This window comes from Sceloporus occidentalis, unplaced genomic scaffold (genome assembly GCF_023333645.1).
Source record: "Sceloporus occidentalis isolate IW3139 unplaced genomic scaffold, rSceOcc1.0.p SCAF_2, whole genome shotgun sequence".
NCBI classification, from domain to species: domain Eukaryota; kingdom Metazoa; phylum Chordata; class Lepidosauria; order Squamata; family Phrynosomatidae; genus Sceloporus; species Sceloporus occidentalis.
In genome coordinates this window covers 198,257,181-198,329,269 of record NW_028316982.1, presented here as the reverse complement: position 1 = coordinate 198,329,269, position 72,089 = coordinate 198,257,181, and the positions used below count along the sequence as shown (strand labels likewise).

Genomic DNA, 72,089 nt, shown 5'->3' with positions numbered 1-72,089 from the left:
TTGCGTATGGCCATTCAATGAAGAGGAATCTGATTAATCAACACTTACAAAATTTGTTGTTTCAATGGTTCTACTTTAGTTGGAAGAAACAACTGGATTGAGGACTATATTTTCAACAGAAAGGAGTACAAAGAGTTTTCTTCTCCTGACTACTTCTGAAGGGGCAAACATTCCTTTCAACTGTCCCAGTTTGGCAGGGATAGACCCAATTAATCTTCTGCTGTCCCACATTCCCATCTGCTTTTAAAATGTCCTGGTTTTTCTCTTCTCCTCTCACTTTCTCTTTTCCTTGTTTTGTCCTCTTGTTTCAGTTACTGCAAACAACTTCAAACTGAAAAGTAGTTTTCAGTCAATTAATTCAGCAAGCAGGAGAGGAGGCGTACCCTTCCTAAATTCAGTACATAAATTCCACAGTTTCTCCATTTAAAATAATAGTTTTGTGTGTTCTTCCTCATTAATAACTTCAGAATTACATTCTGATGTGGCTCAGCCACATGTTTCACAGTTTTCATTTGTGAAATGTGAGAGAGTAGAAAGAGAGTCAGTGTAAAGTAGTTGTTTGAGTATTGGACTAGGACCAGAAAGACCAAGGTTTGAATCCCTACTTGGCCATAGGTGATCTTAGGCAAGTCACACTCTCTCAGCCTTAGCAGAAAGGCAATGGCAAACCCCCTCTGAAGAAATTTGCCAAGAAAACACTGTGATAGGGTTCACTTTAGGGTTGCAATAAGTCAGAAATGATTTGAAGGCAAACAACACGCACACTTACAATGGGACAAGACCCATTGAATCTATTGCTAATAGCAAAACACTTACTGTACATAGTTCCTGTGTAGGCTCAGTTAAGTTTAAGCCCTGAACTCCATTAAAATCTAACAGAACAATATAATTAACAATGAAATACATTGCCCTGTTTCACACCCTGAATATGATTTCACATTTTAGCTTTGAAATAAGTTATCATTACGAAGCCCATAAAATGCTCAATGGATTTCAAGTCTGTTTCCAGACATGTTTATGACAGATAATCTCCTGATTAATAATACTGGGGATGCTAATATACATGCATAGACAGAAAAGATTAAAAACTCTCAATAACCAGTGATTCAGCTGAAGCTACCTACACAGTTTGGAGTAGAAACCTATGTTCCCAAGATATTTGTCCATTGCCTACTACAGTGGGCCTTTGGTATCCTCTGGGATTTGGTCCAGGATCTCCCATGGACAGGGGCCCCATTAAATACAACAGTGTAGTAAAATGGTGTCCCTATATAAAATAACAAAATTGAGGTTTGTTTGGGGGAATTTATATATTTTTTAAAATATTTTCAAGCTGTGGATGGTTGAATCCACAGACAAGGATTCTAGTAGCATAGTCCTACAAGCAGCAGCACAGTCCTAGACACATCTACTCTGAAGGAAATCAATGGGACTTTATCCCAGGTGCAGGTAGGTAAATACAGGCCCAGGACAGACTGCCCCAAAAGGGCGGCCTGCTGGTGGCCTATTTTCCTCAGCAGGGATGCCGCAGCCCCCAAACAGTGCACCATCACTGTGGAGGAAAAAGAACCCGGTATTTCTGGGTTCTTTTTTGGGTGCCACAATGATGTTGCGAGTGCGCCAGTGATGCACTCACGACATAAGCTCTGTGCAGTGCCATGCGGACACCACACATCGCTTACATCACAATGGTGTCCGTGCCATTGTTACACTGCATGTACGTACAAGGATTAGGGACTGTGCGGTTGCCACACGGTCCCTAACCCTAGTATCAGCGCCCGTATGCTGCAGTGTACCTGGCCATAGTATTGCAGCCTGGACCATTTTTATATGTATGTATGGTTGATTCTCTGTATCCACAGACTTTTTATCCATGGATTCAATCATCCACAGTTTGAAAATATTTTTTAAAATATAAATTCCAAAAAGCAAACCTTGATATTTCCATTTATATAAGGGATATCATTTCACTGTGCCATTGTATTTAATGGGACTTGAGCATTCACAGATTTTGGTATCCATGGTGTGTGTGTGTGTATGTCCTGGAACCAAATCTCATTGGATACAAAGGGCCCACTGTATTATTGTATATACTTGATTATAAGTCAACCTCTGTATAAGCTGAGGGCAGGTTTGGGGTCAAAATTATGGATTTTTATATGACTCATGGATAAGTCAAGGGTAAAACATAAGGGCATGTAACAAAGGGTGTAAAGGTTGAAGCAAAAAGAAAAGATGCCAAGGAACTTATAAGTTCTTTGGCAGACATAACTGTGCTCATCCTAAAGGTTGGATAGATGAGGAAGGAATTATTGTAAATCACATAGAATCATAGAGTTGGAAGAGACCACATCGAGTCCAACCCCCTGTCATGCAGGAAATCACAATCAAAGCATCCCCGAGAGATGGCCATCCAGCCTCTGCTTAAAGACCTCCAAGGAAGGAGATTCCACCACCCTCCAAGGAAGTATGTTCCACTGTCAAACAGCTCTTACCATCAGGAAGCTCCTCCTAATGTTGAGGTGGAATCTCTTTTCCTGGAGCTTGCATCCATTGCTCCGGGTCCTAGTCTCTGGAGCAGCAGAAAACAACCTGGCTCCCTCCTCAATATGTCATCCCTTCAAATATTTAAACAGGGCTATCATATCACCTCTTTACCTTCTCTTCTCCAGGCTAAATATCCCCAGCTCCCTGAGTCTTTCCTCATAGGGCATGGTTTCGAGACCCTTCACCATTTTAGTCTCCCTCCTTTGGGCACACTGTAGTTTATCAATGTCCTTTTTGAATTGTGGTGCCCAGAACTGGACACAAGGTTGGATAGATGAGGAAGGAATTATGGTAAATCACAGTTGTGCTGTGCATTGAGTACATCCTGATGGCGCTCCCATATAGACAGGAGGCTGCCATTATGCCACTGCTGTGACATCCTAGTGTTAGGGCCCATCTAGTTGATGAGCAGTCCCTAGGAATTGCCTGGACGCCGCTTCTCGGCGGTATGTACCGGCCCAAACATACACAAATTTCTTATTCAAATCCTTCAAAGCCTAATCGCTGGAATAACATCATAGGAATCCTTTTCTCTGAGTAAAGTGGGGAAAGGTGATAGCTTAGTCCATCCTGGGAGAAGCTAAAAGAAGCTCCTACTCTTTTGACTCTCTTGGTGCTCCTTTGAAGCCTACCACTGCCATTTTCCCATTCAAGCATTCAAAAAAATTAGAAGCAGCTCCATGACAGAGAGACTAAATGGGGTCAGTGTTTCTTTTAGGTGTTCCTGGGATGGACTAAGCTCTTAGCTTCTGCCACTCTACTCAGAGAAGGGGATGGTTTCTTTCTTTCTTTCTTTCTTTCTTTTTTTTTTTGTGATAAGTTTTAAGGTACAGTACTTATGTTGACCCGTGGATAAGTTGATGCAGGTTTTTTGGCGACAATTTTTTAATTAAAATGTCTAGATTTACACATGAGTATATACAGTAATTAAAATAGGGATACAGAACTCAGTGTACTTAGATATCTGAGTTGACATGTCTAAGTTGACACTGAGTTTACACTGTAAAAGTGGGACCAATCATGCTATTTAATTACTTTTTGAGTTCCATCTTTCCTAGAAGCTTTGTTGTACTGTAACAGTTTCATAATAAGATCAGCAGAGATAGGCAGGCTTCTATCTTGAGGAGAAACTTTTCTTCCACCCCCCAAAGACCCTTGACATCCACCACTAAAGCGAAACACCCATGCACAAAAAGAATTTAAAATTTCTGAGTCCAGGAACTTGAGTATCAGAGCTGAATTTGAGGAGTTTGTGGCCTCCACAGGAGGCAGGGGCAATAATTTGGAACAAGCTACTAAGAGGTCATTGCTGCCACAATTTTGGACTAGTAAATGTAAAATCTCTTTTTAAAATATGGGTTCATGTTTACTCTGTGAGAAACGTCATCTTCTGATGAGGCAAGGCAGCATATTAAAAACAGAGTCAAAGGGTAGAATTTACAGCCAGGCACCATGGACATTACACACGATTTCTTTGGTTTTGCCATAGTGTTAAGATAAACTTTAGCCTCCCAGATTATTTCCTGGAGTTATCTTGTCTAGAAACATTTAACACTTTGTATGTTTACAAAGTTTCCAATAGTTAAAGGGGAGGGATACTCAAGACTTCAACATTGTATATATACTTGTGTCCAAAAAGGGAGCAAACATTTTGGACAGTATGTATAATACTTTCTATACTTGCCCTAGGAAAAGCACTTTAAAATAAAGTTTCACAACATATTCATTTTTAGATTATGCTGTTTGATATTTAGAGTGGCTAAATATGGATATATGAAGTTACCATGTCTGCTTCAAGAACTAGGTATCTTTGTGTAACAATACAATAGGACAGCGGTTCCCAACCTTCCTAATGCCGCAACCCTTTAATACAGTTCCGCATGTTGTGGTGACCCAAACTCATGAAATTATTTTTGTTGCTACTTCATAACTGTAATTAAATAGGTGTTTTCCAATGGTCTTAGGTGACCCCAAAAGGGGTCCCAACCCACAGGTTGGGAACCACTGCAATAGAATAACCATTTACTATAATGCAGTGTTTGTCTTGATGCTATGTTCCGTTAGCAGATTTGTTACAGTATGCATCTTTTCCCTCCGCGGTAGCACTAATTTCAAGTAAATGAATGTCTTCTGGATTCTAAACACCTCTAAACCACTAGAATAAAACATTGATGCACAAAAAGAATTCAAGAATTCTGAGCCCAGAAGTTTGAGTTCCAGGGCTGAATTTGAGGAGTTTGTGATCTTCACAGGAGGCAGAGGCAAATGATTTGGAACAAGCTACTAATAGTAGGATGGCAGAAAGAAAATTCCACAGAAGTTACTGTGAACTGTTAACATTATTTTAGAGGTAAAAGAAATTATTTTCTTTCAAATGGAAATATACTTCCTTTCTTCACAAAGAACCCCTCCCAAGCATAAATGAAAACATTGCCTTCTATTCTGTACATAAAGATCTTGAAGCCTCAATATTAGTTTAGAATCCTTATCTTGAAATCTCATCTACCTATTTGAATAAACAAAATAGACAAAGCAAAAAGATCAGCAATAAAACCCAAAGCATCCACAGCTAATATTTAAAAAAAAAACACACATACAAAGGTATCAAATCAGTGAAAGATGAACAGACGTAATGAACATTCAGTGAGAAATACTTACATGTCTGCTAGGCTGCTTGCTGAGACTGCCTCTAATGCATCTCCTTGCTCACTTATATCTCCATCTGTGATCCAGGAAGCCAATAAGCTACCTTTGAACACTGAACAAAGGGCAGTGATTGGCTCCTCTTGCTCCAGACAGGCTGTTTATTCAAATTTGAATCACTGTCACCCTTCAAATGGCAGTGATGACAGGATAGGAATTCATTTGCTTCATTTGTTGCTAATGATTTAAAATTATTTTAAGAGATATTAAAAGATTGAATGATTACTTTGCATAACATCTTAGAGATTGACTGCAATTTCCTCTCTCTCTTTCACACATACAAAGGATGAGGGCAGGAGAGTACTTTCTTTATAATTCACTTTTTGCAAAACCAGGAAAGAAGACCAATCTGCATAGATAGATCTACAAATGTTCCTTTCCAATGGTAACTGTTTTCTTGGGGTTTCTAACCATTACGGCTGTTGGAGCTGGAGAGAGGAAAACGTGTTTGGATCCTGACTGGAGAAAGAAGAATTAAGGATCTCGCTTTTATTATTTCAGTGCCTGTAACTGAGGAAAATTAGAGACATGGGTGCATGCTACATTCGGAGGTCAGATGTGGGGAGAAAAGGACAGGGTTCCTGCAGCTTTAATGTTGAAGAGGGCATTTCAGCACTTTGTATGACAGGCTACACCTGCTGAAATTCTTTCTTTTACACTACAGCTATGCGTCTGGAGGCCAGGGTTTGAATCCAGACTCAGCCATGTAAACCCACTCAGTGACTCTCTTGGGCAAGCCACATGCTCTCAGCCTCAGAGGGTGGCAATGGCAAACCTTTTCTGAAGAAACTTGCCAAGAAAACCCCATTTTAGGTTTGCCTTAGGGTCATCATAAGTCAGAAATGACTTGAAAGTACACAACAACAACAACAAACACCACAGCTAAGGGTGAAGGAATCTTATCCCCTTTCTCCATACTTCCTCTAAGACTATGCTTCAAGAATATGTGCATTTTGCAAGATTTTAATTTATTTTTATCAAACTGCCTTATTTCTGCAGTGCAGATTCAGCCTATGTCATTATGAGGAAAACAGAGATAAACACAGGGGAGGATATCTGTGAAGGAGAAAGTGACTCTGGCAGATTTGATCATCAAAACAGAAAACTTTGGTGCTTAGCTTTTAAAATCCTTGGACTCCCTATGCATTCAGCCATATTTTTGGTGGTGGTGAATTAGGGTTGCCATCTCTTCTTTTGACAACTCCTCTACTTTAATAAAGCTACATGGAAAGCAGGAGCAACATGATCTTCTTCATATGGGGATAGCAATACCTATTAAATTTGGCCAGTGGGGATGGCCAAGTGGTTCATTCAGTTCATTTTTTGAAAGTAACCTATCAAACTTTATAAATTTTGTAAGTCTTTCTGTCTAAGATTTGAATATTATTGGATTTCATTGTACTGTATCTGGATGAGTCTTCAAGCAAGGGTAAGGAGATTTGCCAGGGTGTAAAGTCTTGGTTCTGACACACCCACAGAAGCAATTCATGTTACCATCAAGGTCTCTGTATGTGTAACAGTACAAATAGTTTTATAAGGTTATATAACTCTTATCTTTTTGCTGTATATCAAGTCCACATTATAAAATGAAAGTTCACAGTCTCAGTGGCTTAGGTGGTGGAACGAAAATCATGTGATGTGTATGCACTGCAATCAACATTTGTATTGTCATTGTTGTTCCCTGGACTATTGGGTGGATTCACAGCTTGGGGAGCTTCATGCATTCAGAACAGGGGCAGGAATTGTTAGGTACTCCAGATGTGGTTGGACTGGAACTCCAAAGAAGCTCTGGCTACCATTGCTGACGGAGAGGAATGCTGTATTGTACAATATCTTCAGGACTGCACAATTGTCATCTCTTATTGAGAAATACAATGGCTACCATATCATTTTCTGGCCAGGCTCCTGTGCCTTTAAAGACTACCGTAAATATCAGGCAGAAATCCTAAAGGTGAACTGTCCCTTGTATGTTGCTGGATTGGGGGAAAGGTTTGCTTGTTTCTGTCTGCCATGATGCAGCTGTTTTGGGAACAACCTGAGTTAGAAAGCTTCAAATGGCGTGTCCCTCTATAAGAGAAGAAACAGGATATCTTTATGAGGCTATTGTAGACATGCCTCTGTTGTGTTGTCTAATCCCTCTACAATGTAGTAGAACATTTACATGAAGTGCGTGAGAAGCATTCACAACTAGTTTTGAACAGACAAGATGACACCCTCCTCCATTTTGTATACAAAAGCCATCTGGATTTGGGATGATATATATGGGCGTGATTCTGCCTGTTCCCTTCCCCAAACACATTAGACTCATAGTAACCCTGTGGCATATGTTAGGTTCAGAGAGTGACTGGCCCAAGACCATATCACAAAAATAATAATGGGTCAAGGATGTGGTCCAGTATTTTTTCAGCCCAGAGAGAACAAACACTGTAATCTTTTGCCAGTGCATTATTCTATGACTTATGTAAATAAATATTACAATATGCACTGCTGCTCTCCAATAGGGAGTACACACACACACACACACACACACACACAAATAAGAAATAAATAATATACTAGCAAATGCATTAGGATCAACTGGCAGGCACAGCACAGGACAGAATGCTGGTTTGCAAGCTGATCGCTGGCTGACCTTGGACTAGAACTTGGAAATAACACATTATAGGTAAGCATGCAAAGGCAAAACCATGTTAGTCTGGAAAATCAGAATGTAAAGGGATCTTGCATCACATTTGAGACCAACTGAAAGAAAGAAACTGGGAGCATGAGATTTAATAGACTTGAGGCGACTTCCTCAGATGCATTTGACATCTGTCTTTTAGTTATTCTCCGAGATGCTGCAAGATTCCTTTGCATAGAAGTAACAGTGGAGTATATCACACGGGGCTTTTTGGAGCTCACATCCGGGGTGACGGCAGGTCCACAATGCGAATTCATGTCATAATGTGTGATATCAGATGATATTCCTTTCTATGGGCGCTCCTTCTGTGGCGCTTCCGCAGTGATTCCAAAGTGACACCTCATTTTGGTAAAATCGGAAAAAAGTGAATTCACAGAATTAGCTTACAAGCTCACTTCAATTTCACTTCGAATTGGTCTGGTGTGGAAGATCACTCTGATGTCACCCCCTTTGGCCCCCTGTGTCCTGCTCCTCCATCGCCCTCCTCCTTCATGCCATCTCCTTCTGTCTGCCACCCTGCAACCTATCCCATTATCCCCTGTCTCCTTCTGCATCTGAACCCTGGCCCCGGTGACTCCTTGCGACATATCCCATCATCCCCTGCCTTCTCCTGCACCCAAACCATGGCCTCAGTGACCCCCTGCAACCTATCCCATCATCCCCTGATTGCTCTTGCATCCGAACCCTGGCTCCAGTGACCCCCCGCGGGCTATCCCATCATCCCCTGCATTCTCCTGCATCCGAACCCTGGCCCCAGTGAGCCCCTGCGACCTAGCCCATCATCCCCTGCCTTTTCCTGCATCCGAACCCTGGCCCCATTGACCCCCTGCAACCTAGCCCATCATGCCCTGCCTTCTGCATCCAAACCCTGGCTCCATTGACCCCCTGCAACCTAGCCCATCATCCCGATTGCTCCTGCATCCCAATCCTGGCTCAAGTGACTCCCTGCAACCTATCCCATCATCCCCTGACTGCTCCTGCATCCGAACCCTGGCTCTAGTGACCCCCTGCGACCTATCCCATCATCCTCTGTCTTCTCCTGCATCCGAACCCTGGCCTCAGTAACCCCTGCGGCCTATCCCATCATCCCCTGCCTTCTCCTGCATCTGAATCCTGGCCCCAGTGACCCTCTGCGACCTTCCTATCATCCCCTGCCTGCTCCTTCAGTCTGATGAAGAATGACAGCTAAGGAGGGGGCAGGGAAGGAGGACATCTTCCAGACCCCCACTGAGCATGCACAAAGATCCTAATTTGAATAGTTGAATGTGCATGGTATGCACCGGTGTGGTAATACAATTTGCACTCACTTCGCTTTGCATGAATCCGCATCACGTGACTTGCCTTAGATTCTATTACCCCTCAATTCGGAAGGGCAATGGAAGGGCAACCAGGTGTGACAAAACATTCACTTTACGACATGAATTCGCATAGCTGAACCAGGAGTCACCTTGGATCTGAGCTCCAAAAAGCCCTGTGTTACCGAGGCTGCTGCCATGCAGTTTGACACCACTTTAATTATAATGGCTGTATCCTGTGGAGTCCTGGGATTTGTAGTTTGTTGTGGCACCAGAGCTCTCTGACAGAGAAGGCTCACAAAACTTCAGATCCCAGAATTCCATAGCATTGAGCCATGACAGTTAAAGCGGTGCCAAAATACATTAATTCAGCAGTGTAGATGCAACCCAAGATTAATGAGGACAATGTAATCTTTTCATTGTATTAGTATAACTACCACTTCTGCTAGCACTGGTACATTTAAAGATATTGTGGAAGGAGGTATCCTGTGTGTGTGTTGTTGTTGTTGTTGTTATTGTTGCTGTTGTGTGCCTTCAAGTTGTTCCTGACTTATAATTTCCTTGTATAATATTTTACCCCTAGGTGCACAAGGACAACTCTTGAATACTTGGGACCAAAGAAACAGGCCCTTCCCTTGTCTGGTTGACAACATTTCCTCCTTCCCTGGCATCACAAGGGTAGCCAGATGGCTCCTGGATGCACCCCTTCAGCTAAACTGTGGGCAGGAGGGATGGGGCTGTGCCAGGATCCGCTAGCTGCCCTTGGACATCTGGGAGAGGAGAAGAAGCTGTTGCCTCCCAAACCACTAGCATAACTTCACCAGCATAGCTCTTGGATCTTGGCTGCTGATATTGCTATATTTTCAAGTAACATTTCTACCCTCATTCAACCTTGTTGAAATACCTGCAGAGGATTCCCAGTGATTGGGCGGTATATAAATAAATCCTATTATTATTATTATTATTATTATTATTATTATTATTATTATTTACTTTACAAAGAACAGTTTCTCTATTGGAAAGACTATCATAAAGCTGTTTAAAAGCATTCATCATTTCCATAGGCAGAAGCATCCCTTCAGAGGTTGTGTGTGAGAATGGCTCATGGGGTTGTCTTAACCATCTACCAATTTTGTTGTGGAAGAAAATTGCCTCCAACTGAGGCAAAATGTGGAATTTCCATTCCTGGCATGGTGGCTTGTCTTCCAACATCCCCAAACCCTCAGAAATCAAAATTAAGGGTGTAGCCAGACTGCAGAATTATAACAGCTTGAAATCAGTTTAACTGCCATGGATCCATCCTATGTAATCCTGGTAACAGTAGTTTGGTGAGGGTAATAGTACTCTGATTGCAACATTAGAGGGGTCTAATGCTGCAGTTCAGGAGAGTGTACTACAGAAATTTAAACCCCTCACCAAACTACAAATCCATGGAAAGGAGTCAATCAGTTGAAATGGTATCACACTCCTATAATCTTACAGTATGGATGTACATTAGAAGATACTTTTGGTCCCCAAATCTACAGTTCAGCCATATCAGATAGTGAGGGTCCCCACCACCCCTGGATGCTGTGATGGGGTGCAGAGAGATCAGAGCACATTTTACCCTAGCCTTGTGGATTCATGTCTTGACAGAGATATTTGTGCTCAGTAGGTGCTGTTAGCTCCCCTATCATTGGGTGATTAATCCATTCTAGGTTTTGGATACTTCAAAGGAATTATCCAGCTTATTTTGGCAATAGGATTCTGCACTTTGAATGTTTCCTTTATTAAACCTTGGAGCAAATTCATCACTCCACTGACAAGGGGACAGCAGCTGCCCTTGTCTCTCTTACTTTTACAGTAAAGGCTGTCTACTTTGGGCTGTTATCATGGGCAATACTGTGCTTCATACATACATGTGCATGGTCAAAGCAGAAAGGGAAAGTCAAGCATAGTCAGATACACATTCTAGATGTTAAGAAATACTGGGTGGAATCCCATGGTCAGGAATACAGAACCGGGTTCATGATGGATAAGAGTTTCTTAAAAGTGAGATATTGAAGGTACAATTTCAAATAGTTCCAATGATGGGGGAATTGAGAGGTATCTAAAGAAGTCAGGATGGTTGTCTAAAGAACTTTCAAATGAGCTCGGATTTAAAACGAACATGAAAAAGAAATAGAAAAAGGCAGAAATCACCAAAAAGAAATTCAAACAAACAGCCAGCACATGTAGAGAAAAAGCAATAAGAACTGAAGTGCAGAATGAGCTCAGGTTTGCTAGAGAGGTTAAAAACCATAAAAAGGGCTTTTTTGTTTATGTGCATAGCAAAATGAATAACAAGGAAATGGTAGGGCCACTGCATGGAGCAGATGGCAAAATGCTAATGGGACAGAACTACTCACTTTGCCTTGGTCTTCACCTAAAGAGAAAACAATACTCAACCTGGGAAAAATGGAGCAGATGATGCAATAGGGGAAATGCAGCACAGTATAGGTAAATAAGTAGTACAAAAACAACTGGCTACTCTAAATAAATTCATGTTTCCAGGGCCAGATGAACTACATTCAAGGATAGTAAAAGAACCTCCAGAAGAGATCTCAGAACCACTGTCAACTATATTTAATAATTCCTGGAGAACAGAAGTCCCCAAAAACTGGAGGAGGGCAAATCCTGTACTCATTTTCCAAAATAAAATAAGTGTGTGTGGAGAGGGGAAGAAATTTCCTGGAAAACCCAGAGGAAAATATAAGGTTTAAAAATGCAAGACAAAGGGTGGAAACCTGAAGCAGGTCTGGGCATTGTGTAAATTGACCCAATTCAAGATTTGGGGGCTGCACCATGTAAACACAATGCAGCCAGCCCAGGGGAATCTGGATTATAGAGCCAGATGTAGAAAAGCCCCATGCACCAGGATCTAGCTCTGTGTATGCATTTTTGCAGAAGTCCCTCTTCTCCTGTGGACTCAGGCCCATATATATCTGTGTGGGGAAGATTCCAATACTTAAAAGTTGTGTGTCAGCAGTGGCTTCTATTTTCCACATCAGTGTGGTGGTGAATACCTTCTGAGTTTTAAGTAAAAAAAGAATGATCCAAGGTGCTGAACTTGTTTCAGGGATAAGGATCAACACTCTGAAAGTTCCTCTGAAGATCAAACTAAAAAGCAGGGCAGATTCTCACCACAATAGCATGGGAGACACTACTACTGTGGGTGAAGGCTAGGATTTGTGTTATGATTGCTCAAGAGGTGTGGCATTTCTGTGGCCACTTAAGAGAAGGCTTTTAGGTAGCATTTTGTAGTTAATTTGAGGTTATGGTTCCTTCCATACCTATCAGTATGCCTTAGGGTTGCTGCAGAATTTATGGGGATTTCTCAATCAACTTGGTAAAAATGCAGAATTATTTCCTAAGGGGTATTATGTGAGAGCCAATATGGTGTAGTGGTTTGACTGCTGGACTATGACTCTGGAGGCCAGGGTTCGAATCCCCACTCAGCCATGGATATCCACCTAAGGTCAGGCAAGCCACATGCTCTCAGCCTCAGGAGATGGCAATGGCTACTCAGAACAAATCTACTCGGAACAAACCTTGCCAAAAAGTCCCATAATAGGTTTGCTGTAAGTGAGGAACAACTTGAAGGCACACAACATTTATGACTTAATATTAAAGTCATGCTGTGGACTGAAGTCCTCTCTTTATCTACTGAGCAAGTACAGCACAGAACATGCTGTGCTCAGCTTAGCTATATTGTTCCATCTGCATGTGTTACAATGAAAGAGAGCAAACCATTTTTTACTTTGTCAGCTCTCCCTCTCTATGTATTTCTTACACCACCAACAAAAATCAGCATCTGGCTTATTCTCCTTTCCTCTGGGCCTCCTTTCCCTCAAAACACAATAGATGGCATCCTATTGGTTATGCCCACTTAATTTATTGAATGGTGAGTCAATACTTAGATATATGGATTCAATTGATCTACTGTGTATGCGTGTACTGCTGTTGACTTATGGCAGCTTCATAAACTTCATAGGGTTTTCTTAGACAAGGGATGCTTAGAGGTAGTTTTGTCAGTCCCTTCCTCTGAAGCATAGCCTTAGCATCTGGTATTTGTTACCATTCTCCCATCCAAGTACTACTCAGGCCTGACCCTGCTTAGCTTCCAAGATCAGGCAAGATCTGATGTTTATGGGGTATTTAGGCAGACCTGGGTCTACTCTAGTCAGGACTAAAAGAGAATTTAGCCCAGTGAGTGAGCTGTGTTTTACAGAGATTGAAACATGGCTCACTCACTGGCTTAAATTCTCTAGAAAAATGGTTGCTAGCTACATGGCAGTTTCATCATAAACTACTCACTCTTGAAGACAGTCTATACAGCAGGGGAGAAGTGAAGCTTACAGAAACTGTGAGGAAGTGTGTGGCAATGCTACAGAAGAACAGCAGTAAGAGGGACATAATAGGAAATTATCTAGTATAAATTGGTAATTCTCAGTCTATAACCCTCCAGAAGTTTTGTACTTACAGCTCTCAGAATCGCAGAATCCATGCTGGCTAGGTTTTCTGGGGCTGAAACTATCTGGAGGGCCAAAGAAAACCAATGTTATAGGGCTGGAACAGACAGGCCAAAATAAAGCAGTTTCGGGTCACTTTGGAGGTATGATGTTTAAATGATGTATGCATCCTAAGAGGCCAGAAGCTGTACCAAAGCCATGCTCCAGTCCCAAGGACTGGAGCACAGCTTTGGCACAGCTTCTGGCCTCTTAAGATAAAAGTGTCATTTAAACAGCATACCTCTGAAGTGATCCAAAGCAGCTTTATTTTGGCCTGTCCATTCAGGCCCATAGTTCCTCTTCCAAGGATGTATGTTTATATACCCAGCCATCTTCAGCTGCATTCTTACAAACAGCCTCATAATCAGGCACACTAACACACATCTGCCAAGGAGAGAGAAGAAACAATATCCCAGCCTATAGAAGCAGCATAAAAACCACAGAAGATGAGTACCAAGCAATGACATTAAAAGAAAAAGAAAAGAAAAGAAAAACAGAAAACAGAAAAATCAGGTTCCCTTTTGGGATTTCATTTTATGGATATTGTTTCCTGGATGTCTATGAGCTTTCAGACTCCCAACTTTTTAGTGCCAAAGATCCCAGCTTCACTGAAAACTTCTTAGGCAGATGCAATTGATGCCATGATTGGGGCTAATTACCTGGCAATTAGAAGAAATAATACTGAACCCTAGCTTTTCTTCCTGCCCATCTCTCAACAAGGCTTCATCTTGAGGGCTCATGCATCTTCATTGAAAAATGCTTCCAAAATAAGCAATATAAAGCAAAAAATAGCCAACCTCTCCAGTATGTCAGAAATAATCAGAATTTATTTAGCTTTTTATACAGTATATGGAACAATGATGACACAAGAACAGAACTTTAGCATATCCTTTTCACAATACTAAAGAGCCCCAAATGCTAATGCTCAGAACAAGATCTCAGGGGCTAAATTTTTCTGCTACAAAGGGGGACCAACCTGACAGAACATAAAAGATGGTATCTAGTAGTTTTTATACCTTTCAAAATCTGAGCTCTATATTAGTGAGCTTCTATACACTTAAGTGTGCAATAGTTTATGGCAAGAAGGGTCTTCTGACATAGACCACAAGTAGAGCTATCCCTGGAAAAATTAACAATATCAGTAACATGATTCTTAAAAACTTCCAGTACAAGTTATATGATGCCACAAAAGGAAAAACATAATTCAGATTGACAAATTAACTTGAGAAAATAAAAAGTCAAATGCCTTTGCCTTTCCACTACCTCCCATTAAGTCTAAAGGGTTTTATTACCAAACTTTTTTAAAAAAAGTAACATTAGCTATTCAGCCATGTTCAAAATATAGAGAAAGTTGACACTGTGTACAGAGTTACTGTTTAAGTATACAGATATACACACATACACCTGAACTAAAAATCATAATGAAAACTTTTAATTTAAAATTAGCATTACAATTCAGGAAATTTGATTTGGTCTTTGCAGAATAGCAAAATATACAAATATTGACATTCAGTGTTTTATAGTACTTTAAAGTCTAAGACACTTGTCCCTTCCACTACCTCTGAATGAAGGACTCTACTGCTGGTTTCTCCCAGAAGACAGAATATGTTTGGCATCCACCCCATTCCTGTTCATGTACAGTAACTTTATAATCCTAGACAAGCATGAAGGAGGTCATCCCACAAAAGTCATGTTAGGACACAGATGTGTTTTCATATGTCTGTCATATAGAAGGCAGACAGGAGGAAAGGTCACTGTAAAGTTGGTAGATGAAGCATTAGTTATCCAAGACCATCTTTTTTCCATGCCTGTTAACACCAATGAAATATAAAACATAGAATGCTGAATTTCCAAAAGAGTGCACCTATGAAAGCAGGAACACTGTGGCTTAGGAAAATCCCCACAAAGTCACTATTACTTTCCTTGATGGCCTGGTTACACAAGTCATTATACAAGCATTTCTCCTCCTGCTTTGTTGTGTGAAGATGGCATCCTCTCAATATTAGCAATGCCGAGCACTATCACAAATGTAAGTGTCTTATATGTTGAGGTATCTATTACAATCTAGAGGTTAGAACTGTAATGACTTGGTTTATATGTTTAAACCTAAACTAGTTTTTGGAGCTGTTGTAACAAAAAAGGAAGGGAAGGAAAGAGATATTTTAAAAATGCAATGAAAAGCCACTATAGCAACTGTCTCCAAAGATATTCTTGAAGTTAGGTTGCCTTTTTCTGCTGTTCGCGGGCAGTCACAAAATTAAGCAAGTCAATTGCCGTGACAACACCAAACACCATTTGCCTTTTACTGGAATTACCATCGCTGTGATCTAAAGAAGAGAAGAATGTACAACAGATACATTTTTTTAAAATCCCAGTTCTAACATATTTCATTTTCACAACACCACTTTAAAGTAGGCAGTTACTACCTACAGAATATATCTTATAAGAGAGTAACCATTTATTGACATCTGGAGAAATACTCCCGGTCTAGAGATACCTACACAAATGCATAAGCTTGTGGCACATTTTTCATTACAACTACTGAACTGAATACCCAGCAGGCACACCCTAGCTGTGCACTGATGCCAGACCTCTGAAATATTCCCTTTTTTTTATTACTATAACTACCCAAATTCCAGATTTTGGGTAATAGTCCAAAAAAGCAACTTTCTAAGTTGTGAAACAGAACTTAATGTTTTCAAGGCTAATGCAAGGAGAACTGATGCTTTGCCTTCCTTGTTCTGCTTTAGAAATGGGACCGGTTAATGCAGTTTGCACTTTGTGTGGAGCTACTATGACAAGTGATATATGGTTTGGATCCAGGTTTGAAGAACCTTATCTCCCTAGAGGCTGTTTTGCTGTTTGTGTTTATATGTAACATGTGTTTTGTAAGTCTGTTTATATTTTGTTTTCTAATAAAAATTTTAAAAAAAGAACTGTATCTCCCTTTATGAGTCCATTAGAGCACTAAGATCATCCGGCTAGACCCTTCTCTCTGGCCCACCACAGGCTTGTTTAGTGGAAACAAGGGAGAAGACTGGTGGCTACTTCCAGACTTTGGAGCTCCCTCTGTAGAAAGGCCAGAATGGCCTCATATCTGCTCTCCTTTCGACTGCAGGTAAAAACGTTTTTGTGTAGTCAGGCTTTTTCAAACTGACAACGGTTGGGCTTTTAAATGCTGTGCAAATCAGTTATCAAGGTCTGTATATAGTTTTTAATACATTTTAATATTTTAAATATGTAATGTTTTTAATTTGTAGTACTTTTAATTTGTTGTTAGCCACCTTGAATCCCTATACTGAGAGAAAGGAAGGATAGAATTAAATGAATAAGCAGGGAATAGAGTATACAATCATTGCCAGATGCTAAGGACCACCTCAGTGAATTCCTTCTCCTAACCTCAATCTGTACAAATCTACACAAACTGCAGTAACAACAGTTGGTCTGGGCAACTGAAGGATAATTTGCCCCAAAACACTACATCACCACAGCAGCTAAACATTGGATTGAAAGATAAAATCATGTTAAAGAAGGGTAATGGACAAAACATTTTTGGCAAAGGGTGAGCAATGTGCCACAGATACAAGAAAATCACATCAGGCAAATGTTTTGGAGCCTAGGACATTGTGGCATTTTTCCAATGGCTAGCTTTCAGTTCAAAATACTGAATATTTGATTCTTATTCACTGTTTTAAATTGGGGTGGGCAACTTTGGAGAGCTTGGGGACTTCCAGTATCTCCCCAGATCTTAGAAGGCTACCTACCTTTGGCCATTGATTTTTATTAATTTTATTCTTACTTCCAAAAACTTCTCCATAACCTCTGAGGGCATGGGAGGCAAACTAACCATGTTTTGGACTACTGAGATGTTTTAGGCCCAAGAGAGCCCTTTTTTCCTGGAAGAACCTATCTCCTGGACCTAAAACAGCCTAATTCCTCTAAATGTGGCAAAATTGCCAGCCACATCCTCTGGACCATTAGAAACAAAACCTTTCTGGGTGTGTGTTGCTGACCTGGTCACAAAAAATAGCCTTGGGGGCTACCTGCCTCTTTCCACACCCCTGCTTTTAAATATCTGCCTTCAGGCTGAGAAGTTTAAAAACCAAGAACTGGATCCAAACGTGCCCTTCAACTGAAGGAAGAAATCATTCTACTAGGAGAAAGTTCCTTCCACCAAAGGAAGGGAACCTTAGGATCCATCTCCGAGAAGGCATATATGAGAAGGTTAAATAAACAATTATAATTCTTATATGCACATGAAGGCACCAAAGTCTGGAAAGAAGGTGGAATGTTACACAGGTATATTTATTCATTTATCTTAAAAGGGTCAGGTCAGCTTTCTGCCCTAATACTTCAAGGAAGTTAACAAATAAAACCATGAACAAAACAGAGGAGGTTCTGACCCACAAGTCAGTCAAAAACTATTTTGTGACACTAACAATGACAGTGCTTTTATTTTAAAAATGATAAACAAAGCATTCTCATCCAAAATTAGAAATCAACAGGCTATAAGTCAGTGCTGCTGAAAGTAGTTATGGGGATTAGTTAAGTGAAAGAAGTGGTTAATTTAACTTTTCCCAGAGGGTTTCCCTGATAGTTCTACCATCTAGGACACTACATGGAGCTGTATTTCCCTGTTGAAACTCTCAGACTTCTTGTTTGAGAGACAGAGAGTAATGTGCTTTCCTACAAGGCATGCTTATTTAGGAATTACAATTCCTGGAGTTCTTTTGTTCATGGAGGCTCTTAGAAAAGCCAACAAAAGCCAATTGACTGCAGGAAATAACAAGTAAGTAGAGACATTGATGCTAGTGAAAGTGGGTAGACCACACTGCTACTGACATATTAGTTGCATTTTATGAGGTATAACTATAGATGGGGTGTGAGAGTAGGGGCATTGCCCTCATATAAGAATTCTGCCCCCTCAATTAAAATTTTGTCAGTGCCCAAATGTCTACCATTGCAGAAGATAAGACACTGAAAATCGTTCAGTTTCAGATCGCTTATTTTTCTGTGTTCACATTCCCTTGGTAACTCTGCCTGTCCCTTTTCTTTGGGTACCTAAACTGTATTTCTGAACACGCAGCTGAAGTTTTAAATTACTACAATACTAGAAATGTAGTGTCTAAGGAGAAAATTTCTTGGGAGAGCAGAATTCTTATTTGAAAGGACAATACCCTCATCCCGCTACCTCCCTGCTTTAAGTCCATTTCATTAATAAGAAAGGACATGAGCCACTCAACTGGGGGAATCAGTAGTAATCAAATATGGCACTGATCATATTATTCTTTGATTACAAGGTGCTTTGACAGTGTTTGATAGAAAATCAATTCACATAGATATGCAAAAATGGCAGGCTCGAAACATGCCAATTGAAGAGATACAAAATGTTCCAGAGAACCCTTCTACTTACACTGAATCTGTTCATGTACCACTAGAGCAAAGTGGTCTATTTCCAAAATATGAGACAACTTTCCCAAGTTGTCCTGCAGCCGAATCTGGAAAGAGAAAGACAGCCCATTTTTTTAATGTTTGCTCAGATAAACACCCCAGTTTTCACCACACCTGGTACTTGGATAATTGTTTTTTAAAAAATAATACTTGAGTTATAATAGTGAACATCACATTTTGCTAATTTGTAGGGACTTTTCCTATTAAATTGTTGTTTCAATGAAAACTGGAAAAGAAATGGGAGGGGAAGATTCCAAAACATGGTTATTAAAAAGCCATGATGAAATTCAAGTGTTCTCTCCATTTGATACCCATCAACTGAAAATTCAAAGGCTCATTCAAATAATAGAGGCTTTGCTTCAAAGAGTGGACAATCTGGGTTGGAAGCAGCAGCTTGTGGATAATTTAGAAGAGTGAGAATAATTCTGAAAGCCTAATGGCAATTGCAAGGGGAAAAAAGCAAGGCTCCCTATTCTGAATTTAATTTTTTAGGATGCAAGATAATAAAACATCAAACACTTGGGAGAGTAATGGCACTACATGGCAGTTACGCACCACACAGAACTGTACTGTTCTTCCACCAAATTTAGCAGTAAGTCTGGAGTACTGGTTTGACTCCCCCTCTCCTCTCTGATTTATGCCAGTGTCTACAAACAATATTGCTTTTACTGGTGGGTGTGTACACATGTAAATTTGTACACCAAGGAAGCAACACTGCATTTCTATTCTGTTCTTCCACTCTGTATGTAGAATGGATACAACCTTGTTGCATATCAGGGACAGAAATAATGTGGACACCTCAGCCTTACCCTCGACTCTCCCTAGTCCACCAAAGACGTTAATTTTTTTATCGAGGTATTCTTTCCCCAAAAAATATTCATCTCCTGCTCCTGGAGGGCTCTAGGCAAGATTAATTGTGTTTAAACCCAGCCCGGCCCCAGAAAAATGGCTGAGGAACCCGAAAGAAGTGATTTTCAGTTGATTTGTGGCTGAAAATAGGAGAGAAGGGGCATACAGGTCAAGTCTCCTTTATGCAGAATTCCGAAATCCAAAATACTCTAAAATCATCCATACAGGTGGCTGAGATACCACACCTTTGCTTTCTGATTGTTCAGTAAACCCAAACATTGTTTCATGAATACAATTATTTAAAATATTGTGTATTAAATTACCATTAGGCTATGTGTATAAAGTGTATATGAAGCATAAATAAATTTCATGTTTAGACCTGGATCCTATCTCCAGGATACTTGCAAATATTCCAAAATCAAAAAACAAACAAAAAATTCAAAATACTTCTGTTCCCAAGCATTCCAGAGAAGGGAGACTCAACCTGTATCAGGGAAAACTGCTTCCTACACCTACCATGGCTATCCACCAATGTCCCTTGCGAATGGATGAGACAGAAGCACACTATTATGAGTGAAGTCAGCTGAATAGAAATCTGGTTCTCATAGAAGAGAGGAAGAATACATGGCCTTCGAAGATACTGTCTAACAGCAAATTCACCATTCCTCATCATTGGCTCTACGGCTTACTAGCTCTGTGACGTCAGCAAAAAACCACATACAAAACCCCCAGAATAGTTTTGTTGTTAATGAGTGGAAATTTTCTTTAGAAGAAAAAACAAAAAAGGTAAACCCTTGTTCTTTTATGCTTTTAAGCCAATCAATCCATCTCAAATGTAGACAGCTCACCTATGCACCAGGTTGTTAATTTCTTTAAAAAGACGTTGGGGATTTTATTTTTATTTTTTTGGTAAGGGTAAAACTGCTCTTGGGATAAACAGGGTAGTTCATGGTTAGGTGACATCACAAGGTTTAGTGAAACCAGTAGAATACATAGTTGGCTTGAATGTCAGCTCTTATACAATTGGATCTTGAAGCACTAAAGATCCCTTTGTATACTGATATTCCAGACTATCACGAGGCCCGAACAGACAGGCCAAAATAAAGCTGCTTCGGGCCACTTTGGAAGTGTGCTGTTTAAATGGAGCATGCGTCCTAAGAGGCCGGAAGCCACACCAAAGCCACGCTCCAGTCCTAAGGACTGGAGTGCAGCTTTGGCGCAGCTTTGGGCCTCTTAAGATGCATGTGTCATTTAAACAGCATACCTCCAAAGTGGCCCAAAACAGCTTTATTTTGGTCTGTCTGTTCAGGCCCATGGCTATGTCTCTGAATTCTACTCTCATACAATAATTTGGGACAGGGTAAGTCAAGTTCTGGACTGAAAGATATGTCAAGACTGGATGCTTTTATAGCAGTTCCAGAGACAACATGATGTAGTAGTTTCAGTACTGAACTAGAACTCTGGGAGATCAGGACTCAAATCCCTTCTCACCCATGTAAACCTCCTGCGTGACCTTGCACAAGTCACACACTGTCAGCCTCAGAGGAAGGCAATAGCAAACCTGCTTTGAACAAATTTTATCAAGAAAACCCCATGATAGGATTGCTAGAAATAAGCGTTCGCTTGAAGGCACAGAGCAATACCACAGCAGCTCCACTATTCTACAAATGTAGTATCTTATCTCTGCCTTTATATTCCTTCACAGGCAACCTAGATCCACTAACTTATGTGTCCAAGTTGAGGTGGCCCAGGTAAGAAGACCCACTGCTTTAGCCACAAAAAGAAATATATCCTAGTGTCCTCATTCCCCCCACCCCCGCCCTCCATAGAGGAGAACAGAAGACTTGGTAAACCTGCCTACATCACACATAAACCAACTTTCTGTCCTATTCTTGGCAGTACCAATCAGGTCAATTGTTGTTGCTGTATGCCTTGAAGTAATTTCCGACTTTTGATAATCACAAATTATAGAAAAGAGATGCTATTTTGCTGAATTACGCACCAGATAATACATTTTGCAGGATAATTCATTTGATAGCTAGAGGAGAAAAACAAGTGATTTGCTATGTCCCAAAAGCATATAGTAGCATATTCTCTTAAAATATAAATCCAATTGCTAGTCCCAATAGAGTAGACTTACTGAATCAATTAATGAATGCTCAATCAGAAATTACATAAACCCATTTGAAATGGTCTGTAGACTAATTCAATAAATCATTCATTTATATATACATAAACCCCACTGATTCAATGGGCCATTCTACTTTGGCCCAGCAATTGGGTTTAGGCCACAAAAGGATTAGGCAAGTGTTTACAATCTGTTAATCTAATGTTAAAAATAAAATGCACGGCTGTTACTGATGCTGCTCTAAGAGTTACAAAACAACCCTTTGTTAGCAAATCATTCCCATAAGTTAACTGGGATTTGTGGGGAAATCAGCATACTGCCTACACATGGCAATTTGCCCTAAATTGACAGTGTGCGTTGTTTCCTGAATTGGCACCAGACAGTGTAGTACTGTATTGCAGATTTTGCAGACTTTCTTAAATAAGAGTGTGAGTGGGGAAGGAAGAGACACTAGAAGATTCAGCTACCTTTTTGAATTGCTTGTAGATGACTTTATGGACTTGGTCCGATGGGCGTACTTTGCCAGCAAGCACTGAAGAAAGCATGTTGCCCAGGGTTACCATTCCCAAAATCACCCTGAAAAGAAGACACAAGCACAGCAGGTCAGATAGACTTTTTACTAAATGAGCGATATGTTCTTCCCTTCTACTCAGTTTAATGCTTTAAAACAGTATTTTCAGATTCCCTCTCAATTTCAAATTAAGCATCCTCCCAAATTGCAAATGATACATCACATGTTGAATATAATGCCATCCTTACACCCACTAACTTTTTAAAAAGAAAAGCCACTCTCAGAGGGGAAATTCAGGCTGCGTTCCCACTATGATTTAAAGAAAATTGCTGATCAGGTTATATGACCATCATTCCCATTTGAAACTGGATCCGATCTTACTGTGATCGGGTTCAATCGCGATGAAGTGAGGAAAACACACCAAAAAAAAAAAAAAAAAAAAAACCCGGTCTTTCCTGACACTAGTTCTTTGGTGGTTCTTTTGAAAAAAATTGATTCCGAAGCATGTTCAACAAGTGGGAACGATGAATCTGAATCACATCATTTTGGAGGGGAGGGACTAATGGCAAAGGTGTGTTTACCATCCCTCCTCAGTTTTTGGTAGATCCTCTCTCTATTCTCCCCCCCACACACACACACACACACTGCCCTTGTGCTTATGGTGTGACCTATGGGCACATGATTTTTTTAAAAAAAAAAAGATAGAAGATTAATTGATTTTGCAACTACTTGTAATTACTTGGGCGGCAAGGTGGGCAACTGAGCTAATGGCAGCTCAGTGAGGCAAGTAGTTGCAAAAGCAATGAATCAAATCTTTTATCAATTTATATATATATATATATATATATATATAGAGAGAGAGAGAGAGAGAGTTCCCAAGCCAGGCTGCCACTTACGTCACCAATGATGCAGATGATTGACAAGCATTTGAAAGTAGCGCAAACTAGTGGGGATGACAATTGTGCCAAAAAAGAAACAATTACAAGAGGATAATGAAAAGATCTGCTTTCATAGTGGGAACAACGGACCTTTTGGAATTGATTCACCAACACGGAGTGAAGGCAAACAGCAAAACAGTTTAAATCCAAGTGGGAATGGGGCCTTAGAGTGCAAATTTGGGAAGAAAGAGATAAGGTACTTGATCTTTTCCCTGACTGCCAAGTACCCTTTTCCAAATCACCACCACCACTCCAAAGATGCCACTTGGGTGTGGGAGATAAGCACATCAACTGCTGTGTCAATTTAAGGAAAGTTCCATCCATCACAATCACCATCATTTTATTATTAATGAAACTGAGGAATTACTTTTTCCTTTGTGACACTCACAGTGACCTGGCTCCAAATGTATCTAAGGCTTAAGTCTACAAAAGTTCATGCTACCAGCTTCTTTCTTTCAGTTGGTCTCAAAGGTTCTACAAGATCTGTCTACATACTGATTCTACAGACTAACATGGCTGTATCTTTGAATTCTGCTTTATTATTTTACCTTGTAAAGAAATGTGCTTTATAGACTCAGGCTTATCACTGACTAGTACCTGGGTAATTTCTACTAGCATATATGTGTGCATTAGTTTTTGAGAACAAAGATTTGTGGAAATTAGTTGAAAGGTCAAAGATGGCATTTCCTCTTTCCCAGTGTTTCCCACTCTGAGTAGATGGTTGGCACTTTCCTTAAACTGGCACTGCAGATGATCAGACAGTAAACTTTGTTTAGCAAACCAGACTGCACTCTGGGTGTGGATACCTTCTTGAATTGCAGTTTGTCCCCATCTGACCAGCCATCCCACTAGCTAGCCATCCCATCAGCCTATTTCCTACCTGGCTGACTTAAGAACTGAGATCCAGTTTAAGCTTAGTTAATTCTTTTATGGGCCATTTCAGAGTGATGATCACATCCATCAAAAGGTAATAAACAATGTCATAATTTTGAAGGTAGATTTTAAAAACCAGCAACTGGTACCACACCTTTCCCTTTACCCTTGAGAAAGGGAACAAGGATGCTTCTGTGTATTTTTTTTTCCAAAAGGAAAGGGAAAGTGGATATTTCTCTAATTAGATACCTCCTAAGTTATTCAAACAAGTTTAAGACATTTTTTGTACCAGCAGTTTAATTAAGTGAGGAAGGCAAGAGTCAAAGTGAAGGGTCAGCTTTCTTGGGACTCAGATCATCATCTTGCTATTGCTCAGTTATGGATGGCTTCATATGTGTTATTATAGTCATTCATTTTAAAAATAACTTTTCCAAGGTTATAATAATCAGGATAAACCATGCAGCACAGTAAAGAGGATCACAAAATGTAGTGGAGAAAGCTAAAGTAGAGAAGATCACTGAATGGTGCACATCATTTCTTTAGAAAACTGGATGTGTTTGGATGATAGAGGAGGGGGAAAACATGTGCACGTACCCTGATTCATCAACAACTGGTACCTGGTCAAATCCTTTCTCTCTGAGTATTTCAATTGTTTTTTCACAAGTGACACTTGGTAGTACTGTCAGAGGGGCAGAGAGACTGAGTTCTTGAACTTTCAAGTGCCACCACCTAGGAAAAACAAACAAATGCCATCACACACATGGGATTTTATAGCAAGCAATTCAGGCACTGAGGAAAATGTATGTCTTCATACTTTGTGTATCTAAGTCACAGGAAGACTGGTGGAGCCACTTATTGTAGTCAAATAAAACAATATATGATAGAATTGTTAGGGCTAAATTAGGTATTAAGGTCTTGTGCAAAAACAGAAAAACAGTATTTTACTAAAATATATATATAGGGGATTTGATGAGCAGCTACCAATAGCTGTATTCAGTGAGGGGTTATTTTAAAAATACACTCTAATGATGATCATAATCACTTCTTTTATTATGTGATGCAGCTTGGCTGAAATGAGATCATAAGAATTCATATCAAAATATTCAAAAGAAACCAAGGCCAGTACACCTAATTAAAAAAGTCCATACGCCAAACAAGTTAGCTATGAGTAGTGACAACTTTAGGACTTATAAACTAATTATGACATATGCTTTCATAGACCTGAGTCAACTTTATCAGACACATGTAGTGTTATCCTCAGTCAGCAGGCATACATATACATGAATAGAAAGAAAATCAAAACCAGTAGGACCAAACAGTTGTGAAATCTAAAAAATATATATAGTCTGTGATAGTCCTATGTAAAGCTTAAAATAAACAAAGTGATATTTAAAGCAAGAATAACCTGCAATAACATGGTCATCTGAACACAATAATCAAAACTGGGAAATTCTGTTATCAGTTGTTATTCCTGTTATGAATGGCTCCCTTGCTTATGTTTCACAGACACACTTGTCACAGACAATATCTTTGTGTGTATATGTGTACGGGTAGGTATACACACATTTGTATATGTAAGCACATAACTGGTGTGCTTGTTGTTCCCCACCTTGATCCATAGGGAGAAGTGAGTAAGAAATATGTAAGAAAGAGGAGGAGGAGGAGGAAGGTCTGATGAAACAAACTCTTCTCCATAAAGCCTATCCCACAACACATCTGCTCATCTTTAAGATTACTGTAACCACTCTAGAAGTCAAAATCATGTCTCTAAATTTAGGACAGCTAGAATTATATCTTCAGAAGAATATGTACTTGCAGTGCTCTCTAAGAGCTATCTTGAACTAGCTGGTTATTGAATTTGGTCTATCAAGTCTGCTGAATGTACTAAGTCACTCATATAAAGTCATTTCATCTCCATGCAAAGTCACCATATCAAAGTAGAACTAAGAAAGATGTGGGTGAAGGGAGAGAAATGTCTTCCTTTTTATTATTTACAAATGGATAATACCAAAACAAATGCTTATTAGGCACAGAAGGAATTTTCTGGAGGTGAGAAGGACCTCATCTTAATTAATTAAAAGTAACTATTTTCACCTAAGCAATTTTAATTTTCAGCATTATCTTATTATCACATATCAGGTCCAACAAGACTTAACTATAGTATGGTATAAAAATTCTTGCCACTTAGGGAGGATTTTATTGTCCACAAGTGCATCTGCTTTAACATGACAGATATTATCATCTCACCAAGGTTTATTAATAATGTTGTCCTCTTCTGTCATGAACCCTTTTTGGGTCATCCATTTGTCACTCAAAAATTTGGACCTGTAAATTACAATACTAAATTAGTCACAATCGTCAATTTAGGTAAACCTTCCTGAAAAGTAAACAAGTCATAAAAGATTGTGTGGAATGAAATTTCAAGGCTTGCATTTACGATAAAAAAGATATCATTATAAACAACAGTCTGTCACACAAGCTCGAGAAGTTCACATAAGGATATCAAGTAGTACCTACAGGCCAAGCCAGGTCTACTACACAGGGTTCAGTTCAATTCAGTGCAGATGGCCAGAGGTGGGGGAAGACAAGTATCAGCCACCATTATTCAACACAGGCCACCCCAGTTCCCTCAAGAAGTCCACTTCTGCTTTTTTACACCAATCTGCTCCCAATGTGCAAAACAAAATGCAGGAGGCCATAGGATTCTCATCTTTGGGGTTAAGTATTTAATAATAATAATAATAATAATAATAATAATAATAATAATAATACTGTTTATTTATAGTCCGCTTTTCTAAAGAGATCAAAGCTGGTTACAACAAAAAAATTAAAAGTAGCAGTGGAAAGAAAGACTGGGGGGACTGAAAAGATGAGGTCAACCAATGGGTTTTCATGGCCGAGCGGGGAATCAAGCCCTGATCTCCACAACTCTAGTCCAACACTCAAACCCTGCTGGCTCTCTTTATATACCTAAATGTATGTCCTACCCTTCTGGAGCTTTCATACCACAGAGGAGAGACAGCAAAAATTAAAACTAATTACAACATTCAGCAGAATTCTTGAAGAAAGGGGGTGGTGGGAATGTTATAACAGAGGGATGCAGTGAATAAAACAGAGATATCCAAGAAAACTCAGCCACCCAGTAAAATCAACTCTATACTAGATGACTTCTTCAACGTAGTAAATGCCATAAGAGAGGCTGTCAACTGAGCCTTCGGGAGCAAAATGTTCTGCAACTGGTGCGGTCACCAAGAGGACAATTTCTGTCATGTCCATCAACCCCACCTCCACTAAACTTGGGATACAGAAAAACATGGGCCTATGTGTCAGAAATTAAGCTGTAAAACAACTGGTATGTGAGATGGGAGATATCCTGGACCTGAGAAAGAATTATTCTCAGGACTAAACTCAATAGTTTTTAAGAACTCTCACAACAGACAGCCTGTTAACAAGGCTTTTAATGCTATATTACAGGCGACAGTCAAAACTACAGAAGAGATACAATGAAATTCCCCTCTGTATTCTAGTGGCAATAGGTTTCAGTATGTTCAGTGCCTTTCAAAGTAGTGGCACTGGTGGCGCTCAGCCACAGACAATCCACTCAGGTGGCCTCAAGTTTAGAGGCTTAGCGCCAAGCAGACGGGACCAATTATGAAGGCAGGGATTTTCATCCTTAAAATAACTGTCAGAATAGAAGAGAGTTACTTACATGTAGTTTCTGACAGAGTCGGGGAGGATGACAACACACCGTTGGCCTTCTTTCAGCTGTTTGGCAGCCTTGACAGCAACGGACATTGCACTGCCAGAGCTGCCGCCTGTCAAAAGAGAGATGACACTATCAAAACTGCACATAACCCATTTAAAAATGCAGATGTGAAAGAAGACAAAGAAAAGTGAGAGATCCTAAGGTCAATGTTTCTTAAATGATTTAAATTCTTCTTGGTCATTATGACACGATGAAAACTTCCAGTCTATTCCAAAGTCATCCCAGAGTCAATCATGGGTATTCACGTTAATGCGCGAGAGATTATCACATGCAATTGAGTCGTTCTGAGGCCGATCCAAAGTCAACCCTGGAATAGCTAAATTCGGTGAAGTACCGAATTCACAAATCCTTCTCCCAGGCTGATTAGCATTCAGTTCGAAGTTGTGTTGGTGTGGAATGCATGTTTGCTTCGGTTCTGGTATTTCCCCCCAGCCTAGAAAGGTATTACAATTCCCATGAAGCTTCGCTGCAATCTTGCTTCTATTTTGCTTCTGGTAGTCCTTCCACTTCTAGTGCTGGCGAGGAGGAAAAGCAAATGTTTCCAATGGTATGGGTGGAGAGCTAGTGTAAAATGCATATGCGCTCATTTTAACGTGATCAGAGCGGTGTATGGTTTGTGCCTCCCGCCCCCCAGGATCTGCAAATGGGGGTTTCCTTTGGGTAGTCATATTCTGATCTCCCCAGGTGCGTTGCCCAGCCAATGTGATGGGGAGGGAGGTATCTTATTTTGCCAACACATGTCATATTTGCGAAATATGGAGCGATTTATGCATGCATGCACACACACACATACATATACATACAGATATAAATCTGTATATATACACATACATATATATGTATCCTATATATATATATATGCACGCCCATTCCCATGGCACATTATGAGGGAAGTAATATGTATATAAGTGTGCGTACATATATACATTGTTGTATATGTGTATGTGTGTATATATTTATACACACACACATATGCACCTTGAGGAGCTGAAGCACACACATTCTATTTACAACTACATGTGCCTGAAGCATATACAGTAGTGGAATACCTGCTGACTCTTTTCCTGGTGGCACATCTGTGCATATAGATGGATGCACCTATATGTATATAAATATGCATATATGCATAGGTGCATCCATGTATATGTGCAGATATACATGTATAAAGTGCACTTATAATGTGCGTAGACCAAGTGCCTGCATATCTATGCCCACATCTATATTTTACATAGAGCCTGCATTCATGCAAAACAGGATACAGGAAACAGGGGAAGCAGCTCCCTTCTTCACCCTGGAAGCGTTAAAATTCACGCTGTGTTCAGAGCCCCACTGGGCATGCACAAAGATACTAATTCGAATTTGAGAATCTGCATGGTATGTACTTTTGTGATAATTTATTTTGCACCTGCTCCGCTTTGCATTTGGAACGACTGCAGTGTCGCTCTTCCTGTGTGGTAATCACATAATTTGGCTTATTTTCAAATTGGCCCTGCTTGGCATTTCCTTTGGGATGGGGGCACACATCCCACGTATGATAACGGCCCTAGAGATATTATGTGGCCCAAGGGCTATTACTATCCCTATAATTGACTTTCTGGAAGGTGTTGGTATACCTTGCAATCCTTTACAAAAACCAGAAATGTGAAGTATCATTACATGGCAGTATGTATGTGGACAAAAAAATAAATAAAGAATGAGCTCCTTGAGAGTAATGTTTCCAAGTTAAACTTTTCCTATTCGTTCCCAAGATTCCTATTCTGCTACTTAGATATGCATCAAGATTTGCATTTGCAGTATCTGCATTAGGAACTACAGCCAAGGGTAATGTTAGGAAAACAAAGAAAGCAGCAAACAAGGCCATTTCCTAACATTTTTTTTCCTGGTATACAAAGCTTAGCATAGGTCAAGATCCAATATACAGTAATAGGGATATGCTCTTTGGCTGAGAGCAAGTGGTATGTGTAGGTCCACATGTGTGTGCACTCAAAGATGTAGTGGCCGCAATTGGCAGTTTACAATGAGAATTCACTATAAACACTGGTGCAGGGAACTTCATTAGACTTTCCTTCTGAATAAAGTTGCATTGCCTTCTAAGGTCTGAAGTGGCACCAAGAGGTGCCACTCAGAAATTACTTCTGACACTTCCTTCTAGCGGTCCCAAAGTACAAGCAGAGTAATGTGTATTTCACATATGTCATTCATGGGAACTGCTTTAGTCCCAAAGGTGTACATTGGGGAGTTGCAACAGCTGACCTGAATGAAAGTCACAAGTTGCAAGCCCACACTCCTCAAACAGATAGTCCACTGTATGATATGAGCCAACCCCAACATCATAAATTTTGCTACTCCACCATAACTAGCCAATTATCCACTTTAGAAACCAAACTTCAACCATAACCTTCAGAGTGCACTTACCACATAACAGTCCTTCATCTCTGATTAACATGCGTGCACAAGCAAACGTTTCCTCGTCGTTACATTTATACCATTTATCCACCAGCTAGAGGAAAGAAAGGGAAAATAATATATTAAACCTCTCTCTCTCTTCTGTTATTAAAGTGACACTGGGAATGCCAACAAACAAGGGGGGAAAGGGATCCAAGTGTCAGGAATGCGAGTTAGACCATAGGCAGTTGACCTATACGGAGTCAGACCTTTGGTTCATTAAGCCCAATAGTGTCAACTGTAGCCAGCACAAGGGCTCTCCAGGATTCTCTCCTAGCCGTTCTTGGTGGTTCCTGGTGGTATTCAATACAAATATTTAATTCGATTTCGCTTCTAAAATGAGATGACCTCTGGTGTGCAAGATGGCATGAATCCACTATCACAAAGTCAGGGAAGGACACTTATTGGATGATTTGAATATTTCTAGAAATGATCTTCCTGCTCCCTTTATTAGTTGGTTTCATTATGCTGAGAATGGGACATTGATAGGTCCCCACCCTATGTGCACAGATTATGTGCTATGTGCACAGAAAGAGATTTTTGGATCCTATGTCTAAGCCATAATATAGTCAGCTGAGAAAAGTTGGAAAGCATGCTTCTTTTGACTATTCCGTATTTAGGACATCCTTCCCCCCACCCTCATTTCCCGTTTGTCTTGTGCTAATGAAAAGCCTTCCAGTATGTCTAGTGCTGGCCAGTTATAGAATCATAGAATCACAGAGTTGGAAGAGACCACAAGAGCCATCCAGTCCAATCCTCTGCCATGCAGGAACTCTCAATCAAAGCATCCCCAACAGATGGCCATCCAGCCTCTGCTTAAAGACCTCCAAGGAAGGAGACTCCACTACACTCAGAGGAAGAGTGTTCCACAGTTGAACAGCCCTTACTGTCAGAAAGTTCCTCCTAATGGTGAGGTGGAATCTCTTTTCTTGGAACTTGCATCCATTGTTCCGGGTCCTGTTCTCTGGAGCAGCAGAAAACAAGCTGGCTCCCTCCTCAATATGACATCCCTTCAAATATTTAAACAGGGCTATCAAATCACCTCTTAACCTTCTCTTCTCCAGGCTAAACATCCCCAGCTCCCTCATAGGGCATGGTTTCCAGATCCTTCACCATTTAAGTCGCCCTCCTTTGGACACTCTCCAGTTTCTCAATGTCCTTTTTGAATTGTGGTGTCCAGAAATGGACACAATATTCCAGGTGGGGCCTGACCAAAGCAGAATAGAGTGACACTATTACTTCCCTTGATCTAGACACTATATTTTTATTGATGCAGCCTAAAATTGCATTGGCCTTTTTAGCTGCTGCATCACACTGTTGACTCATGTTCAACTTGTGGTCTACTTGGACTCCTAAATCCCTTTCACATGTAGTCTCATTCAGCCAGGTGTTCCCCATCCCATATCTGTGCATTTCATTTTTCCGCCCTAAGTGCAATACCTTACATTTCTCCCTGTTGAAGTTCATTTTGTTAGCTTTGGCCCAGCTTTCTAGTCTATTCAGGTCATTTTGAATTTTGATCCTGTCCTCTGGGGTATTAGCTACTCCTCCTAATTTGGTGTCATCTGCAAATTTGATAAGTATGTCCCCAATTCTGTCATCCAAGTTGTTGATAAAGATGTTGAATAGCACTGGGCCCAGGACAGAAACCTGTGGGACCCCACTGGTCACTTCTATCCAGGATGAAAAAGAGCCATTGTTGAGCACCCTTTGGGTTTGGTTGGACAACCAATTACAAATCCATCTAACAGTTACCTTGTCTAGCCCGATTTTACAAGCTTGTTTGCAAAAATGTCATGGGGAACCTTTCTTAAGGTTGAAGTGGACATATAGCAATTCTCTCCCTCAATTTTACTCCTGTCCTCAGACCCCATCCTCCCAGCAAGTCTTAGTCTTGCTGTAGCCTACCAGATCAATGCCTCTCAGCTTTCTTTCACTTGGGGCAGCCTGCAGTCTTCCTTTCCCACCATTGGGTGGCATCCTTGTCCACCTCCAGTGGTTTGTGACCTCGGGGGTGTTCCCACTCGCTTATACACTGGTTTACAAATCGAATCCAAGGTGTATCGTTCCCACTCAATCCCGAATTAACTCTAGAACAGTTCTAGATTAACCCGCAATCGTTCCCACTGCGATTCGAATCTGATTCGAATCATAACATTTAACCCGGATTAGAAGCCTATAAACCGGCGTAAAAAAATACTAGGGTCTACCCTAGTATTATCCCTTGATCCAAGATAGGAATCGCTGTATTTAAATAGGGACGTTTCGGATTCTGATTCGGGTTCCACAGGATGGGAGGAGCAGCGCTCAAGGGGCTGGCCTGGGGGTGTCACCCTCTTTGGTTTCTTTCTGCATTGCCAGCGCCGTTTTCTTCCATTCGCATAATAGCCTTTCCTCCGGAGGATTCCAACCTCCCCTCTGCTCCTCATTCATAGACCGATGTGTGAGGAGAGCCATAGAACACCATTTTTAACTATTCTTTTTTTTCTTTTTCACCTCTGCCTGAGCACCAGATGGGCTTTGGAGGACAGCCCAGAGATCAATGGGGCAGGCAAAGCGAATTTGGGGAACCGAGGTTCTTTCCAGAGGAACTATGGGATGGGTTTTGCAGGACATATCCCCGCTTCATGGCTCCCAAGACAGCCCAGGGAGCAATCTTCCCCAAAGATTCTCTCCCTATGGGGTGGCCAAAGCGAATTTGGGGAACCAAGGCTCTTTCCAGAGGAACTATGGGATGGGTTTTGCAGGACATCCCCGCTTCATGGCTCCCAAGACAACCCAGGGAGCAATTTTCCCCAAAGATTCTCTCCCCATGGGGTGGCCAAAGCGAATTTGGGGAACCGAGGCTCTTTCTAGAGGAACTATGGGATGGTTGTGTTTGTTGTGTTTGTGAGACATTTATCCTCCTCTGCCAGAGAGTGCTGGTGCCAGAATAAACTACCATTCCCAGGATTCCCTAGCAATGAGTTATGGCAGTTAATATGGGGAGACACAGAAGAGGATGAATAAGCGCCTCCTGATTGGCTCTTTAAAAAAAAAAACCATGAAATTTATAACGAATTAAAAACAGCCAGGTAGTGGGAATGCAGGTACAGGCTACAGCGGTGTATGTTACTCCGAATTAATGTGACGTCATGATGACATCGCTTTGATTGACAGCCGAAACAAGTTAATGTGAACGAAAAAGTAACCAGACCGGTTTAAAAATACACCGATTCATCCTTGAATGGGAACGAAATAGGGTCAATTACAGCAAATTAAAATAAAACGTTACGTAAATGGGGACGATACAAATAAAGCGATTTGAAAAGCGGGATAACACTTGCTTTATTTTGAATCGCTTTAAAACGAACCGCTGTATTTAAATTCGTTTTAAATCGCAAGTGGGAACGCCCCCTTAGAGTGGGCTCCTAAGCAGGCATGCTCCACACTATACACTCAAGCTATGGCAGAGCACAATGGAAGAATGCTCTGCTCAGATTTTTCCATTTTAGGAATGCTCATCATGACCAGTTTGAGGCAGAAGCAAGGAAATGTTAGCCATCCTTTGTTGTTTAAGCCTTAGCTAGCCTCTTCCTTGAAGAAAGAACATTCCACCTGGTGGTAGGCAGCTAGATAATTTCTAAAGCCTTTCAACTTTTCTCAAAATTTTACCATCAAAATTGTTCCTGTTCTCCCACACTTAAAGTGCCAATTGTGGGGCATCCTAGTTGCTACCAACCTCCTCCTCCATTTTTCTATTTGGTTTTTTAAAAACTTTGAAAAATTTGAATTTTAAAATGTATCTATCAGACCACAACATAAGAGTAAAAGGGAGGAATGTCCTGGGATATTTTGCTAATTAAGGATTACATTTTTAAAAAATAAATCTTCAACAACAACAACAACAACAAAAAACCCCAACAACTTACAGTGGGATTTTCCCCTCCTTTTTAACCAAAACTCCATTTGCCTTTTCTGTACAATGAGTTGCTGTAGGGCAAATGTGGATTCAAAGCAGTATATTGGGGTTGTTGTATGGGTCAGATTACCAGCCATTCAAAAATATGCTTTGTCTTCAAGATCTTGAAGTTATGACTTCAGGCTCCACCTACCATTGCCATCCTTCTAACCTATTGTGAACCCTGGTTCCACCAACACATGGCTCCACCTGTAGCCAGATGCCCTGCCTTCTGCTACTACACCAGCCCTAATGAACCTGAACTGCCACTGATGTTTAACCATTATACAGATCACAAATGAGGTGTGTAGGTAGGCATGTTGAAACTGATGGCACCAGAACAGCTGATCTGTGTTCCACTACAGATTAGTCTTGCAAATATGGGGCAATTATTTTGTAGTAAAATAACTGTTTTATTTCCAAACATGTAGTCATAAAAAGAGGCCAGCCAGTTAAGGAAGTCTAGGACCCTGCATAAAACATGTAGACCAACATGGTCACGCAGAATTTATACTTAGTTCAAAGCAGTGAGCCAGGTATGCAGATAGGCCTGTCACATACCTAAGAACTGTGAATATTTGTGTGAAGTGTGCTTAAGAATGAGGGAAACACTACAAGGTACATACAGGGGTGGAAAGAATATAGTTTGAAAAAATTAGTTTCTTGAACTATTTGAATCCTTAGCCAGCATACACTGATCATGGTGATTGGGGAATTCTGGGAGCTGTAGTTTAAAAAAGTAATATCTCTGAGCTCCAGAAGCTGACTTACTGATCTGTCCAGAACTGTAGGTATAAAGTCATATCCAATCCCTTCCACTTCATAACTAGTTTTGTCTGTTTCATTCAATCCTTCAGGTTCTGCAAGGATGGATCCTTCAGGGTCAACACCTATAATCTGAAAAACAGTTGAGCAGCATTTCAGTTTTCAAGATATAGCTATGAAAACAGCAATGTTAAATCACAGTAGCAAACTGAAGCAAACACAGAAATGCTTCATCATCCATTTACACTTTGGAAAATGCCCAAGTTGAAAACTATGCTTGTTTTTAACGACTGTGGAAAAACCCCACTGCTCCTGCATTAATTTCATTTGGCTTACTAGATGGCTGGAGGTCAAGACATTTGCTGTGGATCACACTCAGTTGCTAGATCTCATTACAGGATATATATTTTGTGACCAGTAATCAAAAAGCAGCCACTCCACCTCCAAGGAATACAGAGAACAATATTATGTTACGTATCTCTTGACATATATCTACCTATCATCACGCTGTGAGGGACAGAGGTCACAGTATATTTTTGAATACATTTTAAAAGTGTTTGGTGCCAGCTTCAATTGGTCTGCCAGCCATGGCCTTTCTTGGATAAGGATAATTTAACCTCAGTAGTCCATACGCTGGTAACTTCCTGATTACTGTGATTCTTGTGTGCCTTCAAGTAATTTCTGACTTAGGGTAATCCTAAAGTGATTTTCTTGGCAAGATTTGTTCAAAGGAGGTTTGCCATCACCTTCCCCAAAGCTGAGAGCATGTGACTTGTACAATGTCACCCAGTGGGTTTTATGACTGAGCAGAGAATCAGACTTGGTCTCTAGAGTTGCAGTTCAACACTCAAACCGCTATGGCATAGACATAATTCAATTAATCACATGCAAATACGGGACTGTTTACATGAAAAATGTGGCCTTTTGGGTAAGAGTTTGATTTCTTAGAACTTAACCTAAGATAAGGAGATAAGGTTCTGAAGTCCAGAGTGACAAGCTAAACCTTGACTAAAATACAATAGTTTGATACTCACTTTGCATCCTGGGCACTTCTCCTTTATTTTCCGGGCAATGCCAGTGATGGTGCCTCCTGTTCCAGCTCCAGCCACAATCATGTCTATATTTCCTATTGGTCAGACAGAAACAAGGATATAGCTGAAGTAGTTTACAAGAAAGCAGTATAAGAAGTTCTTATTTAAAATTAACCCTGCTTTCTTGTAAATTAAGGAAGTATTATCTTCAGAAAATAATTATGGTATGGACTGCTTTATGCAATATTCTAGGGGTCTCTGTCGCCAGCTCTTTTCCACATGACAAGATCCAGACTCTCGCTATAGAGGAAATGGCTACATATACATTTATCTCTTTTATTACATGCTACTATATCTGCCCCATATCAGACTATAGGACTTAATGGGGAACATAAGCTTCCATATAAATACTAATTTAGGTATAAGAAATTCCTGTCTGCACATCTCTCAAGGCACCTTACCTCAGTTACAGCAATTTAAAATGGTGCAAGACATACTGCAGAAATAATCCAGGGAATCCTGGGAATTGTAGTTTATTGTGGCACCAGAGCTCTCTGACAAAGAAGGCTAAATGTCTCACAAAACTACAATTCCCAGAACACAGCAGTTAAAGCAGTCTCAAACTGGATTATTTCTTCAGTGTGTTTTGGACTAACAGCACACAAAACACAATATTAGCACTTTTGTGCATCATTGCAGCAGAAGCTTGCATGGCAAAAATTCTCTCTTCCCTACTACTAATGCAGTGGTCCCCAAACTGTTCTCTTTAAGGGATTTTGAATTTCAGCTCCCAGAATCCCAGACAATTGGCCAATATGACTGAGGCTTCTGGGAACTGAAGTCCAAAAACTCTTAAAAGGCACAGTTTGGGGCTTGAATGACACCTTCTTGTGCCTTGTACTCAATGCCTTCAGGCTCAATTGCATTATTTAAATTGCAACATCATCTAAAAATGAAATGCATTAGAATATTAAAAAGCATCCAATTAAAAAGATTGTATGTACAGTGCTGTGTAAATTTACAGCGCTTTATAAATAAAAGTTAATAATAATAATAACAATATTCTTCAGACAATAGTCATAACAATTTAAAGAAGCATTCTAGATGCTGGTTACTACCTTTTATCAAGAACTTTTAAAAGGGTTATTTGTTTAACATAGCATTTGTAGAGGATATGCTAACAAAGCATATGTTTCTCACAGGCACTTGCCTGGCTATTGTGTAACTAGAATTTGAGAGTAGGTAGCCTTAGGTTTGATCTTATGTACTAGATTTCCTTAACAACTTGCTATGTAAGGGCTCCCTCTGCTGGCTTCAAGTTAGCAAATAAAATAAAACAAAACAGGTTAATTACTGAGCTCATTACTTCCTCAAGATTGAAACTCAAATTAGTTACACATCACGCATTCATGTATTTGCCCTACTGCTCTCAGAATGTTTAGTTAAAGGAAAGAGGTGATGTGACATTACCATTTTCAAGGTTTCCCATATCATGCACCTTCATTATGTAAACATGACCAGAGGAACATGAAAAAATATGCAGTTCAATGGCAGGCATAGATTTCTTCACAATGTGTCATTTAGCCTTGGGATGGTGACCAAATAGTTAAAAAAACAGAGCTGAGTTGTCATTCTGGGTCTTTAAAAAGTGCCAATGCCAGTGAGTTTATTTACTAAAAATATCCAGCTTGCCCTATCCTGAGACCTTGGGGTTGAGTAATAAAATAGTAACTGAAATACTACATAAGGACATTGGACTAGACAGAGAAAGGAAATTTTTGAAAGAGGAGGTCTGATTGCAAGCCCTCCCTCAGCTACAATTTTCCCTGAGTGGTCTTGGGTAAAGCACCATCTCTTTGGGTGCTATCACAGTCCTGCTTTATTTTAATACAAAGCCACTATACATTAAAAACAACCCCTTGATTTTCATATTATGGACATTGCAAAGATATCATATACGTACTTAAAAGCACTCCATAACACTCCCACATAGTACAATATTGTGTGAAGCAGGTGTTTGCCGCACTTCCCTAAGAATGTATACACATGACACAACTCTTAAGCTTCAGTGTATTAACCACCTCTCAGACTAACCACCCACAAAGAGATATGGAGAAAACAAAGAAGACAAGAATGATAAAATCCCTTGTGCACTGAAAAGTCCTATGGAGCATTATGTTACAGCTATACAGAATTACAGCTTCCTTGTGGTTCTGTCTCAGACATTAAAACAAAAACACCAACTAAAGAATTTCACAATTCCTTTGAAATTTTGCTCACAGGTGGCAAAAACATCTCCCATGAGTTTTGGGGTCCTCACTGACATCACCCCTCACATACATTTCAGACCCATTAACAGTGGTCCCTTTACAAGCCCTAGCCTTTGCCTTTTTGTTTTGTGTTTGACTCTTTGCTCTTTGTAAGAGCAAACTGTGTAATAAAGATCATCTGTTTAACAAGAAGCTCTCTCTAAAAAAAAAACTAAGGTTAGAAAAGGCAGAGTAGTTGAGTACTGGCTAAGACAGGCATATGGAACATCCCTCTTAGGATAGGGAGAGCAGTGGAAGTTCAAGGGTGCACCGTAAAGGTGCAGAGCAATGTGGCACCTGAGAGCCACTTGCACTTTCCCTCCCCAGCATCACTGCTGAATGTGTCACTGCATCACCAAAATGTGGTGTTGTAATGGCAAAATACCAAGTTTCACTTCAAAACAACATGCATGTTGCCTAAGCTAAAACTGTCTTTTATAGCTGCTTTTGTACAGCTGAAATCTGCCGCTGCTGAGGGAGGATAGATTTCAGAGTAGATGCAAATGTACCTCATGCCTCTGCCAAAAGCTGCCCGTCCCTGTTTTAATCAGGCTTAAAGGCAAACTACTACATGGGTGCAAAGCAAGAGTCTCAGAGCTGAAGTGAAATCATCTGCATTGCAAGAGAAGAGGCAAATAAAATCAACTAACTTTCACATTGATGTTTATCACACTATGCTCTTAAAGAGCTACTATTCCAGTGTGACTCCTCTAGCAGCCTCCTGTTGCATGCTGGGATTGGCAGTTTTAAGGAGCTGAACTTCTGTGCCTGAGAATTCTAAATACCCCTCCTTAAAACTGCCAATCCCAGCATGCAACAGGAGGCAGCTAGAGGAGTCACACTGGAATAGTACCTCTTTAAGAGCATAGTGTGATAAACATCATAGATAGAAGCAGCTTCCTTCTAGCATGCAACAATTACCTTTGCATATACAGTCACCCCTCCATTTCAGCAGACTTGAAATCCACATCCCTCGCCCATTTGTGGATAGCAAACAGAGGGGGACAAACTGGGGTTCGCCCCCATGCCCCCATTCAAGCCAATGGGGCTTGAATATTGGCGAGTGTCTGTTTTCTGGGGGGTGGGTGGGTCCGCAATGGATCCCCCGCAAAAATGGAGGGGCAACTGTATCTCCCTTCCCAAAATGTAATATTAATGTTTGCATCTATAAACAAATGTAGGGAGAGGAAAAAGCCCTTGGACTAGCTACCTAATCCAGTAGCATTGCCACTATCCTCCTGGTTTGTAGATGAAAACCTCTGGTACCCTATAGTTTTTTGTGGGTTTTTCAGGCTATGTGGCCATGTTCTAGTAGAGTTTATTCCTGATGTTTCGCCAGCATCTGTGGCTGGCATCTTCAGCGAATGCTAACCTGGAAGAGAGTGGGTGATCCTGGGTAAGGAGAAGTGATTCCCATGTTAATCTGTGTATTGTTCTGTTCTTGATGGCCTCCTCAGGGTAGGAGGATATGCAAAATAGGATTAGTGTCTGTTAATTAGTGATCATTGTCTGCTGGGAACGCCTCTGACCCTGAGTGGTTTCTCATTTGCTGAGTCCTGGTTTTGGTGTTCTTCGGGACCGGTAGCCAAACTTTATGGGTTTCTTCTTTCCTGTTGAAGTTGTCCAAATGTTTGAGGATTTCAATGGCTTCCCTGTGCATTCTGACCTGACAGTTGTTGACATGGTCCAGAATTTCAGTGTTTTCAAACAGCATTTTGTGCCCAGGATGGTTTGTAATGTGTTCTGCTACTGCTGATTTTTCTTGCTGACCCAGACTCTGGCGCCCTAATTATATGTCTCTTCTCACTTCTACACAGGTTATTTCAAAGAATTCCTCAATTCTGCAAGAATGCTGGATGAAGAACAAAGAGGGTGCCTGAAAGCTGAACATACCTTCGCACTGCTGTAGGATCTCCTCTGCTGTTGTGTCATAGTGGGCCAGAGGATTGCTGGCATTGCGATACTGTGTTCAAAAAGGAAGAATAGAGAGGAGCACAAATTAAGAAACAGCACTGATGCTGAGACCCACATGGAGAACTCATGTTATGTTGCAAGAGTCTGTAAGTGACTCTTTTTACTGATTTTATTGAGCCACAGAGTCCTCTTCTCTCTATACACTGCCAATAGTGGTTATGGTGGTAAATATGAGGGAAAAGATCTTCTCAGAAGTGTACCTGAAGGCTTGGAATGAGTGTCCACTGGTGGTTGATCAGGTCTTTTCTCATAGGCCTTCAGGGAATTTTCTAGGGCACTTCCTTGAAGTATAGTTTGGCATTTATTGTTTTATCACTGATTTACTGTTTGTTTTGTTTATTTTACATAATATGCAGCTTTAGGTGGGCTCAGTCCACAAAAGTAGGCCAAGAATAATTTTAAACATACAAATATATTTGATGTTCTGCTTATTCTGCCTTTATGTTTTTTTCTCTAGTTTGCAGTACTTTATCATGTTTTATTGTATTTCTATTATTGATGTCATCTGCCATGTCACAGAAATGTGAAGTGCAAATTTAAATTAAAAAGCTAAACTATGCTGTCACAGATGATTTTTCAAATGTTAGCCAAGAAAAGTCTCAAAGGTACTATTAAGATTTCACCATCACTTAATAATTTATGCCTCTGTAAGCAGGGTTATTTCAAATTTATTTAGCTTAACTGTAAAACAGAGATTATTGCAGTCCTTACATGTCAATATTTACTCCTCTTTAGTTGCAACTAATGCCCATTTTGTCAACTTTTTATTGAAACTTAAGCTTCACCAAAGGGTTTGAAGGCTAAAAATCCCTGACATAAGGCTCAAAAAGAACTTAAATTCATCTGAAAGCCATATTTGTCACAACTAACATCAGTCTTAGGTTGAATTAAATGGTTGTGCCCACGGGCTTAGGTTGATCATATAAACAGACCTAGTGGACTAAGTACAAAGCTGGCCCTAGCATGGGGGAGAGTGAGAGAGCTACCTCATATAGCAGATGGTGTGTATGTCACGAAAGGCCAGCAAATAGTTGTGTTAAAGTTATTGGATTTTTACTGTCAGGGAGAGAAAAAGGCACTAGTGAGATGTACCAAAATAACATGGTTGTCTTTAGGCTGGATAAATGAAGGGGAAAGGTATACAGTAATCTCTTGTTCCGCCTCAGGAAAAATAATGGTTTTGGTTCAGCTCTGCATCAGAGAATGATTCAAATTAAAGTTCAACTAATGACATCAGGACACCTTGGCTAAGTGACTTAAACCTTCAGTTTCTCATCTATCAATAAATGAGCTTCACATCACTTCAGAGAACTGTTAGAAGGAGGCATGTAAAAGACTGTACCCTGCTGTGAAGTTGACAGAGCCATCTTTAACATCCCATCATAGTTGATACTTTACCTGATCCAGTATGTGAGAGTTGGGGATTTCATTTTTCAGCCTCCATGCCACCCCAACATGAGATTCTGGAGAGTCAAATCTAGCATTAGTTGGAGTCCTCACAATTTCAGCCCCGAGAGCACGCAGCACATCCACCTAATTTAAAAACAGGAAAACATTTTTTGTATTGAAATGTTTCACAATGTCTGCAGAAGTCAGAAATTATAACCTACCTACAAGAGTTCACACTGTGTACTCCAGATGTAATACTCAGTAAACTAATTTCAGTCATAGTTAGCAAACTGACACCATAACAGTATTAATTTCACATGGTAATGTTGGCTTAAACACTCAGGCTCATTAAACAAGTTATTACCTTACTGACAGGCACAAGATATATCTTTCTTATTCACAGCCATCTCCAATATTGGCTTTAAAGTCCTTCTATAAGGCAATTATGCAATCATGTGTTGATTTTAAAACATCTGAAATGACAAGTGGCTCTGACCTTCTCCATGCTCATCTTCTCTGGCATCACAATGATACAGCGGTAGCCTTTCACTGCAGCTGCCAAGGCCAGTCCAATCCCTGGAACCAAGACAGATACATGATGAAAAGAAGCCATACTTGTTTCATATTTCAGAATTATTCATTTGTAATAATATAGCAAGCTACCTTGTACAGAGTCAAGCTATTTTTGTCTAGCTCAGTGTTGTCTGCATCATCCTTTCCCCACCCAGTGTCCTCCTAACTTCTTAGACACCCATAAACCCATAACCAGTTCTTGCAGAATTATGGGAATGGTAGCCCTACACATCTGGAAGACACCAAATAGGAAACATTGATTGGTAACAGCTTAGGAACATGGAGATGTTTACAAAAGCACTCCTGGTGCTCTAATACACCTAGGAACCACTGAAAAACCAGAACAGTTTCAGAAGAAGAGGGAAAACAAATTTAATAAGCCCAGCTGTTGAGCTAGGGGAACAAAATACTAACTTCATAGAGAACAGTGTTAGGAAGAAGGCAGACCCAAAAAATTCATTAAATTTATTATGCACCTGAAAGAAGATATTAGAACAAATCTAAAAATATAATTTTGTAGAAAGTGAGTGATTGCCCAGTAGTCACCATAGTTTTGTTGAGAACAAGCAATGGTATACCCAAAGAGTTTTCTCTTTTTCCTCTCCGTCTGGCTCCATACAAGGGCATTGCCTTGTCCATTCACACAAATCTCTGTTAAAGGCAAGAGCAGTTGATGGTGTTGGGTGGGTGGGGAGTTTATGCTTGGTCAACATGTGGATGGGCGGGGGGGGGTCTGTATTGGCCCTCCACAGGAGTACCTCATTCATGCCCCATTTTGTGCGTCCGTCCAACTTTTTATTTTTGAAAAAATGGACCTGTAAAGCACCCACATCTAGGGTCAACTTCTATTTCAATTCATAGTTTGTTTGGGTTTTTTAAAGGCTTCTTCTGGACCAAAAAAGAGCCATGGGAGACCATTTCTGGCAAAAAAATCTTTTGGTTTCTGGGTGCACTGAAGGCTAAAGGGTGGATGGATGAAGTCTGTGGACTACATTCTCCCCCTACCCTGGCACAGTGCAACAGTTCACTGAAAAATGCAGGATGTGGCAGGATGTTTAAAAATTGCAAAACACTGATCCTAGAAATTAACTCCATGTCAGCAAAACTATATTTGAGTGTTTCTCATTCAGTATAGTGAGAACAAGCTGACATTTTATTATCTCACCAAGATTAAGGATATGCTTAATCTTTTCATACCTATCATTGCATTTTCCTTTTGGAAAGGGGAAATGGAGAAATATTGGTTCAGAATACCATATTCCTTTGCCCCTTCTCCCTGTATTTCAGAATCTCATTATTATTGTTTCAGCCTGAGATGGATGTCAATACCTGTATTCCCTGAAGTTGGTTCAATAATAGTATCCCCAGGTTTTAGAATGCCATCCCTTTCTGCATCTTCAACCATCCTTAGGCTGATCCGGTCTTTCACACTTCCTCCAGCATTGAAAAACTCACATTTTGCCACTGGAAATCACAAACAATACATTAAAAAGGAAACTTCAGTTGGATCCAAAAGCAAAAGCAAAAAGGGTGGGGTGGCGCATGCACATAGGCCTTCAATGAAGGATTTGGTAAACATAAATCAACAGCCAGCTGTTTTCCAGTAAAAGGGACATCTGACCAATTTAACCATATCCCAAACTGGGAAAAGGAGAAGAAGTCAATGTGATGAAATTAAAGCAGTGGTGAAAAAAATATGACCCACAGGCTGCATCCCCAAATACCCCCGGGATACAAATTTCTTTTAAAAATATTTTTTTGTCCTCAAGGAGGGGCAATTTACCCATATATTCCCCACCTTGCCTGATTTAGGCTTGAGAGCCCCCTTTTTACCAGAGGAAGTGAACTTCCAGATCATTCCCCATTGGGGGAAAAAAGGCCTCTACTATGCCTAAGGTGGCCCAGAGGGAGTAGAACATCATGAAATTCCCCCATTTCCCCTAGAAGAGGTTTGGGACCTTTAGAAGCCCAAAACCTCCTTCCCAGCTCTCCAAGGGGTGTGTCAAGACAGCATCCTAGCCCCCAAGAACTGCCCACTCTGAACTACAGTAAAGGCTTTCAAACACATATATTCTGAAGTCAGCTCTGGATCATTACAATATTGGGCTTCATGTCTCAAGTAGCTTTCACTTCAAGCACTGATGTGAAAGAGAATTTGTTTTTCCCTTGCTCTGTCTCCTAACTTCACACGTCATTTCCTTGGGGAAATCCTGATAAACCATTCTCCTAGAGAAGGTCATCCTCTAGCAGCCAAAGTACCCACAGGGGTTTCTGTAATTTTCCTTCTTCTTTTCGCTCTTTCTGATTTAGGCAAGCTTTGGCCTTTTAACCTCTACTGGCAATACTCAGGCTGCAGCTATTACTCCACTGCCTGGTATTTCCTGGCCACTTCTTTTAAATGAGAAGATGTACAGTAATTGAGCAGATGGTCACATAAAATAGAAGTAAAAGTAAAACACCACCCATATCTTGAGCCCAACAGCACAGGTGGCAATTGCATACAGCCCCAGCCTCTTCTCCAATACTCACAAAGTTCACACTTAAGATCAAAGCGCTTTCCAATCTTGTTGAGTCGCACCATGGGTGTGTCACCAATTTTCTTGAGGATGTTTGGCATAATATTTGGAGCCTTTGTTCTAAATCAGAAAGATGTAGAAACATATAATAGAAATGGGAAACAGTCCTTAACTACACAGCAGTACATCAGCGAAAACCCAGAGAAGTGAAGACAAGAAGCCACCCAAAGGGAAGGTATTTTTACCATACATCAAAGGAGTCATAGACAGAATAGGCAAAGTGGTAAGGAAGCACAACCTTCAAACGGTTTACAAACCGACGAAGAAAATCCAGCAAATGCTTTGCTCAGCCAAGGACCAGAGAGACCGTCTCACAGCCGCAGGAGTTTACCGCATACCATGCAGCTGCAGACAAGTCTACATAGGGACCACCAAACGCAGTGTGCAAACAAGAATCAAGAAACACGAGAGGCACTGCAGACTGGGCCATCCAGAAAAATCAGCAGGAGCAGAACATGCCACAAACCATCCTGGGGATAAAATACTGTTTGAAAACACTGAAATTCTGGACCATGCCAACCACTACCATGTCAGGATGCACAGGGATGCCATTGAAATCCACAAACATCTGGATAATTGCAACCGGAAAGAAGAAACCCTTAAAGTGAACAAGATTTGGCTACCAGTCCTGAGGAATAGCAAAATAAGGACTCAACAAATGCATATGGGAAACCACTCAGAGTCAGGGGCTTTCCCAGCAGATAATGATCACCAATTAGCAGACACTAATCCTCTTTTGCATTAGCCTCCCAGCCTGAGGCCGGCCATCAGCACAGAACAATACACATGCAAATCACTCCTGCATTCCTAGGCTCACACAGTATATATATCTACCCAACTTTTTCCAGGCAAGCATTCTCTGAAGATGGCAGCCACAGATGCTGGTGAAACGACAGGAAGAAACTCTTCTAGAACATGGACACATAGCCCAAAAAATCCACAAAACACTATGGATGCCGGCCATGAAAGCCTTCAACTTCAAATCAAAGCAATGCCCAAGCAGATGTAACAGTTCCATTGAATGTCTACTTACAATGTAACATGGTGATGGGGTGATTCAGAGGGAGATTTTCCAGGCTCCCAGGTACATTTGCTTGGGGCATCAGGCCTGATCCACTTTCTCTCTTTCTCTGTGGTGTTAGAAGATTCCTTCTCTAGGGTGCCATTGGACTCCTTTTCCAGAATCCCATTGGGGATGCAGCTGGCTGAGATGTGAGGGCAAGAGAGGGCATCCATTTCAGCTTCTGCAGGAAGTGATGGCATTGTGACAAACTGAAGGTAAAGAAAAAGTCAATGTTATTGTGACTCAGCATTTGGAAAAGGTACCATTGTGAAATCAATCAGTCCATGTCAACAAATGCAAACTGGCATGTGTATATCAGCAATCTCAAATAAAGAAGTACATTATGCTCTGCAGAAAGTCCCCTATGCTACTTTCAAATTACTCCACATCTTGAAAGCAGAGCAGAAATAAACTCAAATCCTGGAACAACCAGTTTGTACTTGGCAGAATTACTCTACTGTAATTTATTTTTTGCAATTAAATATCTTCCCACCTAATGTGGAAATATAAACTGCAGAGCTTAAGATACTTCTCACGTACTGTTATTGTAATGCTTCCAATGCACACAACTATGCTAACTAAAGTTTCAGGAATTCTGTAATAGACAAAGTTGTTGAAGTATCATAATCTGCTTTGTTCCTCGTGTTTTGAAAAGCAGTTTGTTTCAGTTCTTAAGAAGAAGGGGAAAGGGCTATCATCTTAAAATTTCTCAAGCACGTTATGGTCACTTTATAATTTGTAAAGGTCTCACCACCACCATACCTTTTCAAAGGTTAAAATGGGGCAAATTCATCTCATCTTATCAGGAACTGGATTGGGAAAAAACATAAAATGAATAGGGACAGTTGGAGCTTATAAGCTATTTCAGAACAGCTTTCTGTAAGTAATTTGTACCTTCCTGACCAGGAAGAAGAATGTGAACCTACTTGTCAGAACAAATAGTGCCAGGGGGCAGTAAGTAATAAGTAAAATGTACTGCTGGTTTAGATTATTCATCTTACCAGCAAAATGTGAGCTCTTGTTTCTTAAATGAGTATTTCCTTATATGGGGTCAGGCCACTGGTCAAGTAACAAAGCCTGGAAATGTTACTCATCAAAATAGCCAGAAGCCCCCAACCAGTATGGCCATAGGGTAATGGCATACTGATTCTGGGAATTGTAGTTCAAAAAGGGGCATTTCCAGACTCCAATTACTACTAAACCTTAGAGATGCTCCATGGTCTCATGTAGAAGTTTTTTCCTCAACTATTTAACAGCCTCATGAGGAAAAGTCAGTTGGCTGCTCCAGACAGGAGGGGGGGGGGGGGAACTAGGGGCAAGGATGATCATCCTCTTGGCTTTTCCTCTTGAACAGTCAGTCTCATTTGTTGAACTGTTTTTTTTTAATGCTCCAGGGCCTCACTACACTAATGTGCTGAATTAGTGGAAGACACTGGACATTATCACATGAGGGCCAATCCCACAATAATCACGTTATTGGCAGATAATGGGAGCATAGCACTATAGCAATCTACATTTCTGCACAGTGGTGCTATAACAACGATATAAAAACAAAAGGGAAATGCACTTGCATTCTGCATAATCACGTTCCTGAATTGTTATTATATTGTGATTAAACATTTCACACATGCATTGTTTCCCTGGTACTGGGCATGTCTAAAAAACATGGTTCCCTCCCAAACAGTATAAAATAAAATTTCTAAAAAATGTGACCTCGTGTGAAAATCTTAACGTGATCATCAGGGACGTAGCCAGGATTTTAGGAAGGGGGGGTCCAGCCTAAGTGCCACCATTATAATGGAGCTTGGGCACGGCAGTGCAACAGTGCGCACCATTCATTGTATCTAACAGAAGGGAGAGAGGACCCCATGGACACCCCCTCTTGGCTACGTCCCTGCGGTCATGATGGGAGCATTCCATTTCATCCCATTTTAAATCTCCATGTGATAATTTCCACTATCCCATCCCTTGTGCCGAAGGTATCAGTCCAGTAAGCTTCTGCATGTGGAACAGAGAAGGAGTACTATCCTTTGCCTCAGGCAGCAAAATGTCTTAGGTCAGTCATGGAGATTCCTTCTAAGTCAAGAGGAATGGCTGGAACTTCAATCCTCCATAACAGGAATGTGCTCTTTGACAGTGTTAACAGCCCTTCCAAAATTCGTCTCACACGCATGTTTTGTAGACAAACGGCAAATCATATTAGCTACTTTTCAGTGAATTAAAGGGAAAGAAATTATATTCTCCTAGTTTTATTTTTCTCTCCAAAATTAATCTGGAACCCATGTCCACACCTCAGCTTGGACTAAAATGCTAATTGCATGCTAACTTCTTCAATATGAGGTATTCACTTTGTGAATACAGCTACTTCCAGGATCCTCAAGGCTGGTCTAATGAAGCATGAGTTCTTCCAATATATCTCTGTGGTTGTCAGTTGTTGTCTTCTCCGTGTCCACCAATTCCATTATTTTTGGCAGCTGTTTGAAACAATCTCTTGGATATTAATTAGGGCTATTCATGAGGTTTTATAAAAACAGGAGTGTAATTTGCTGAAGTGAACCAATAATTTGAAGGGCAAATTTTCTTCTCCTTTCCTTCTAATTTTTCTTAGTTATAGTATTATATTTAAAAGTGCCATTTCACCAAGGCACACACTAAGATTTTTTTTAAGGAAAGAAAGAGAAGGAGACTTTTTTGTTCTGATGTGCATTTGAATAAAAAAGAAATCAATTCAAGGGCAGGAATAGATTGTTATAGCTGGTGCTGGGGCTTTCCAGAAAACAGGACAACAAAAACATTTGGCTATTTTTAAAAATCCTGAGAACTACAATAACAAATACTGCATTGCAATCTCTCAATACATTTGTTCATCTGGAGCAGACTTCTCTTATTATATAGCTAACATTATGTTGCCTTTTTCTCTAAGGTCTCATTGCCCGTCAAAGAACTAGCAAGGAAAATAATGAACACAAAATCTTTATGTTGTGAGTTAGCAAACGCCAGCAAAGTTTGCAAGACTTGAAAAGCAGGAACAAGTATAGTCAGGGGGAATCTTAACACCAGGAAATGCGGCTCATGAATGAGTCATTAAATACTCTTTAGCAAGAACCTAAATAGAATTTTCTTGTGCTGGGGATGTTTCCAAAGAATTGCATCACATTTGATCCCTGACAAGAGGGCACCTTCCACTTTCCCCTGACCTACTATATTGTTGACTTAAAAGCAGCAAAATCAGAAATGCATGTGTTACTATTTGTCTGCCAAAGGATCCTGGCAGCCATGAGGTCAGATCATGTTTTGGAGGCTAGGAGCAGAAGAAGTGATGCTACTGCCCCCAAATTCTGGATAAGCCCTCATGAGGGATGGTGATAAAAGATGATGATGAAGATGATGATTTTATTCATTTCTATCTATCTCCCAATAATGGGATCCAGGGCAGCTAACAATGTATTTTTAAAATTATACAGAATTAAAAATTATAGAACAATTTTGATAAAAGTATAAATACAAAAGTTATTTAAAAATTAAACAATTTATAAAGTTAAAATATTGAAAACATTAAAATTCATTAAATGACAATACTGTACTGTACAAAACATAACACAGCACATGTTGAATGACCACACCATTTAGTCATAGAATCATAGAGTTGGAAGAGACCTCAAGTCCAGTCCAACCCCCTGCCATGCAGGAAATCCAAATCAAAGCATCCCCGACAGATGTCCATCCAGCCTCTGCTTAAAGACCTCCAAGAAGGGAGATTCTACTACACTCCAAGGGAGTTTGTTCCACTGTTGAACAGCCCTTACTGTCAGGAAGTTCTTCCTAATGTTGAGGTGGAATCTCTTTTCCTGTAGCTTGCATCCATTGTTCTGGGTCCTACTCTCTGGAGCAGCAGAAAACAAGCTTGTTCCCTCCTCAATATGACATCCCTTCAAGTATTTAAACAGGGCTCTCATATCACCTCTTAACCTTCTCTTCTCCAGGCTAAACATCCCCAGCAACCTAAGTCGTTCCTCGTAGGGCATGACTTCCAGACCCTTCACCATTTTAGTCGCTCTCCACCCTCAGTGCAGTACCTTACATTTCTCCATTTTGAATTTCATTTTGTTAGCTTTGGCCCAGCTTTCTAGTCTATTCAGGTCATCTTGAATTTTGATCCTGTCCTCTGGGGTATTAACTACTCCCCCTAGTTTGGTGTAATCTGCAAATTTGATAAGTATGCCCCCAATTTTGTCCTCCAAGTCATTTGTTTAAAAGCCTAGTGATACAAGAATGTTTTCAGTTGCCACCAGATGGAGATCAAGGAGGGAGCCATCCTAGCCTTCCTAGGGAGGGACTTCCAAAAATTGGAGAGGCCACGAAGACTGGGAACGGTTCAAAGACTGTGGGAGTGCTAGGGTGAATTGGTATGAGAAAGTGGCCTGTGTTTGAGACATCTCTGTAGGATTTTGGAGATCCAAAATGGAGATCCATTTTAGAGAGGTAGGGAGCATGGAGCATTCCCAATGTCGTAGTGACAGATGTTGGGAGTTGCAGTCCAACAATATCACAAAGGCTATGTGTTCTCCATCCCTGTTCTCCTGTAATCTCCAAACTGAAGAAACAAATACAGCAATACGAACATCTTGATACATGAATCAAAACCTACCATAACAACACTTATAAGATACACAAACATACACATGATTAGCATTATTTTTCTCTTGATCTCTTGAGCTTTTAAAGTTTATATTTAAATAGCTGCACCCAAGGAATGTTTGCTCTTTGTGCAAGCTGGCACCTAAGTCTTTTTTGGGGGCAGGGGTTGGAGAGGCAACTGGCAGCCCCAAAACACTTTCATGCAAATAAGAGATTAAATCTTGGCATTAAATGTGGATAATGTTTCACAATGTTATCTGCAAACATTAAACTATTCTGCTTGATGCAGCCATAAAGAAAAGACAAAACACTTTCAGATAGAAAACAGGGTTTTCTACATGCAAAGTATGTTTATTGGACATGGTTAGAGCCCTTCCTCCAACAACAGATAAAAGAAGCCTATGAAAAGCAGTGGCTTTGATTAATCTGGATTTTTTTAAAATAAAAAGGTGATAAAAGGGTTTTAAAGCAAGGTGGGTGGAAAGGAGTATTTTCTTCTATATAAGGTTCCCAATTACAAGAAGCAAGTGAGGGAAATATGGAGCCAAAAAATAATATATGTTTGTTGTGCTTTCTGTTATCACCATAGGGGATTTATGCATCTCTCTGTGTATCATGTAATGCCTGTATTTATGATGGCTTGCAACACCAATGAAAGAGGTAATCTTATGCACCAGATATGTGCCAATGTAGCATATTTGTACTCCTATCCTTAACCAAGAGGAGTGCCAACAGCGTAACAGCTGCAGAAACCAAAACTAAAATAGCAGCAACAAACACACCCCCAATGCCTCTGGAAACTCAAATACCACTCACCAATCATAACACTACTTACTGGCAACACCCCTGTATTATCAATACACACAGCTTGATAACACCACGGCAACACCCAGCCCTAGAACACACCTTCCCCACTTATTGGAAGAGGACTTTCCATCTTGCTAGGGAAACAACATCTGCTTGCAGGCAATCTTAAACTGCTGTCAAAGTAGTAAGCTGCAAGATGAGTGGAAACATACTCAAGGAACTGAGTAGATGGGTACTGAACCCAACGCTGGGGAAATATAAATAATAGTGATCCCCAAGGCAAAACCTCTCTTTTGGTTCAGGTGGGAACAATAACTTATAAAGGAAAAATTGGGAAGCCAGGCTCAGAGCTTGGAAATACTATTTCTGGGAACAGCAACCTCAGAGTCCACCTGCCAACATGCACATTTTGTGAAGATCTGCTTAGGCTTCTCATACTATTACCTATGCTGGGCAAGGTAGATGCAAGCTGTAGTTTGCGTGACCATGAAGACCATATCCCTGCTTTGGACTCAAAATGATACACAGAACAGAAAGAAAATAGATCTATGAAAGATCTTTTCTTGGGTTAAGAGGACATGGGACCAGAGTTTAGTGGAATAGTTCAGGCATAACAAACAACAGGCTCTGGGTATGACTACTGACTACAGCTTCTCAAGGAAGGAGTTAGGAAGTAAGCCATTAACCCATGTACCAAAGAGCTAAACTACACAGAGCATTATTCAGTTACATCTATCTATGCTTAAAGTGGCTATCTGCTTATTCCATGGAGTCCTGATCCAGAATTACTTTCAGACCACTTTCTTATAAAAAATTGATCTTCCCTATCATTGGGCCCAAACAGACAGGCCAAAATAAAGCTGCTTTGGGTCACTTTGGAGGTATGCTGTTTAAACGACACACGCATCTTAAGAGGACAGAAACTGCGCCAAAGCTGTGCTCCAGTCCTTAGGACTGGAGCGTGGCTTTGGCATGGCTTCCGGCCTCTTAGGACGCAATCAGTATTTAAACAGCATACCTCCAAAGTGACCCGAAGCAGCTTTATTTTGGCCTGTCTGTTCCAGCCCATTGTCTGCCCTTGAAACTGCTGTTTAACCCATGCTGGCTAGGCAACTGTCGTATAAAAGTAACTTTCCCCAGCTCTGCCAAATTGTAGTATGAACATTATCCCCATAAAGCAGGATGCTCCACAAATAAGCCCTCTTAAATCCATTTCTCAGTAGTTGGTGTCCTTGTCAGTAAGTAATTTAAAAACATTTACAATGACAAAACAGGAAAGGGTGTTTACAAATGACAAGTTTCTTTCTTGTTCCTTCTCAAAGCCACTAGTTTTCCCAACTGACTGCTGCAAGTGGCTATCCTTGGGATGTCTGGTACAGTAGTACCAGGCTGGGTCTAGGAAGATGGGATTACTATAGGCTCCTTATGATCTAAGGACCGAGTAAGTCTGATGCCACCCCTGGGACAACAGCAACATCTGCCTTGCCCCCTGGATGTTTAGATAAGCATCAACTTTGGGACAATAATGAGTAAATGCTACTGTCACGTAGTAAAAATGTTCTTGCAAAATAAACAGCCTTTGGTTATCTGTAGTATCAAAAAGTGTATTTATTAATGGCTGGAATGTCTAGCTAAGAGGCTGGCAATCCTGTACCACTGGCTTTGCATTCAAGGCTATTGTAGGAGATAATACCTGGACGCACTTTGTTTGCTTTTTAACAAGATAACTGCGTCAACATTTCATTTGATTTGTCCAGTAGTCCTGCTGGTATGCTGTGTCTCTGCTGTTGTCTTGGATAAGAATCAAAAAGCTTGCATCAGCCACATAACTCTTAAGAGAAACTTATTTGAGAAGAGAGGCACAGGCTGAAAGTGAAACATAAGTCTGGCCTAAGGCATGCAGCTGGCTGAGACAAAGGATAAGATGTCCCCACTGCTGTTTACAGAGGGTGCCATTTTGGGGGGGAAAGTGGGATATAAATTAAATAAGCAAATGGACTGGCTGCCACCAAAGTAGGACTTAGAGGATGTCCAGGGTCCCTTTCCCACTACAGAGTTATAGCACTAGTATTCCACTTTGATTGCCATGGTTCTATCCGATGGAATCCTGAGATTTGTAGTTTGATGAGGCACTGGCTGAGTGCTCTGGCTGAGAATGAAAAATGCCCCTCCCTAAACTGCCAATTCCTGAATTCCAGTTAAAGTGGAATAATTGTACTATAATTCTATAGTACTATAATAGGTGATCAACAATAAAATAAAATAATATAAAATAAAATAATCAATCAATCAATCAATCAATCAATACATGTGGCAGAGGAGCAACAGGTACCCTTTTCCCTATTCCTAGACTGCATCTGTTACACAGTCCTCTGCCATGCCATCTGGAAAGGGACAGGAGCCGTATGGGTGGATAAATAACTATCCATAAAGACCCAGCTGGTTAACTGCTGTCACAAGCTGCAGTTAAACTGGGTTATTTCGGATGTTTGTGCCTGAAATATCCATGGGCTATACAGCTGGTACTGCATCCTTTCCTCACTACATGATTCTTTTTTCCCATAAGGTTTATTTGCCCATTCCACCACCCAAAGCCCTAATAACCTTTTTGGTTGCATCAGAGCAGCTGCATGAAGAGCCATGCAAGCCAGAGAAAACAGGCTTTGTTCTTACTTGATGGTTGGCTTGTAATTGCTCTAATCACAGTTTAACATTTTGTTTTGGAAGCCTGGCATCTACAAACCCATAACCAGGAAAGACTGCACCTTGTGCCAAGCCTATTTTTCTGGGGCACAGGCTACTTTTAAGATCCAATTTTAATCCTTCTCTTCATCTTAGTTGCTTTCTGTGTTTCTGAAAGCACATTTCTAGCTACATAAATTAGGTTCTAGATTACATAATATATATACAGACACAGAGATATTTGTCTCTACCATTATGGTTTTAAAGACCTGAAGAACAGATAGTCTTTCACAAGTTGAGAGAAATCCGAATGGCCAGGGTTGGCTAAAGAACAAGCACAGAATTTCCACATTGCACCAGATTAGTTTTTGCTTTGTGTTCCAAGTTTCTTTTGGCCAAGATGTGAAGAACTCGTGGGTAATTTTAGCCAGTTTTTCATCCTGAAAAGGGTATAAAGGCAAGCTCCAGTTTGTATCCAAGCAAGAACAGAATGTAGAACATAGTAGATAGACTGGTTTTATTGATAAAACAGCAATGATGTTGTGAACCTGCCTCCACACAAAATGTACAAGCAGAAGAGTGTCCTAGTGCTAGCCACCAGCATACCTATGCATTTGCTGAAGCCTCCATGCCCTAGCTGGGTCCCCACTTGCCATAACTACTGTACTTGGTTCCTGAGCAGTGCTACTGCAGCAGCTGCCCTCACGTGCTCATTGCCTTTGCAGGCTCTTTGGCTTACCCAACAACAGAATGGGTGATACAATGGGTCAACATCTGGGTATCTGCTTGACTTGCGCCTGATGATACTATCATCTGCAGGGAAAGCCTGCTCACAAGTGGAAGCCAGTGTCTTCCATCTGCAAGCCAGCAGGCTTGCCCAGCAGCGATGTTGTAATGGTCTGGGAACTGACAATCTACTCAGCTCCTGGTCAAACAGAATACTGCTATTGCCAGGTAAATAGCAGTGGGTGCTGGGGCGGGAGGCAACCAGTACTGGGAGACTTAAACACAGTCTGCCAAAAACTCTTAAAGAACTGGGGTTAGCCCTAAAAAAGAAGCTAAATCATTTTGCTCAACAGTACTGTGTTTATTTAGTCATAAAAAGTACAGTATATCCAATCTGCTCTGTAAACAATTCCAGGGTGTTTTATAACAAACTACTGTATATCATTATGAAGCCATAAAAGTTGGTGTCAATGGAATACTGTATTTTAATAAATCCATGTGTCCCATTCCTCAGCTATCCCATTCTAATACACAGGCACAACTGCAGGGGTGAGAACTGTGTGACCTACCAGATGTTACTGAATTGCAGCGCCCAGCATGCCTTACCATTGGGCTCCTGGGACATGCAGTCCAACTAATTTGGAAGGCTGCATGATTCCCAACAAAATATCAATGTCAGTGGAGCCTGAACTCTGATGGAAGAGTACCTTGCAGACAGGATGCCCCACTGAGAAAGCCCTGCCATTAGTGAGGTAAGTCAGCACTTAAAAGGGTCTTCCTGGCAGATCCCAGTTCATGGATGATAAATCAATGGTCATAGATTTTCTTTCCCATTACCTTGCCATCTGAAGACCTGAAAGGACTGCCAGTCCCAGTCACTGTGTTGGTCACCTAATCCCAATAAATCAAGTACTGAAGCATTAAACACTCCTGCCCTCATGCAGCTTGCAAGCAGCCATATTTTTCACACCTGTGTTATTTTTATTTCATTTTCTTAATTTTTGAGATTATTATTATTAATATTATTATTACATTTTATTTATAAAGCACTGAAAATTTGCACAGGTTGATATGGCACGCAATAGGCTCTGAGGACAGGAAGTTTCCTCTTGGATCCCTGAAACTTTCCCACCAGATGTATACAGCCACTATCTCTTAGGAGAAAAATCAAGAGCATTTGTTTTAAAGAACCAAAAAAGAAAAGGAAAAAGTGTCCTATGTGGGGCTACTATAGTATGTTCATATCCCCTGTGCAGTGAACAACTTGTTGATCATTGAAGATAATATCAGACAGTCCTACTGTACTATGTTCCAGCTTCTGTGGAAACACAAGGTCAAGAAAGAAACAAGTTTAAAAATGAAAGCTAAGATTCTGATGATTCTGAGCAGATTGGTAACTTTCCCCATTTAACAGTACATTCTGTTTCATAATTTGTCACAGTCCGTACAGCACATTGTTTTCTCTTACTGGGTAATGAAAGAGGTACAATATTTGTTTGACTACTCTGTTCTTTGTCCATTGTCTCTTCAATTTGTCTCATTACTTATCAAAGTATACAAAGTGAGAAGTGCAACAAAATGGTGCAATGCAAAACATTATTTTCCAGGTTTCCAAACAGTGAGGTATATGCCATTCCACCCTATCCAGCATTTCCTTTTCCCTCCTAACAGTCAGCATTCTCTAGTCACTCAGTATGTTCAGTCCTCAAAGAGTCTTTTGGATAGAGTACTCATCTTTGTATTTTTCTCTGTATTTTGGCAGAATTTAGAGGTTCTTCACTGCTAACTTTCTTGTGCATGAATGATGCCATTTCAGTTACATCACAAACAGCAGTAATCAGAATTTACAAGGTTGTCAATTTACACTTTAAAGGTTTTTCTTCCTGTTGAATGGGTACCATGACACTCATTTATCTGCCCAAACACTCAAAATAGCTAAACTTGGTTACTTCATGGTTCCAGAGAATTACTTTTACAATGAAATCTCAAGACTGTATTTTCCTGAAATGGTGTGATTTCAGTGCCAAGTCCCTACAAGTCCGCTAAACACACTTGCTTTAAATGGGTTTTAGAGGCACTCATTTGATACCAAAATTTGGTGGCAGCACAGTGGAGAAATTTGGGTGGGAGTGGGGTGGGTAAAACTGGTTCCCAGACCCACTCAATTCACCCACCCTTGTGGTATAGTTTTTAGTTCATTGCCATTTTCTGACTTAAAAGCTAGCTCTTTATTTTCTATCCCGCCTTTCCCTTGGAATTGGGCCTGAAGGCAGCTCCACAGGAAGATTTAAAAAAACAGGTACAATAAAGTTGTAGTATCAAAACATAAAATATCACATAACATATTTACACAAGTTAACAAGCACAAATGAAAATTATGATCAAAACACATTAGATGAAGAGTGCACCACTGGTAAGGGGCAACACCAGTGCACATTAGCTACATCCTTAATAAGTAGGCTGTTGCCAAAAACCCATCCAAGAAATGTGCTTCTCTGCCCATGAATGAATCAAGGTTCAGAGTGTATATATCCATCTTCCCCTGGAATGACGTTTCATAGCCTGAGGAATGCCACTAAGAAGGACCCAGTGCCCCATGGCTCTAAAGAGGAGCTAATATCTTCTAAGTGGTTTAAAGAATATATAATTCACATGTGTATCTTTATGTCTCATCATATAGCATGGTGTTTGCTTAACTGCTTTCATTAGCTGGAACCATTTGCCTACATGTATTTTCAATTCCCATCTTCTGCTTTTCATGTCACTTAACTGAATTTGGATAATATTGGCCACCACTGCTTGTTAAGCCACACAGCTACCCTGTGGAGATCCTGCTTTTAGCCACCATGCACAGGAGTCTCCCTGTTTTTATCAATGAAAAGCGGAAGAAAAGGTGAGATGGGGGGCTAAACGGAAATACCAAGATTTGTCAGAAGCTAATAAGAGGCCCTTGAACAAGATCCCACTGGCTGCAGAGAAGATCATTGTGGATTACCCACTGGAATTTTTCCATTGTATTATCCAACATGAATAATACAATCAGAGAAAAGGAAGAGCCACAGAATATAACCAATCAGAAGCACCCAATCCTGTGGCGCAGGGTTAGGATTAACCCTGTTTAACCTGGAGAAGAGAAGGTTACGAGGTGGTACGATAGCCCTGTTTAAATACTTGAAGGGATATCATATTGATTGAGGAGGGAGCTAACTTGTTTTCTGCAGCTCCAGAGACTAGGACCCGGAGCAATGGATGCAAGCTGCAGGAAAAGAGATTCCAAGTATTTCTAAGACACTAAGGTTTATCAGCATGTCAATAAATGTATAAATGAATCTTTATCCCAAACCAACTAGACTTTCCACATCAAAACTTACAGAAGTTAATTTTTGGACTACAACTCGCAGAATCCCCCAGCCAGCATGACCTTGGAAGGACAAATTATTGGTAAGCCAAATCTGCACAATAATAATGTTTTTGGTGTACTTAGGTTTCCTGAAACAAACATGGGCTTGCTAAGCAGGGTGTTTCCTAAAGCATGCACTCCACACTGACACCAGCAGGGAAGATACCTTCCACTGCAGATGCAACTGCTGCTATTGGGTTCTCCATTACTTCATGGTGTGCCAAGATTATGCAACACTCACTTGTACCAAAGCAGAGAGATCAGACTCAGTCAACATACTAAGATATGGAAGTTGTAGTCATCATACTGGTTACGATATATATAGCATCAAGGCTGTAAAACCTGAACTCCACTTGTACCACGGATCTTGCTAAGTAAAAACTGGGGTATCTATTTCACTGGGGTATCTTGATCACAGACTGAACATAAATCAAATGTGTGAGATGGCAACAAAAAAAGAAAGGGAAGAGAAAAAGGCTAGTGTGAATTTAAACTACACGTACAGAATCACAGTTTCCAACTTAGGAGCCCTAATAGTTCACCTTATTTTGCAGTTGTTTTGTATTTTGGGCACCTCACTTTAAGAAGGATGCTGACCAACTGGGATGGGTTCAGAGCAGGGCAATTAAAATGGTCACTCATATGGAAAACAAGCCCTATGAGGAAATGTTGAATGAAATGGGTAGCTTAGAGGGGAGAAGAGAAGATTGAAGGGCAATAATAGCACTCTTCAAGTATCTGCAAGGCTCTCACAGAAAAGTAGACAAAGACTTGTCATCTGCTGCCTCAGAGGACAAGATCAGATCAAATGAGCTTAAATCAGAAGATGGTAGATTTTGCCTGAACATCTGGAGAATTTGCTTGACATTAAGAGTAAAGTGACAATGGAACCAATGGTGAACTTACCAGGAACCTTCAAGTAGATTTATTGTGCCAAGCAGGAGTTTGGATTAGAACTGTGGTTTTCAACCTTTTGATTCTTCATGAATTTAGTGCGTCATGGAAATAATCACCCGCGCTGAGGTTTTCCATTTCCAGAGGGTTAGTTTGAAACAAAGCTGTCCTATTGTTGACTCTCAGGTGTAACTTTATCTAGTTATTTGATAAAAGAAAGTCTTAGATACTGAGGACAATGCCAGGCTCTGTTGTTTACAAAAGGGTGTAGCCTGAAGAGATGATTTCACATAAGCTTCTCCAAGGAAGAGTGTTGCTGAATTGTAAGACTAGCCAGCCCAGCTAGTCATGAGGAATGCTGCGAGCTGCAATCCAACATCTTGAGGACTGCATCCCTATTCTACAGGAAAGAGCACCATGTGGTGCAAGAATAATAGGCATTCTTTTAATCTGCCAAAATTAAATACGTCCACTTTCTATCTTCACAGTCTCTACATCTGACACCCTGAGGATTAATTAGCATAGTTCTCTTCTAAACCAAACCTTTTCTTAACCAAGGACTTCCTTTAAATAACTTTTGTTGCTGCATTCTCTCCAAGACTTCACTCAAAATTTAAAAGCATTGTCATCATCATGATCTCTGAACACTGAACCATTAACAATTATACTATCCATTAAATCTTCCCTCAAAGGAACCGGAGGGGACAGGAAGACTTTTCTCCTGCTTCCTCCTGCCAGTTTGTGGCTGGAGTGGACTGAATGGCAACACATAAGCCCAGCCAGCCAGCCAGCCCCTTGGCTTCTGTCATGTGGCCACTTCACTGAAGTCTTCAAGCATTTGCGGACCCCTATGGGAACACCACAGCCCCTGGGGGCCAACAGACCACAGGTTATGAATCATTATTCTACACACCAAGGCTGGTCCTACCATTGGGGAGAACACATCAGAACAACATTCATAACTTCTGGAAACTCACGGAAGAGCATCAGACTGCTACTTATAGTATCTAGTTTGCGATTTACTGCTAGTGGTGAGGAAAGGCAACATGACTTTTTACCTCTTCCAACCATCACCTCAGACAAAGTAGAGTAGGCCCTTGTTATACACTGGGGTTTGGTTCCAAGATCCTCCATGTATAACAAAATCTGTGTATGTTCAAGTCTCATTAAATATGACATAGCAAAAGGTGTTCCTTATAAAAAATGGAAAATCAAGGTTTGATATTTAAAATTTATACTTTTTTGAACATTTTCAAACTGTGAATGTTTGAATCCGTGTATAAAAAATCTTTGTGTAAGAAGGGCCAACTGTACCAGTGACTCAGAACTGTAGAACTGGAAGGAATCCAAAAGCAATCTAGTCCAACCCCTGCCAGTGCACAAAACTCAGAGCTCGATCATTCTTGGCTCTCCAATCTTTGTTTAAAAATCCCAGACAACACACCCCCTTCTGAGGAAGTCCACTCTCCATAGATTAACCATTCCTACCATTAGAAAGTTCTTCCTAATGTTTACTAAGAACACAGTACTTTTGTAGAAGACGAGATCCTAATCTGGTGGGAAGCTGGGGTTGATCTGTCTAGAAAGCAAGGCAAGTTACAACTGGTGGGCCACAGCAATGTGAAAATTGCCCAGAGCCACCTCCCGACATAATGAGATGTAGATCTCAATTATATGGTGCCAGAAGGGTGGGAATACAATTACACTTTCACCGTCAACTTTCCATGTTCTTACCCTCTACATCTGAAGAAAGAAAAGGCAACCAATCTGATGCCCAAAATCAAGCACCGTAAGTGCTGCTGTCATTTTATGTTAACAAGACTCTCCAGAGATACTACATATTTCAAAGCAAACAGCAACATTGACCAAACACCTCAGGTGGAGAAGGAGGACTTTTGGAAAAGTTCAACCTTGCTCTAATACTCATTTTCAGTGTAAACAGGCTGTTGGTCTCTTTTTGGGCACAATTCCAAATGCTGATTATGACCTATGTGGAGAGCCTCAGTAGGACCCCTTTTCTCAGTTCTACCACCTTCACAAACATGACTGGTAGGGACACAACACTGCGTGTTCTTGGTGGTTGTCCCAGGCTCTGGGACTCCCTTCCCCGGGAGGCCAGAATGGCTCTTTCCTTGCTGTTCTTCTGTTGGCAGTCAAACACTGCTTTATTCTAATGGGAAGGGCTTTCTAGAGGAGCACTATTGCTTTAAATGTACTGCTTTAAACTGCCTTCTATTATTTTTGTTGCACTATTAAAAATGCTTCAATATTGTTAACAGTCTAATTCTACTTTAATATTGATCTTTTGCATGCCTTCAGCTCATTTCTACTCATTTTAGTTTGTAAGTCAAGCTTAACCCCAGTTTTGAGGAAAGATGTGTGACATAACCAAAATGATGATGGAGTAGTATCTCCTAGTGTCACTGTCAATGGGATGGAAGCTCTTTTCAAAGCTCTACTACAGAAAAGCAAGGATAACAACATGGCCTTCATTCAGCAAGCACAGTCAAATAAAAGGTAAATTATGTAGATTGTTTATTGAGATATATTTGACTAACTTTTGCTTCTTGCTGCTAGAATTCAACATTCAGGATCAGACCATTCTAGATGGGCTCTAAACGTTTTGCTTGCTTTTGTTCTGGAGAAGCCTGTCTGCTCTGCAACTGTCTGTCTAGAAAAAAGGTAAAGGTATTCCCTTGATATGAATGTCTAGCCGTTACCAATTGTAGGGGGTGGTGCTCATCTCAGTTTCTAAGCCAAAGAGCCAGTGTTGTCTGAGGACTGCTCTGGTGGTCATGTGGCCAGCATGACTCCACCGAACGCTGTTACCTTCCCATTGAGAAGTGGTACCTATGTATCTACTTGCATTTGCATGATTTCGAACTGCTAGGTTGGCAGAAGCTGGGACTAGTGACAGGAGCTCACCTCTTCATGCTGCACTCGGGCCTTAAACTGCCAACCTTTTGATCTTCCAATCATCAGAACTGGCATCTTAACCACTAACCCACTGCATCCCTTCTGTGTGGAGAAATACAGTCTAAATTAATAGAGACATTTCCACCCATGAGGCCTAAGAAACGTGGCTTTATTTCCCAATACATTTGGGCTCCACTTCTCCATTCAGTGTCTGTGCCTGGAAACTCCCTAATTTTTGTCATGCTCAACAGATGTAATATTTACCCTTGCTCACATGACTCTGCAGCAAAGTATTTGGTGCTATGAGAGGACTGAAAACAGAAGGTCTAGGGCCACCTACCTGATGTCCCCAAGTTGTTTTTGATTATATCTGTTTTGGCAAAGGGTTGCATGAGTTGTAATTCAAAACATCTAGAGAACAACAGGCTGGGGAAGCCTGGCTTGAATGTAAGAGAAGAAAATGAAAACAAAGTAACAGACTAAACTGACTGCATGAAGGCCTGAGACACGTCTCCTTACCCCTTTCATATTATAAGGAGATCATTATTAATCTCTCCTCCTGCATAAACTCTACTGTGCCCTCAGGAAAAAAACTGAGGTCATTTATCAGCACCTTGGACAGAGGTTTCTGCAAGGTCATGTCAAAAACTGCTCAGACAATTTTCCATGCTACAGATTTACTGGGTTCTCAAACACATCCAAGATTTTTTTTTTTTGGTCATGCTTTTAAAAATCTACCATTAATTACTCCCCACCCATTTCTAGGAAAAATATTAAAACTATAATATTTTAATAGCCATGTGGGTCATAGCTTTTATGTATTTGCATAATTTACCTTTTCATCACTCTTAACTGATGCCTTGATGTTTCTACATTCTCTTCCAAGAATGTGCTCCTCCAGGAAACAGCAATAAATCTCCAAGACACTTGCAGTGCTGCAAAGCACTTAATGCTAGTATTTTACAAATATAAGGACAGGATGTGGCATGTTTACAAATCTTCAGTATGAGAAACCAAATTATTTAGCAATGTACTGAGATCTGAAACACTTTCAAAGACCACGAGGTGTTGGGAAGAAAAGGATCTTAATAGTTAGTTTTTAATTTTGGAAAAAATCAGGATATAAATAGAGATGGGAAGCATGTGACCTTCCAAAGACTGCTGGACTGCAGCTCTCATTATTCGTCACAATTGGCTACATTGACTAGAAATTCTGGGATTATGAACCCATCACCTAGAAGGCTGCATGATTCCCACCCCTGTACACCTAAAGTAAGGTGATGGTTTATATCAAACAAGCCCAGGATTATGCTAAGTTCACATAGAAAGAGATTTCAAAGCAACATGTGGTCCTTATAAGGTTTATCGAAGACTTTCCCTATAAGTGAAGAATACAACCCATTGTAAATCCTTCCATTCCTCAATCTGCATTTCAAGGTATAGTTATATGGGTATCATTGGAGCAATTCCATTTCATAGCCTGATCCTCAGAGGTAATGCAAATACATGTAAGAAAGACTGTGGAGTAGTCAACACTTCTTTGACTTCTGGGCTATTACCATATGCCCATCACCAACGTGGTCCCAGACAAAATGACTTTCAAAGCATTCTGGGTGGCTGTAGACTCTGATGGGGACCACATTTCAAAATGTGAAGAGAAATTCCCCATAAATATAACTGCATATTTGACAAACTAGGGCTCTCTCTTTTCCTCTTTAGGAAAATTCAATGTATGTGTGTGCATGTACATACAAGTCTTTCATCCAGAAAGCTCTCCCATTAAGTGGAATCCTTGAGTGAGAAAATGACATATATACATGTCCATATCCTTCCTTCACTGAAGTGAATTAGGCCACCCATCAGCCTAAGCACTTTCAGTTATCTGTAGGTGGGGAAAGTTATAACATCAATAATCAGGAGCCCTGGTGGCACAGTGGTTAAAGGCCTGTATTGCAGCCACTCACTCACAAACTACAAGGTTGCAAGTTCAATATCAGCCAGGGGCTCAGGCTCGACTCAGGCTTGCATCCTTCTGAGTACCCAGATTGCTGAGAGCAACTAGCTTACACATTGTAAACCACTTAGGGAGTGCTTAAGTGCACTGATAAGCAGTATAGAAATGTACTTGCTATTGATGCTATTGCTATCAATACGGTCCTCTATGGAACAGGTATCAAAGATGGAAGCTAAATTAATTTAGAGTTTTTATATCCCACTTTTCAAGAATACCAATCTCTGGGCATACCAACATTGTCCTAAAACAAAACCATGCATATTTAACACAAAGTTGGCCAAACTGTGAACAGCCAGATCAGTAAGCATGGCCAAAACACTTTCAAAGATGCAGGATGGGGAAATAAATGCATCAGTTATGAACAATCTGACCATTTCGTGAATATCAGAAGGCAGGAAACTGATCTCACTCAGTGGTGATATTTCAGTGAACAAGAACAAGCTGTCAATGTCTCATCAAAAAAATCTTGTCAGAAGATTTTAATTATCCAAAAGAAACAGCATGCAACACTATTTTTACAGCCTCCAGCCAGAACCTTATGTATAATTACATCTGTTATCTTGAGAACTTTAAAGACTGTTATTATATAACTTTCACATGTTACTACTCACTGGCAGAGTGACAACAACTTAACAGTCTTGTCAGAAAGTGAGTTATCACAAAATCAAATCATGGCATGTACAACTTCTCTTTTCTTTTCAGGGGGTGGTGGAATTCATGCCTAAGCTTTCAGAAATGTATTTTAACTGAGATCTCTTCCATCACTGCATTTGTTTGTGCAATTAAGTACTCACATACATATTTGGTAAATTTTCAAGACAGTAGTCTCTTAAAACAGTTATAATAACCACATAAAACATGTTCTAGCAACCTTATGCAATTATTTCACGCAGTCCCTATTATCACTTACATTCATGCTGGGATTTGTTTTTTCAGCTTGCTGGAATCAAAAGTTTTGAGAAACTCATATATCACATGGCATTACCTTCTTACCCTCCACCTTTAGCCATCTCTCTTATTCTCACAGTCCTAGGACAGACAGAATAGTCTGGTGCAGACTCTCCAAACATTGACCATAGTTGCCCCGAGGACCTCCAAATGTCTAGAGAGAACACCTCTATAAGCATATGGAGGTCCTCCAGTGCAGCTCTGTGGTTAATGTCCAGCAGAAATTTCGGCCTGTTACAGACTGCCAAAATAAGGCTGCTTCGGGTCTCTTTGGAGGTATGCTGTTCAAATGATGCATGCATCCTAAGAATCCGGAAGCTGCACCAAAGCTGCACTCCAGTGCTTAGGAATGGAGTGTGGCTTTGGTGCGACCTCCGGACTCTTAGGACCCATGCATCAGGGGTAGGCAACCTGCGGCCCGGCAAGGCCTTGGGTCCGGCCCCAGCCCGGTCCTGCCACCGATTGCCGCCGGAGCCTTTGGCCTCTCGCGTGAGGGCGTGGGGCCTTTGGCCTATCAGGAGGAGGCGGGCAAGGGGGGGCAAGCGGCAGGCAAGGGGGGCAATTGTCTATAGAAGCCTCAGAAACATGCATTTATATTAACATTTTTTTAAAAATCAGCAAATTTTTTCACGTGTCCTCCATTTTTTAAAAAAGTGTCCTCCATTTGAAAATTCTGCCCCACATTTGTCCCGGTTTATTTATTTTAAAAAATTAATTATTTATTTTTTGGCTCCCCTCCCCCCCCCCCCCCCCCAGTTGTCTGAGGGACAGCAACCCGGCCCCCGGCTCAAAAAGGTTGCCTACCCCTGGTCTAAAGCATGGATATTAACATAGTCTTTCCCACATTTTTTAGATTGTAAGCCCGAGGGCAGGGAACCGTCTAACTAAAAAGATTGCATGTACAGCGCTGTGTAAATTTACAGCGCTTCATAAATAAAGGTTAATAATAATAATAATAATAATAATAATAATTTCGCTCCATATTTGTATACACACATGGCACAAACAGTACATAAATGGCTCAAGGACACAATTTATTTTCATATGTATAAGCAACTTTAAAGATTGCTTTGTAGCTGGTTCCTATGCATTTACACTGATAATACATTTTAACTCATAAAAACACATTAGGAATTATAGTCTGACAACAGAACTCTTTCAAGTTCCAATATTACTGAATGAATGCAGGACATCAGGAACCCTGATTGTGTGAGTTGAGACCCTACATACATACAGTTTATGTACATATAGCACATCTCCAATTTCAGCTAATGGACACAGATTAAGGGCATGGCCAATACTGGCTTAGAAGATAGGGCCAAGATCTCTCAGTGAAGACCTATGTGAGTGAAATACAGCTATAGCTTCAGCCTGCAGCACATCTTTGAAGATGCAGTTTGGGGAAGGTGTGTCAAGGAATACTCATTTTGCCATGCCTTAAAGTACATTGTCAAAGTTGTGGAAGGAACCACATACAATTTTCTATAATGACCAGTGTGAACAGAATGTAAACATATAAAGACTTACGATAAAATATTCTGGTTTAGGAAAACTTGCCACCACCAACTGATGAATCTACTAGTTCTACTTCTACAGTAATGCAATATTTTAAGAATAGCTTCTCATCCACACAAATATTTGCTTACAAATCACACACAAGTGCACAACAACATAATGGAAACCTATTTGTGGGTAAACACACATAGGATTGCTGTGTAAATCAGCCAATTCAGAATGTGTAGCCACAGTGACCTCTGTTTGCTTATCTTCTTCCTTTTTCTTTGCTAATGGCTCATAAATATCCTTGCATTCTCACTCTATACATTCCCCAAAAGATCAGATTATGACTTGTGATATCAAATATTGCTGTTTCACCAGGAAAGGGGGAACAGCAGCAACAAAAGGTAATCAGGTTTGTCCGGTCCCAGTCCATCGTTTTACTGATGTAATGAGAGCTTGGAGGGAAGAGAACTGCTGTATGATAGCATTCCTTTAAGAAAAAGGAAACCACAGGAATTTCTGGAATTTTGCCAGACTGGAACTATATCCAGCATCTTTTGACCTCTGATCTGAAGCCATTTGGAAAAACCTCTCCAGCCACTCTATCTGCAGGCCATCTGTAATTGGAGTCTTGACGAGTTACCCAAGACAGATCCTCTTTCTTATGTCCATGTAGGAGAAGTAAAAGTTTCAGCAAGATGTTGATGAAATTATGCTGTTTCCACAAGCCATGCTTGTGAATTTACCATAGTGATCTCTTAATTCACCATTCTCACTTCCTGCAAAAGTAACCTACAGTGGCTAGAACATAAAAACACAGAAAAAGCTATCTTTTTAGGACTACAACTCCCAGAATACTCCACCCATATAATCTGCCTGAATATTAACAAGTGAAAAATGAAAGGTGGAAATACATTTTCAGATCAAATGCACAGTCAGGACCACCGTTCCCAATGGCTATGTTGGCTAGTAGACTCTGAGAGTTAACAGGTCTAAAGAAATTTTCTCTGCTGTGCTTGAATGCATGGTTGATTTGCAAATGACTTGTTTAAATGTCCATTTCCCACCTTTTGTTAATATTATTAATATAAGTGATACATTACAGACTAACAGCCTTTTAATTTATAAGGCCCGAATTGGTTTTTGCTTAAGTAAATCCACAACATGAATGTTAACCTTGCATTTAAAATGCTCTTTCCTACATTTATTAATGTAATATCCACATATTGCACAGTGTTTTAGTAGCTTAGGTGCACTTTTTAGCTTAAGGTGTTTAAACAGCCTTAAAGGAAGAAAGGTTGTTGATTCCTATGCATTTTGACTCACAGTCCCAGTGAATTAGCATTCAGCTTCAGCCTTACAAACACCTATCTGGTAGTAAAAACCCAAATGAATACTGTGGAAATTACTTCTGAGTAAACTTTTGGTTTAGTGGTTTGAGTGTTGGACTACAACTCTGGAGACCAGGGTTCGAATTCCTGCTTGGCCATAAAAACCCACTGAGTGGCCTTGGGTAAGTCACATTTTCTCAGCCTCAGAGGAAGGCAAATGCAAATGCCCTCTGAACAAACCTTGCCAAAAAAACCCATGATAGGTTCATATGAACCTGACTTGAAGGTAAACAACAAAACATGTAGTGCAGTGGTTCTCAGCCATTACCATTTTATGTCCCATCTATCACTCCCTCAAAGTAACCAAGACCCACCATGACAAAAATAAGAAGCCTGCTTTCCTGAAGAAGAGGCTAAAGTAAAATATTTCAGGTGTGTCCACCTGAACTACTTCTGTGTCCCACTACTGGTAGAGGGACCACTGATGTATAGGCCAACCCTATCTGTGTAACTTAAAAATCTGTTTCCAAATTGCAGAAGAAAAGTCCTGCTGGATCAAACCAAAGGCCCCTTGAGTCAAACATCCTCTCTAATCCAAATAGTTGCCCATGGCTTCATCTGCACTTCATCTATAATGCAGAGAATCATAGAATCCTAGAGTTGGAAGAGACCACAAGGGCCATCCAGTCCAACCCCCTGCCATGCAGGAACTCTCAATCAAAGCATCCCCAACAGATGGCCATCCAGGCTCCGCTTAAAGACCTCCAAGGAAGGAGACTCCACTCCGAGGGAGTGCATTCCACTCTTGAACAGCCCTTACTGTCAGGAAGTTCCTCCTAATGTTGAGGTGGAATCTCTTTTCCTGTAGCTTGCATCCATTGCTCCGGGTCCTGTTCTCTGGAGCAGCAGAAAACAAGCTTGCTCCCTCCTCAATATGACATCCCTTCAAATATTTAAATAGGGCTATCATATCACCTCTTAACCTTCTCTTCTCCAGGCTAAACATCCCCAGCTCCCTGAGTCGTTCCTCATAGGGCAAGGTTTCCAGACTTTTCACCATTTTAGTCACTCTCCTTTGGACATGCTCCAGTTTCTCAATGTCCTTTTTGAATTGTGGTGACCAGATCTGGACACAGTATTCCAGGTGGGGCCTGACCAAAGCAGAATTCAGTGGCACTATTACTTCCCTTGATCTAGACACTAAACTTTTATTGATGCAGCCTAAAATTGCATTGGCCTTTTTAGCTGCTGCATCACACTGTTGACTCATGTTCAATTTGTGGTCTACTTGGACTCCTAGATCCCTTTCACATGTAGTCTCATTCAGCCAGGTGTCACCCATCCTATATCTGTGCATTTCATTTTTCTGCCCTAAATGCAGTACCTTATATTTCTCCCTGTTGAAGTTCATTTTGTTAGCTTTGGCCCAGCTTTCTAGTCTATTCAGGTCATTTTGAATTTTGATCCTGTCCTCTGGAGTATTGGCTATTCTTCCTAATTTGGTGTCATCTGCAAATTTGATAAGTATGCCCCCAATTCTGTCATCCAAGTCATTGATAAAGATGTTGAACAGCACTGGACCCAGGTAAGTTTGACACAGTCTTAACTGCCATGGAATCCTGGAATCTGTAGTTTGTTGTGGCACCAGAGATCTAAGACAGAGAAGGCTTAACATGCTCAATCAAGTGCAGTTCCCAATATCCATAGCATTGAGTCATGGTAGTTACAGTGGTGTCAAACTGTTTTATTTCTGCAGTGTGGATGCAAGCCAGAGAAACCCACAAACAGGGCAATGGAGCAAAGGTGCTTCACAATCAAATCCCACCCAATGTTTTTGTTTTGAGGCTGTCCATGATAAGTCAGAAAATGACTTGAAGGCACACAACAACAACAGATATAGTTTCAACTAGTAAGAGAACAGGACATAAAGGAAAAGATTCCTGATAAATAAACTTTAGCCTTCCTGGCATCCTCTATTCCAGAGGTCCCTAAAATGTGCCCTTTAATAAGAGCTTTGTTTGGACTTCATCTCCCACAAGCCTTAGCCATGTTGGCCAATAGCCTGGGATTCTGGGAGCTGAAGTCCAAAATCCAGTTTGGGGACCACTGCACCCTGTTTTGATGAGATGCCAAGCGAGCTTGCAAACAATGGAGATAGATGGTGCAAGAAAATAAACACCCAGAAACACAAACACACACAAAGCCAGGTTGTGATTTCACAAAGGGACTAAAGGGAAAGAGAACAAAATGTACATGTTTGCACTTCACACACAAATGATGCAATCAGGAGACGAGCCAAAAGAAAAAAGAAACAGACATCCTACAGTTGCAAGGAGGAAAAACAAAGGCTGCATCCACAACGTGGAAATAACCCGGTTTGATACCGCTTTAACTGCCATAGCTCAAGGCCATTCTGGGAATGGTAGTTTGTTGTGGCACCAAAGGTGCCACAACAAACTACCATTCCCAGAATGGCCTTGAGCCATGGCAGTTAAAGCGGTATCAAACCGGGTTATTTCTGCTTGTGGTGTGCTGCTGCCTTTCCCCAGCTTATCTTGGGACTCCAACTCCCATCACCCTGGTCAAGAAGGATGATGGGTGCTTCAGTTCAAGACCACCACCAATTCCCCCATGTGACTCAATTACCAAAGGAATGGCCCCTTTTGCCTTCTTCCTCCCTGCTATCACTTACTTTGAGAAGAGAAAGGTGAGTGGATGAATGAATGAAGAGATACAGAGATGGATGGAGCCTGGCTGAAGGACGTCTGCTCTCCCCGGAGGCTGCACAGCGAATGAGAGAAGGCAAGGAGCCCTGCTGGTCGAATCTTCAGGGAGAAGGGACGGCGGTGATTGGCTGCGACGTGGGCGTGGGGGGACACCCGGGAGCCAATCAGGAGTGAGAGTGAGGCGTGCCTCATCCCGCGAAAATGGCTTCCCCGTTCGCCTGTAGAGGGCGCCCGCCCAGGCTCTGGAGACGGCTTAGAGAAGCGGTGCTTTGGGATGCAGGCGACACTTCCGGGCTCGCCTTCGACGCCTTGGGTCCCAGCAGCCACTCTGCTGAAATAACCCACTTTGAGACCAATGCTAGGGAATCCTGGGAAGTGAAGTGTTTGTGAGACATTGAGCTTTCTCTCTGTATCAAATGTTGCCAAGAAAACTCCCTGATGAGGTTATTGTAAGTCAGTTGAAGAGTAAAACTGCACAACACCATGGGATCAGCTGCACTCCTGCAACTCTGGACTGCATCCACACTGCAGAAATAATCCAGTTTGACCCCACTTTAACTGCTATAGCTCAATGCTATGGAATTCTGGGAGTTATAGTTTGACGAGGCAGGAAGCAACCTCCCTCCCCCCCATATCAAAATCTGTGGATGCTCAAGTCCCATTAAATATAGCGGATTAATAACATGATATGTAGAGTTTTCGTAAAATGGCGTCCCTCATTTAAAATGGCAAAATGTTATTTTCAAGCTATGGATGGCTGAATCCGTGGGTAAAGGATCTGTGGGTATGGTGAGCTGTATAATTCTTCACTGTAATTCTTTAAAGCTAACCAACCCATCAGTGGCACTTGCATGATGGAAAATGCCATGGCCTAGCAGTTAAGTGTTTTGTCAGAATTTGGAAATTTAACAAATACAAACAAAAATCCACCAGTGATACCTTTATTGGCCAACCGAAATGCACAATATACTTGTTGCAAGCTTTCAAAGCTCCATGGGCTTCTTCATCAGGCAAGATGTTACAGGAGAAAACATGTTAGTCAGATGCCTGCATTTTGTTGTTTCAGTCCTTAGTAAAGGTGTTATGCTGGGGAGGATATCTTTTGCTGGCATCCTTCTAGCCATGCGGCAATAGGGAGATTTTCAAAGACCAGGGAATTTAAAGTCCATTTG

General features: G+C 40.7%; 1 protein-coding gene across 1 annotated transcript; it reads right to left on the bottom strand.

The window, feature by feature from the left end:
- Nucleotides 1–14,559: 14,559 nt before the first annotated feature.
- On the bottom strand, nucleotides 14,560–70,967 carry LOC149319541 (cystathionine beta-synthase-like protein). The gene is made up of 16 exons (XM_089511944.1): nucleotides 70,884–70,967; nucleotides 46,306–46,544; nucleotides 45,226–45,332; nucleotides 44,026–44,160; nucleotides 42,620–42,699; nucleotides 42,133–42,267; nucleotides 40,654–40,723; nucleotides 36,455–36,546; nucleotides 35,427–35,552; nucleotides 30,686–30,770; nucleotides 28,214–28,319; nucleotides 26,752–26,829; nucleotides 25,099–25,233; nucleotides 22,650–22,758; nucleotides 19,168–19,252; nucleotides 14,560–16,081 (listed from the first exon to the last, which is right to left on the bottom strand). Exons 2-16 carry the CDS (start codon nucleotides 46,533–46,535, stop codon nucleotides 15,972–15,974), a joined length of 1,683 nt encoding a protein of 560 aa, XP_089368070.1. The 5' UTR covers nucleotides 46,536–46,544; nucleotides 70,884–70,967; the 3' UTR covers nucleotides 14,560–15,971.
- Nucleotides 70,968–72,089: the final 1,122 nt, after the last annotated feature.

Bases quoted from the DNA above. Each gene is read 5' to 3' on its own strand.
- LOC149319541 (XM_089511944.1), bottom strand. From the start codon at position 46,535: ATGCCATCACTTCCTGCAGAAGCTGAAATGGATGCCCTCTCTTGCCCT. The intron at 44,161-45,225 runs GTGAGTATTGGA...TGTGATTTCCAG, and splicing joins TGATCTTAAGTGTGAACTTT to TGGCAAAATGTGAGTTTTTC. The intron at 26,830-28,213 runs GTAAGTAACTCT...TGTAATTTACAG, and splicing joins GACTCTGTCAGAAACTACAT to GTCCAAATTTTTGAGTGACA.